Source organism: Falco peregrinus, chromosome 1 (genome assembly GCF_023634155.1).
Source record: "Falco peregrinus isolate bFalPer1 chromosome 1, bFalPer1.pri, whole genome shotgun sequence".
NCBI lineage: Eukaryota > Metazoa > Chordata > Aves > Falconiformes > Falconidae > Falco > Falco peregrinus.
In genome coordinates, this window is record NC_073721.1 from 61,007,110 (window position 1) to 61,078,084 (window position 70,975).

General features: G+C 40.8%; 2 protein-coding genes across 6 annotated transcripts; one reads left to right on the forward strand and one right to left on the reverse strand.

The window, feature by feature from the left end:
- Positions 1–6,868: 6,868 nt before the first annotated feature.
- GPR65 (G protein-coupled receptor 65) lies at positions 6,869–15,651 on the reverse strand. Of its 3 annotated transcripts, XM_055817277.1 has the most exons (3): positions 15,559–15,607; positions 13,413–13,502; positions 6,869–10,517 (listed from the first exon to the last, which is right to left on the reverse strand). In XM_055817277.1, the coding sequence occupies exon 3, from the start codon at positions 10,394–10,396 to the stop codon at positions 9,356–9,358; it is 1,041 nt and encodes a 346-aa protein (XP_055673252.1). In that variant the 5' UTR covers positions 10,397–10,517; positions 13,413–13,502; positions 15,559–15,607; the 3' UTR covers positions 6,869–9,355. The 3 variants fall into 3 exon arrangements, with proteins under 3 accessions (XP_055673252.1, XP_027640934.1, XP_055673260.1); XM_027785133.2 differs by lacking the exon at positions 13,413–13,502 and having other exon boundaries at positions 15,559–15,651; XM_055817285.1 differs by lacking the exon at positions 13,413–13,502 and having other exon boundaries at positions 6,869–10,514; positions 15,553–15,641.
- A 3,547-nt stretch (positions 15,652–19,198) lies between these two features.
- On the forward strand, positions 19,199–56,198 carry GALC (galactosylceramidase). Of its 3 annotated transcripts, none has more exons than XM_027785114.2 (17): positions 19,200–19,427; positions 20,410–20,478; positions 23,044–23,107; positions 24,516–24,629; positions 26,032–26,171; positions 28,419–28,457; positions 32,985–33,112; positions 41,965–42,120; positions 43,905–44,029; positions 45,240–45,367; positions 45,839–45,928; positions 47,201–47,290; positions 47,633–47,777; positions 48,271–48,451; positions 49,857–50,020; positions 51,759–51,835; positions 53,573–56,198. In XM_027785114.2, exons 1-17 carry the CDS (start codon positions 19,260–19,262, stop codon positions 53,714–53,716), a joined length of 2,022 nt encoding a protein of 673 aa, XP_027640915.1. In that variant the 5' UTR covers positions 19,200–19,259; the 3' UTR covers positions 53,717–56,198. The 3 variants fall into 3 exon arrangements, with proteins under 3 accessions (XP_027640917.1, XP_027640915.1, XP_013153764.1); XM_013298310.3 differs by lacking the exon at positions 32,985–33,112 and adding an exon at positions 36,850–36,980; XM_027785116.2 differs by lacking the exons at positions 32,985–33,112; positions 51,759–51,835; positions 53,573–56,198 and adding an exon at positions 36,850–36,980 and having other exon boundaries at positions 19,199–19,427; positions 49,925–50,020.
- The last annotated feature ends 14,777 nt before the right edge of the window (positions 56,199–70,975 follow it).

Here is a 70,975-nt window from a genome sequence, read left to right on the forward strand (position 1 = left end):
AATGGTTTATTGTACTTTGGGGAAGTGATTGCTTGCAAAGAAATCAAAAGGTAAAGCATGATTTATTTACTTATTTATTTGTTGGGGTTTTTTTTTTGGGGGGGGGGCGGACGGACGGACGGCGCGACAGTAATTGAGTTGTATTCTGATGTACTTGGAGGCTGCCCAAAAGCGAGCCGTAGCCTGCGGAACTTGCCGCTATAAATGCTCAAGGAGAGGAGCAGCCCGACTGAAGGATGAGTTGGACCTGCTGGTGAAACGTGTCATACACTTGCTGGTGCCAACGTGCAGCACGGTGTGGTGGCTGTCACCAGGCAGCATCGCGGGTGCTGGTGGTACCCTGCGGTTGGTGCCAGTCCCAGGAACAGAGCCTGGCTAGGGCATGAGGAGGCGGCCAGCAGGATGAGTTTGGGGATGAGGGGCTCATCAGGCTAGGGGCTGGGAGAGCCTGCTTCGTTCAGCATTATAGATGCCTGTGGCTTGTATGTGTATGTATTTATATTGGGAAGAAGATGACACAGTTAAACAAAAAAGTCGTTACAAAGAAAACTTAGCATAAAGCAGCTGTTAATAAATCCAGGGTGGATGAAAGCGCAGTGTTTGACCTTTTGTTTTGAGCTCTGAGTCTGATGATTCCCAGCCCAAGAGCTTGGGCCAGCTGGGAGAGGAGGCTGAGAGGGTTCTGCTGGCTCTGTCCCCAAAGAAAAACGGGATTTTTTTTCTCTTCTATAAAGCCTGGCTAAACAGACCAGAATCGCCACCTAGTGAGGATAATCTCTCAGCTCACTCCTTTCAAACAAGCCTGCTGTAAATACAGTTGGGACAATCACCTCTGCAATATTTTGCTGTGTTTCTTTGAGTGAAAATGCTACATTACACTTTGCAAGAACAAACCAAGTGTTGAAGCAAAACTGAATTTGTTGAGGTGACAGGAAAGTGGGCATTTTCCAGAAAATATGTATCCAGGTGTCGGAATTGCTACCACCTCTCGCTGCAATCATTAAGGTTCTGGCTTTAATGCCTTTGGAGGGTATTTACAGGGGTCTTGAGTGAAGGGTGAGACTAACACCTGCGCTGGGCACCTTATGCCTCCTGCACAGGTAGTGCTTCACGGGGTCTCCGAGTTCTTGGTCCTGGCCTCTCTGAATGAATTGCTAAAAATAAATAGACTGCATAATTGGCTAAAAACCCAAAGAAGCATTCAGATGTGGTTTCACTTGTGATATGTCTGTAATGAATTAAAATGAATGCAAATGAAAGAAAAGAGAATCCTACACGAACCAAGTAAGCCCCCCCTCCCCCCTTTTTTTTTATTTTTTGGCGAAAGCTTCCAGTTAAATCCATTTTGCAGGTTCCTTTGGCTTGACCTGAGTGACTGAACAGGCATTTGTAGTCTGCAAAACTTTTCATAGCTACCAACTTATTCTTGAAGTTTATACCTTTCTATTGTTTCTACCCCGATGCCCTTTGTGGTTTCCTTCCTGTTACAGTAAAGAAATAAACGGAAAGTTAAGCTTTAAAAAAAATGATGCATAGGAAGTCACTGTTAAGATTTTATTAAAAAATAATGACATTTAAAACATACCATATTTTGGATCCTTTTCCCCACCCCTTTTCCTACATTTAGGTATTTAAAATTCACATTGTTGAAACTCTTTGTGCAGTGATAAACATAAAACACAAGAAAAGGTAAAGGAAAATAATAAACAATAACCTCCAGACACAAGAGCTGTGGCTGTCAACTAACCACAGGAAAAAATTCTGAAGAAATCATGAGTAGAACAGTGAGACAGGAAAAAACTTTCTTTGAGAAAAACAGAACTGTTATTTCCCTTTACTTCCTTTGGTAGAGATGGAGTTGTGATGCTTACTGCTGATAAATTTTGCTATATCTTTTTGAAAGTGCGTATGCCAGGCTTATGAAAAGTAAAATGTTGGCTCTACTAGTGATGTAGTAGGGATCAAAAAAACCTTCAGGACTGAATTTTTCCTTTCCAAAAGGAGCTAAATTTAAGCTGGTAAATGCTACTGCCTACATTTATTTCCTGCTTTCCACAAAAATAATCAGCCTCTAAGTGTGAACCCTGAGTGATGAAATGCACTACTCAAAGAGAACATGGGGATATACAACAGCCGCAAATCTCAATGTGAGGCTGAACGTTGAATCATGGCAATGCCTTCAGAATATGTTGTAGTATCTTACTACTTCGGTTATATTATGAGGTCCCATAGTGGCACGTGGAGTGGATTGAGCCACTGCATTGTGCACCATCAGCTGTGCAGCTGGGGCTGGGGGGGGAAGACTTGCACTGATCACATCAAAACAGGTGTCCATGAAGTTACAACCTGTATTTCACCCGCTTCTGGCCCTAGCTCTGTAGCAACTGTCAGTGCAGAATTGTTTCCCTGTACAACATTTCAGTATGAAGCTCTTTCTTGGGTTGGTTACACTGCACAGAACCTGTAGTAGTTTCACAAATGCCGGCTGAGCTGGCAGACAGCCACGTGTGCTCATTCCCTGCATGCCAGGGCAGCAGTCATCTGAAGTTTGACCTTTTCTGGGTTTTTTGGCTGTGCTGCATTCTGAGAAAGTGCAGAATCTGTACTTTACTGAGGATTACTCGTTGTGTTGCGCTCCATGAGGATAAGCAAAGAAAAAGGGTGAAGCCATGTTTATTCCCTCATTCTGAGAATACAATGAATTTCAGGAATTACTTCACAGATCTTTGGCATGGTAAGATTTTCTCTTGCCCTCTAAGAATTAGGGCTTTTCACCTTTCTTCCTATTCAGCAGTCCTTGGATCTCCTAAGGTGAAAAGATACCCCAGTAGGTGAGTTGCCATAAGGCAGCCCGCTTCGTGAGACCCTGGAGATGTCATATGTGAGACCTGGCACCTCAAACTGGGATACTAGTAGGAGCAGCGGGGCATCAAGGGAAGGAGAGGACAACAGTGGGAAGAGCTGTGTCCTGAGCCCACTGGCTGCCCACTCTCATGCTCAGTACCATCCGCAGAGTGCCTGGATGGACTGCAGAAAGCTGAAGTGGAAGGGACCGTAAGAGCTCTGGAGCCAGGAAGGTGACCTAACGTGGGTGCCATACTGCTTTGGCTCTGTTTTCCATCTGTCATCTAGTGGTCCATTCCAGGGAACACGAGGGGAGGACGCATTGTCACTGGAGTTGTCTCTTCCAACCCTACCTTCTTGCTTTGCATCCACTGGAGTGGAGCCACTAATCTCTGCAGCTTCCCCAGAAGACACAATCTCCCTGGTCATGCCGCCTCAGTCTCACCCGTTATTCCTTTTTCCAGAATAAGGAATTCTGCTTAAGCTGTGTTTATGGGATGAACTGCATGGAAGGTCCCTTCCAGCCCAAACCATTCTGTGATTCTACACAGGGTCAGAAAAATAGCCGTTACTTTGCACAGCTGTTGTTAAAAGGGAGGAACAGTTTGAACAGTGAGAAATGACAGGTAAGGTTCAGTTGGGATGAGGTAAAGCCCAAGTCTGGAGATATGAGGACCGGTTCTTGGGAGAAGTTTGTGAAAGTTGTTGTTTATGATAAATGAACTCCAGTATCTCACCTGAAGGGCAACGTGCCCCAGCCAGATCTGAAAAGCCACAGAGAAACTGAAAAAGCACGAGATGCACCCCTGTCTTGTGTACTTTATCTTCAAGTGTAATGAAGTTAAAACTAAACGTGTTGTTTATACATCTATATGTGTATGGATGTATACACATATAGATGGATATGATATGTACAGCATCTGGGTGTCCTTTTACCCTATCTGCCACCCCCTCAATTATTCATCCAGCAACAGATCTTGACTTTACTAAGTAAACAAAACTATGGAAAAGCAAAGAATCTTTTGTTCCTAGTATTGAATCTTTAACCAAGTAGTTGCTATAGCAATAACATTTCTCAAAATACTAAATTTAAAGTAACAGCTCCTGAGAGCTACCTCAGCTCTTGTAAGAACATTTTTTTCTTTCCAATTTCTCCCACAAGCCATTTAAAGAAGCTGGGAGTCTGTATTCCCATCACCAAAATACTCAAAGTTAATTTTAAAAAACAGAGGAAAAAAAAAAGGAATGACTTATTTTCCCACCTTTTTTTTTTCTTTTTTTTTTCCTGGCAGATGTTTCACACCTCCCATTGTTTTAGCATTCCCATTCCACATCAGTGATGTGATTACTATGTATGTGTGTGCTCTGATGCTCAGTGAGATGCTATGGCACACGTGCTCTAGCTGTGCTGTACGCAGGCTGCAGGTGACACGCTCTGCTGCCTGTGCCGCTGGCTTGGCACAGCCGAGGATCCGTCAGGCTTGGGCAGTATCCTTGTCATTCGCCTGGATCAGGCTTTTTACATGTCATTTGACACAACATTTTCTTTACTGGTTTCTGTTTAGTAGTTGTTGTTCTGTTTGGTTGGTTTGTTTTTTTTCCCCAAAGCCGCAATCCAGAATGGATTTTATGCCTTACGCGATTTAGGTGAAATAGTTTTAATTCACAGCTGAGGAGCCAAAATCTCCCCGTGTCAGCTTAGGCTAGCAATTTATTGGTAAGGCAGCTTGTGGTGCAGCAATAGAAGAAAAAGCTACAAAACATGCACAAAGTGTTTTGCTCTCTTGCCCCTTATCAGTGCCAGAGCATCACTTATCAGATGCTGCCTTAGGTCCGCACTGTTGGAGGTGCTGCCGGTGCTGCGGAGCAGGCAGCCTGGGGCAGGGGCAAGCTGCATTTTGCAGGGTGCTGAGCACCGCAAGGAGCTGCCATCTCACACGGGAGGAAAACCTGGGCAATAGATAACACTGATCTGGGGGTGCAGCAGCTGCCCCAGCCCTGGCTGAGCTCAGAGCCACGCTTTGCCTTCCCTCCCCGCAGACTTGCTCCAGGCCAGCAGGTCTCTGCCACTGTGGTCGCGCTGGTCCCAAGCGCCCCGATACTCCCACCTGCGTTACCTTTCTGTTGTGTGGAGGTGGGGAGCACATGAGCAGTTTGCTCCTTTGCCACCTGAGAAAATGGAGAACAAGGCCAATAGTGCTGCTGATAAAATTGGTAAGTAATATGGCAAGTGGCACATGGCTAAGCTACAGCCCAACACCCCCTTCTCTACTGGCATTACGTTCAGCGGGATGCTGCTGAAGACTGTCACTATGCTTATCAGAATTATTTTAGTAGCGTCATTCTCCGTCAATGGAAACAGGAAGTGGAATGTATCAATCTCATTTTTCAAATTCACACTTCACTTTTCTCAGTGGCTCTGATGTTGGCTGTGTTAGAGATTCCCCTCCACCCCCCCCCCAAAAAAAAAAAAAAAGAAAAAAAAAAAAAGAAAAAAAGGTATGCAAGAGTCTCTGTTAGCATGCAACCATGTAAGACGGGACTGACCCTGCTGACATTAACAAAGCAAAACCGTTGTGTAGCTACATCAGAAAAGAATAATGATCTGCATCGTGAATGTGTGATGCAGGTCGTGGCTAAGATTCTAAGAAGAACAGATTAAATGAAGTCTGAAATTTCACCAGCTAGGTCACTGAGGTTCACTGAAAAGTTCCCAACTTAGGAAGCTGGGCTGTATCTTTGCTGGACTTTTGGCAGACGGATTCTGCTTTAAGTGGATTATTGACATATAAATTCACCTCTGCTGTTATTATGCTGACAGCAACATCATTTTGGCACTGACATTTCATACCCTGTGGATATTAACTAAACGACCATCACAGCCCTTTTAATTATCCATATTCTTATTTTATAGATTGGGAAGTGAGATAGAAACTACAGTGACTCACTGAGTCCATACACTAATGATTTTAGGCATTGCCTGTGAGGAAAATGGAATTTGAATGCACCCATTTCTTCTTGCCATTAAACAGAACAGGTTTTACACAATCTAAATGCCTGTAAGGAATGTCCTTGCTTTGGGAAGAGTTCCTGTAAATTTGCACTTGTTTGTTGCCTGCAGAGCCATCGGGAGTTTTAAGTGGAATATTCAGTAACAATAATACAGTGTGTGGATTAGCGTCTGTGTGAAGACATTTACTTTTCACAACACCAGTTTTGTGTAGTGAAACATACCTCTCCTGTAATGCTGCAACTTTATAGAGAACATAGATGTTCACTTTCATATGGTAAATTTGGTCCAGCTGGGACAAACTAATTTGGAAAGACCATGAAAAAACATGTTAGTTTTCAGCTATGTAAGAATAATGAGGTAAATATACAAGTGATCGAAGTACAGGATGTCGTAATCTCTGCATCTGAAAGTTTCGTTGTTTCTCCAGAGGGCTGTGATTTGAACACCCAACCCGAGCACTTCAGAACAACCTAAGGGATTAGGTACCTACATTTTATTATTATAAAGTGATAGGACCCTGAACTTATCTGAGCTTTGTTGTGAAGGCCAGCCTACGGGCCAGCCATCGCCATTGTTTTCCTTTATGTTGCACTGCATCTTCAGCAATGCAGGGAGGTACTATAGGAAGTGATGCTATGAAAAACATACATGCATACCAATGTAAACTGGTCCAAGCTATGACTTTCACAAACGTTGGTGAAATATTAAAAAGTATGAAATCTCAGGGTCAAATTTTGTGGAAGTTAAGCTCTTTGCACGGAGTCAGGGCATGAGGTCAGATCCCAACCTTGCCTTCCTGACTCAGCTTCCCAGCTTGCCCTCAGACCTCCCCTGTCACTACGGATTTGTCTGGTGATCATGGAGCTGTTGGCCAACGCCGGTTAGCATCACAATATGTGTTCTGTGTGCCTTGCTGGTGTGCCACGGGACTGCCTGGCTTCTTGGTGAGGATGCTGCCCAGCCAGCCTGGCTGTCACCCCCAGCTCCTGCCTCCCCATCCCTTGCACAGCACTCGGCTCTCACTACTCCCTAACACACAAGGTAAATTTGACTCAGTTTTGTTGCTTAGTTTTCATTATTCTTTATTTGAAATAAATTAAAAGTCCAAAAGAATTAACTTTCTAACCTTTCTGGCATATGAAAGGTCTAGAAGTGAACCACTGAGTACTTTTTTTCCATGAAGTTACAGTGAAGCTTGGTTCTGCTTTTATTCCAGTGCTGTAGTGAAATTTCACATTCTGTAGCAAAATATATATATTAGCACAGGAAAAAAAATCTGTGGTGAAGTAACCTGCATGCTGCTTGCATATTTTTTCCTTTGTGATATATAAGAAGGTATTACAGAAAAAAACCCTACATCAAACCAAAGTCCAGCAAATGGAAACAAAGAAGGGAAGCGAAGATGCTTTCTTCGGGAGGATGGCAACAGCCAGAATCGTGACATGCACAGTTCATAGGATCACAGGATAATTCTGGTTGGAAAGGAGCTTAGGAAGTCTCTAGTCAACCTTCTGCTCACAGGAAGGTCAGCTATGTGGCCAAACCAGGTTGCTCAGGGTTTTGTTCAGCTGGGTCTTGAAAACCTGTCAGGATAGAGCATGCAGAACATCTTGGTGCAACCTGCTCTGCTGTTTGGCAGTCCTCATGGTTTGGAAGTTTTTCCTTATATCAACTCTGACCCTTCTTGCTTCAAGTCATGCACATGATTTCTTGTCCTGCTGCTACATGCTCTGGCGAGGAGCTTGGCTCCATCTTCTCAATCCCCTTCTTGCAGGTAGCGCAAGGCTGCCCTTAGGTCGCCCAAAGTCTTCTCTTCTCCTGGTTGAACAAGCCCAGCCTCCTCAGCCTCTCAAATTCCCCTCTCAGAATGTGAAATCAAAGTATAAATAGACATAAAGAGGAACTAATGAAAACAACAAAAGTGGCTTTTCGTAACGGAGATGTTCATAATTTACATGCTAAGGGATCTTCTCAGAAGAATTTCCATGTTGCTTGTGACCACTGTATGCTCCCCCTCTAAGTATACTGCCAGACCTAGAAGTAAGTGCTGGTCAAAAATCTTTCCACTACACAGACTTGCTAGAGGGGGATTTTTTTGGTGGTGGTGGTGAAAAAAATAATTTCCTAGGAAACTAGACAACCACCATACCCAAATATTCTTCCTGGCATGACAAAAGGGAAAAGTGGCGAGAGGATTAAAAAAAAAAAAAAAAAAAAAAGACTTTCCGTGGTGTTTGAAGTCTTTTCAGAGTTTGGGTGCCCGCCGCTAGCAGCAAACCACACAGCCATTGCAGGGGCTGCGCAGGAGCTGGTCCCTGAATTAAGAGCTGTGCTTTTGATGCATGCTGTCTTCAACCCTTTCAAAATGTGTGTGCTTTTGTTGCCGTTCTTACCATTTGTTGGTACACACATGTTCTTTGCTTGTTTGTCAGTATTGCTTGCAGGTTCGTTGTTTGATATTTTTAAAACTGGCAGACTCAGAACCCTGGAACCTTCAGCCGAGGTTAAGTAAACGGATATAAACCTTCTTGCTCAATTGACTCTGCAAACGTAAGCACGCTCCAGATTTCAGTCATAATAAGCAAAGTTAAAGGCTGGTCCTTTATGTTGTGGAGCTGTGAAACCTCACCTTTCAATCCTTCTCTTTCCTCCCTGCATCTATCAGGAAAAATTTCATCTGAGTTAAAGCACTGGTGGCTAGATTCCATTCTTTATAGAGTCTTGCAGTAATGAATCTTGCAACTACCTGAAACCCAATATTGATATTGTAACGAAACTGCATGATATGGTTATACATTAGAATGCTATTTTCAATGACAGCAAAAGCTGAAAAGCTTAAGAGCAGGCAAGTACCCGTCCACATGAGGTAAACAGTTTTAAGAAGTGGTTAATTGCCAGGGTATGCAGAAGGAGAACTCGAGTCATTACTGAAAAACAGGAACCATCATAGCAGCATAAATTACACCACAAAATTAGCGAGAAGATTTACCACCCTCCCTCTGCTCCTTTGTCAATCATTTGAATGATCTCTGTGTGTGTGTGTGTTTTATTCATCTCTATCACAGCACTGATTTTTTTTTTTTTTTTTTTTAAAAAAAAAAGCCCTTTTGGGACTCCTTCACAGCTAAGATTTAGGTTTCTACTAAAGCTTGAAAACAAATGACTAGGTTAAGAGGACTCCAGCTGAGCATGCCCAGCACCCAGGCTAGCCAGCAAGCTGTGACAGGGGCAGTGCTGTGGGGGATCCTCAGTCATTTTGTTGTGTGTCACGATCATCTTTGTTGGCTCTGTGTGTGTGTGTTGATGTATGTTTATCTACCACACCTGATTTAAAGATACATGTTGATAGTCCATTGAGTTCATTGATCCTGTGATAAGCTCTCAGTAGCTCCAGCTACTGGTTTCACTTAGATTAGTATCCGTGACTTTTGGGGTATTGTCTAGGTACAGACTGGGGAAGCATTTTTCTTTGTTTCTCCGTTAGGTTATCCGATTTTTCTATGAATGTGCTTGCTCAGTCTCTGTTTCACCTGAAGTTCTGTGGGTGATCAGCACACTGCTCTTTGTAGCAAAACTGCACAGAGCATGGTCTTTTGCTTGGTCTCCCTTCTGCTTTCGTAGGCACAAGCGACACCTGAGCAAATTCAGTATGTCTGTTCGTGCCGTTTCGCTCACGAAGCAGTAAAGAATGGGATCAGCAATGCAATTGAAACTTGTAAAGGCCTGTGTGACTCTGTAAACCTTATACATCAGCTGCAAAAGCTGTGGGTCAGTGCTGTAAGGTTCTTTAATGCTGCGAATAAGCAACATAACGTGATAAGGAGTGAAGCAAACAATGAAAGTAACTGTGATATTCAGAATAAGTTTTCTCACTTTTTTCTTTTCTTCGTCTAGTGTGGCTTGATTACATCTCACTACCTGGTAGATCTTGTGGTAGCAAAACACGATGATTATCAAAGGGACCAGGTACCCTGAACATATCCGGAATAAATTCATCCATGCCTGCCACCATTCTAGGGGGTATTTATCATAGCATAACGTGTGATTAGTGAAATTGCAAGGATCATTGAATACTTCGTTGTTCATCAATATGGCTGAATTCAAGATGCTTTCCAGAAGCCAAACAATTATGCTGACAATCAATGAAAATCTTCTTGTGCGCAAGTGCTGGAGCTTCAAGGGGTGAACTAATGCCAGGTACCTGTCAACAGAGATGCAAGCAAGGAACGCAGTGCTGGTGTAGAAATTCATATACATAAGGAAGGCAGAAATCTGACAAAGCAAGGCAGAGAGCCTCCAGTTATCTCCATTCCAGGCATAATCGATCCATAGGGGCAGAATCAGAGAGTACAAAAGGTCAGCTAGGGACAGGCTGAAGATGTAGACTGCTAACTCATTCTTTTTCCTCACCTGAATGCAAGATGCATACAGGGATATGCAGTTGATGGGAATACTGATCATCATCACAATGCTGTACACACTTGGAAACAAATACTTGTCCAGGGTGTGATCATCATGGCACTTAGCAGTGTTGTTCATCGTTCACCCTGAGTAGTATCTTCCAGCTAATTCCAGCCTGGATGCAGTAAAAAATCCTCTGTACTCTGATGTGTGGTCATCTGTTAGTTCTTCAGGACAGGGTTGGTGAGGTTCCAGCCTTCTGTTACCAAAAAGGAAAAAAGTCAGCTATAACAACATTTTGTTCTTTATTTTTTTTAAATTGTTTTAAAGAACATTTATAAATGTTCTTTAAAGAAGAACATTTTTTATGTTCTTCTTGGTGCATGTCTGGGGTTTTTTTGGGTTTTTGTTTTTTTTTTTTAGAAGAAAGAAACTATGTTTCTCGGAGATCAAAGGTTTTAAACACTCCCAGAGTTAGAAGTGCATAGGAAGAGGAACCCAAATGCCTGAGGAGGTCAAGGTCAGTTAGATGCACAGCAAGAGCAGGATGAATAGTTAAGAGACGTTCATAGGGCTAGGGTCCTGCAATCCCAGTTCTCCCCTGTGGGAGAGCCGAATGAGGTCACAGAGTGCACCACAAATAACAGAAGTGCGCTTTTTATTATTCTGGTGAGCAGAATAGGGTTTTGGCCATATGAATATGGCAGATTTCTTATCCCAAATAACCTCCTCCCCTCTAAGTCAGTGGAGACACAAGGCTAGTAAGACAGTGATTCAGGTACCACTAGATGTTGGGATCTGCTCAGAAGAGGAGAAACGTGGTTGGTAGATCTCCCTGTTGTGAATTACTCTCTTGTTGCATTCTCACACTTCCGTGCTTCCCTTCCGCTTCTTTGTATGCAAGCCCCCAAGAACTTGCCATCAACTGTGCCATTCCAGCAAAGCTTGCTGTATGTCCCAGGCACTCTCATGAGTCAGGCTCGTGTGAGGTGGTGACTCTGGGAGTACAATTTTTCATTTACACTTCTTTCCTCTAAGCATTACAGTTGCTGTGCATGAGTTTATAAAGTCATTAGCAATGAAGCTTATCTTAGGCACTATCAGGGCTGTAGGTGTCAACAGCTTCAACATGAAAATACCAGTAAAATGGCAGCCCTGACTAAAGCAGTGGGACTGGAGGAGTCACATGCATGAGCCTTAGAAGCACTCAGGAGAGCTGACCTTTTAAGCCTGTACAGCCTTAGCTATGAGACAGCTGGTAGTCACTGATTATATCACAGCTCTAACGCTTGGTAATTCACTTCTCCAAAGATCTAATTGTTAACTTCAGGAAATGCGAGAATAGGGAATATTTATTGTCGTCCAGTTCTACTGCCAAATATACTCACTGCTTCAGAGACTGTCTGCGACAACTCATCTGTGGTTTGAGCCCAGACTGCTGAGGAGGTGAAGAGGTTGTAGAACGATAAGTCTGCAAGATAACACCATCTACAACTGTTCCCACATAGGGAACAGCTTAAACTGAAGACAACTTGGGTGCAGGGAATTTCCCTTGTGGTAGGCAAACTCATTCTGCCTTTTAGGGGTTTGATGCATGCATGCGTATAGGTTTGTGGGTTTACCAGAGAAACCCAAGTAAGTTTGTTTCTTTTCCATAAAAAAATGCAACCTTAATGCATATTCAGAAAAAAAAGGAACAATGACAAAAGTAGTCAGAAAGTGCATATTTAATTTTACAAGCCACTGCTTTATTTGAAGTTAGCTAACTTTTCAGTTAGAGCTAAATTCATTCACAGGTTTGAAAGACAAGGAAAATTCTTGAGAAGGACTTGCCAATTTGATCCACTGAGCAGTTTGACTTACATGATGAATAAACAAAAACCTGCAGTGTCTGTATTTAAGAAAAACATAGGATGTCTGCTTTTCAGTGTGGTTTAATAAAACCACACAGTAAATAGGGCATTGTGAGCTTAGCAGTATAGACAGATACCACAAATTAAAAATCTTGCTCTAGAAATTGGACCCAGGGTTTTGCTGACCTACTTCTCACCAAAAGCAAAGCAAACATACGCAGACTGACCAGACAAGGAAAAGATAAAATACCTACCTCTTCCTCTAATGACATTTTAGCAACTTTTTTCCTATGACAGGTCTCTTCATGTCTAACAGGGAAACGTGCCCTTTCAGAAGCATGTGTGTAATGTAGCAAGTGTATGAGGCAATGTTTACTAGTCGCGTGACTGAGAAACTGGAATTCCTTCTTCCTCCCCCACAAACTCTTTTTCCATTGTTATTTGACTTGTATTACAGACTCATCATCCTTATAAGCTCCTGACTTGTCTCCATGTTAGTCACAACAGCTCCTCTCATAGTTACTTTTATCAGATCTTTCACATGTACTCACAGACCAACATGCCAATTTCTTCATACCACCCACCTTTCTTTCTTCAGCTTTCTCTCTTTAGCTGTTTATAAATGTTTTGCTCTGTTGATCTCGCTGATCATAAGGTAAAACACTTGACCTTGTACTGCCCTTGTCTGAATAGACTGCATGTTCTCTGGGGCAAGACCTTGCTTTGTTCTTCTGCCATCTGCCTTAAAGAACTAACACCTTAAGATAAAACTGGGTAATGTCAGGCTGGGACACTGAAGATGGGATTCAAAGATGAGTTGAGACCACACAACATTTGCCACCTCAGCAATTTTTTTCTGTCCTTCATGTTCACGGGTCACCGTACACTGTGGTTTTATTTTTAACCAGTATCATCAATAGCTTCTATGAACAAAGCCCTGGAGGCTGTCTAAAATTCCCCAGGTGATCCACGTCCCAGCTTTGATGGCACAATGATGCTACTTATACAAGGGCATGCTTCCAAAGAGGATAACAACAAGAAGTGTGTCATTCCGGCATGTACTGATGACCTGTCTTGAAGTGTGTCAAAGAGCCAGCAAATGAACTATGCCACAACGTGTGCTGCGGTTCCTCGCACAGAAGCGTAAAAGCAGAAAGCACTGTTTTGGCCCCAATATAACATGCTTCATTACAGTCCCATTCATTACCTGGGGACATATCTCAGGGGAAATGGTCCCTTCCTTGCTTCATTTTTTTTTTTCTGATAATTAGGACTATGGAATGCAAAATGATTTGCCTTACCTGAATGCATGATCTGAAGCATTCCCAGGTTTTCTCTCAGCTACTGAGCGTACTGCTGCTTTTACCCAGGAGGATGGTTTTGGTTTACAGCTAACATAAAAAAGTGTTTCATAAATTTCCCCACTGATTGTTATTTTTTTCTAAAAAAACTCTCGAGGAATTTCTGTTTAACAATATAGTCTATTCACTTGACTTTCATGGTCCAGACCCACTGTGACTAATTTTGTAGACTTGTGACTTATTTTATAGACTTCTTTTGGTATCAGATATATTTCAAATGAAAAAAAAAAAACCAACTCAACAGTAATATTTTCTTTTAGCCACATCATTCAATTATTATCATTGTCCCTGTCTCGTTTCATTTTGCTACAGAAAACCTGCTGTACAAGAACTTTGCAAGAAGTCAGTCAGACATAAAATTTAGAGAAACTGATTAGCAAATGCTACACTTCAAGTCATGTATGCAAACAAGCCTGTAAAGGAACCTTCAAAAGTTTCTGAAGGAAAGTATCCATTAGAAACTGGTTTTGTATTGATGTATTCCTACTGTATCTTTTTCAGATTCAAAACTAGCTTTATGTTGTCTCTCAATTTATGACATTTTTAAAGCAACAAAGTAAGTGTAAAGTCATGCTTTCATAAGCAAAAATACAACATGATATTCCACACTCTTATCCCTAAAAACTATCTAAGGGAAGAACAAGAGTTTTCTATTTTCCATATAAATGAATGCTACTAGAGTTTGGGAAATTAGGAAAACTAAAGAAGACTGTAAGGATTTTGTTATTAACAGAAAAATTTAGTTGCTAATTAAAAAATATATTATTATTACTACTCTTCCATTAGCTAATAAACACTAGTTTAATTCTGGAAACATCTGCAACTGATACGTTTCACCCTTTATTTCAAACTCAAGGTCATAAAAAGGCAAGTTGCTGTAAACAATTTTCATTATAATGTGGTAAGTTTTTACAAATACTTTGCTTTTTAAGTTAAGTTTCAGGGGAAGAAATGTTGTGCGAGCTAGTGCAGTAGCTGCTACACTGGTCCTATTCTGTATCAGCCATAAGATGGAAGGACAGATGGTTTTCTTGGTTTCTTTTCTCTCTCAAGGCAATTTCAACGAAGTAGATTGCTCTGTGTTCTTAAAGTAACTTATAATGCCCGGTTGATTTCCTCAAGCACAAGGACCTTCCATAGCTGGGATCTTTTTTCTGATGAGCAGATCTCAAAACTTAATTCTGAAAAACTTCACAGTTTAGGAGAGTCAAAATATGCCTTTCAGTAACATGGACGTTTTTACCTAAAGAGCATTTTTCCTCATGCAACACTAAATTTCACTCCAATGTCTCTGGAAGACTTTGTACTCGCAACACTAAATTTCACTCCAATGTCTCCGGAAGACTTTGTACTCTCAAACAGGTCAAAAAGACCTCTGTCTTTTTAGCTTTGAGATACACTTTATGGACTGTTTCATACAGCATAAAAATTTTGTTGACATGAGAAAATAGAAAAAAAAAGATGCTATGTTTTTCTGGTTGTAGGCCACGCAAGAAAGTATTATTTTGCTATATCTTTATGTACATCATGTTTTCTCTACGCACACAGAAAGATGCTGTACAAGATATTTTAATGTACATGATACTTTGTATTCTAAAAAGCTACTTTTAGGACAACAATTTTCTGCTGAATTAAGCATTGTGTATAGTCATATAAATAGCGCCGAGTACCTTGTTAGTGCCATAAAATATTAAAGAACAGTAATAGAAGAGCTACTGGAACCCCCTGTGAGGCCTGAGGCATTTTTCTGCAGTGAAGACAGGACAGCTCAGAATCCTGAAAACTCACCCCCAAATCCTGTTCTTCTCCATCCGCCCCCTTTTCCTATGCAAGATGTATTTTGATCATGGCAATTCCATTACAATAAATCAACCCGGCATGTTTTTCCTAATTCAATCTTTCAATGTCATTTGCCCTTTTGCCTCACATTTCACTTGTGCTGGGAGGGAAATATTCCTTCTCCCAAAGCAAGCTTTTCCAGCCCCTTTTATACCCTTTCTTTTTGTTGTATGATGTGAGCATCACATTAAGAGAGAGCCAGGCTGAAATCTGTACCAATCTGACTCCTCGGATTTTGAACGCTTACCTAGGCAGCCATGTGTCCCCACATTGCAGTTTCGCTGTGATGCCATCGGTAATGTAACGCGTGTCTGCTTCTGAGAAGAAAAACTGTTCCATCAGATAAAGCAACAGGAAGCTGCCCTTGATTACACCAATGAGGCAACAGCTCACACTTCTCTCAATTTTTTTTGACCTTTTTTTTTTTTTTTAAATGACTTGTTAATCTAAACTTGCCCATGGGAAAAAAGGCAGTTGTGTAGAAGTACGCACAAAGAATGGTACCAACCTTGGTAAATCTAGGAATCTCTTTCGTAAGTTTATGAACTTTTATTGAAAATATTGCCTAATATGGAGCACATTACAAACCTCTTATCTAGGACACAATGCATTTTGCAGACAAACCACTCCACAGAAGTAAAAGACTATGGAGTGTTTATGTATTTTTTTTTGTGTTTACTTATATATGTTCAAAACATACACTTGTTTTTTTTTTTTTCTGACTGAAGGACTTGTCACTTGCCTTTCCTAACAATCACGTAATCAAGTAAGAATCCACCAAAGAAGAGCCCATAAAAATATATCACAATGACTTTAGGAGTTTGTGCAGAAATAATTCATTATTTTCAGAATCTGTATTACTGTTTTTTCCCATTTGCCTACTGAAGGGAGGAAGTTTGTGAACAGATAACAGAATTTTATGCACTGCAACAAGCTGCAATTGATATATTTTTATATAAACTGAATCTGAGGTTAGATGCAGCTTTCAAAGGGGTGATTCTTTTAACAGATAATTCTCTTCAGTTAGACAGGTGGAAAGTTGTTACAAGAGGATAGTTTCTCTTTTCCCACTGTGATCAGAACAATTTATTATGTGCTCTGATTTTTTTATTAAATTCTGTTTGCAATGATTCAATTCTGCTTCTAAGAAAATGGGTACAATTTCACTTTAAATGTACATCTATTGGGCAACACAAAAACTGGCCTGTTTGCTGTTTCAGAAGCTAAGGAGAAATGAAACAGATGAGCAAATTTAAAAGCTCTGAAATAGGACATACTGACTTCCTTGATAACGACATCAAGCAGCTCTATAAGATTTAACCACTGGATGCAGAGATTTGGTTCCTTCTTTTTTTTCCAGCCAGAGCACGACCTTTTCATCCACAGTTTTACTACTGATGTGGTTGTTATATGAAGCCTAAAATTAACTCTGTACTTAGGGTCATTTTTGAACTGGTGTCATAGCCCTCTCCAGTTTGGTGAAAGGGAGGCTTTCTAACCATTTGGTGAGATTAGTTTCTAAAACGAATTTCAGTCAAACCTTTATTTTCACTGAGGGAAAAGTCATTAAGACCTGTTTTAGCACTTTTCACGTGCTCTTTCTTGGTACCTACTGGTGAGCTGGCTCTGTTCTGTTGAGGGTTCCTATACTTAAAAAGCAGTTCTTACCAGTATTAGAAATAGACAAACATAGTTGATACATTTCTGCAGTCCTTCACGCTAAAAATCGATAGTGGGACTGAAAGATCAAAGGAAGCAAGATGGGGGATGATGCATTCTATACATTCTGGAAGTAAAACTATACACAAAAAGAAAATCTTGACTGTGTCCTTATGGAACAGTTTAATTTCTGATGCAAGCAGCACAGTTTTCCAGGTGGGTTTTTTATTATTATTATTTTGAGATCTGGACATACGTAGTATTTCAAATCAGTCATCTTGGAACAAGAGGTGCTCTTTGGGTTGGCTGGCTGAGATTAAAGTACTATTAAGAGTGGAAAACTATCTTATCTACAAAAGAAGCAATGATTAGGTCCTCAATAATTTTATTGGTTATGTTTAGGGTTACAAAGAGTCCAGATCATACATTCTTGGGTCATGGACATAAGTCCAAAGAAAAAAAAAAAGGCAAATCGCAAGGTTGAGATTCCTAATGCAGAATAAAAGTCCTCAGAACCCCACCAAAATATCCTCTTCTTTCCACCAAAACATTCTAAGAATGTTTTTCTATACCAGCTGAACACAGGAGGCACTCAGCACATCATAGGGTGGAAACAGAGTTTTGAAAGCTGGTACTTTTTGGCTCCTATGAGTAAGAGACTGAATTCCACAGCTGAAGCCTTCTACCTGGAATAAACTAATGCATTAACATAAGAAATTATCAAAATTAACCAATTAATAATACATGAAGGTTTTGCAAACCTTCCAGGTATACAGTCTGCTGGAATGAATCTGAATTAGGACTGTGAGCATAATTCTACCTCTGCCACTGACTCATTGTAGCCTTGAGGAAGTCACTCTGTCCTGCATGTAATAATGACATTGTATAGCTCACTTGGGTGTGAGCAGGTTCATTAGTTAATGCTTGATATTGCTGTAAAGTGCAAAATGTTTTGTGTTTGGTATTGTTATTAAAAAAGACATAAACAGGAAACGTTAGTCAGGTATTGTCATCGCTGAGACATTAGATCCCTCAATGACCTGGGCAAGACAGGCAGTGGCTCGAATAACAGCATTCTTTATGGACAGAAATGCACAAAACCTGGGCTTTTCCACAGCTCTAACACACTGCCTGCATGATGTCCACCACTGCATTTTGAGGTGCCTCGCTCCTCCTTTAAGCACACAGAGCATTGCCTCTGTAGAACACTGAGGTCAGCAGGCAGACAGTTCCCCTTTAAAGATTTTTATAGGGTATCCAATTTGATTCCCAATCTCTTGATTACTTTTGAGCTGAATGCTTTCATGTGCTGGAGTCTGAGGAGCACCTATCCTCACAGAAACCTTTACTGCATGGCCCAGCACCATCTCAGCTGGTCATGTTTTATGCAGCCGCCTGGCAGCGTGCCCCATGAAGGCTGTCAAACAGAAAGGCTCCTTCAGCCCTGCTAGCGTTGCAGGTCAAAATCCACTTTTAGGATCCCTCTCTGGGGTCCTGCTGACGCAGCTGTGGATCTAACTGGAGCCAACCGTGATTCCCAGGGAAGCCTGCGAGGGAGGCTGCTGTCACCCCTCTCCTTGGCAGGGCCTCTCTGGGCCTGGCCCTGTGCTGCAGGGCCACTCCCTGCCTGTTCCTGTACAGGCGATCAAAGGTCTTTCTCACAGCAACGGGCTCGAGTTTTCTCCTCCAAAGTGCCCATTTTTGCCTGTTTTCCAAGTGATTTGGAGACAGCTGGAGAGCGGACCAAAACCAGGGAAATGGCTGGTGGGTGCTGGCAAGGGCCTGGCAGTTACGAGATTCACAGTGAGAGATTCCCTGCGTTCCTCTCCCAGGAAAACTGCTGTGCCTTGCCACAGACCCCGGAAAAAAAGGTTTGTTTGGCGTAGCTCTTACAAGCCGCCCGCTCACGCTGCGCTAACACTTGCCTCGGCGTTCGCAGGAAAACCCTGCCCAGCCGTGACGCCCACACCCCGCCTCCCCTCGCAGCCAGCCACCTTTCCAACACTCAAGATGGCTCCGCAATAGCTTCACTCGCCGTTCAAGTGCCCAATTCCAGCATGGCGGTACGCTTCCCACCAACCGGAACTTGCCTTGCCCTTTCTCAAAATGGCAACCACTAACTTCATCCCGGGCGTGGGTAAGAGCTGCATGGCTTTCCCGTTACCAAAATGGCGGCGAGGGGCGCTCACGCCCCGCCCCTAGGTGGCTACCAGGTGGTGCGGTCACGTGAGGCGCGGCGGCGGGCGGCGGCGCGGTGCAGCAGGGAGGCTGTCGGCGGAGCGGAGCGGGATGGGGAGCGCGGCTTTGCTGTGGGGCTGGCTTCTCCTTGGCTGCAGCTGTGCGCCGGGCCCCCCCGGGATCGATGCTGCTGCGCTCTTGACGGCTACCTACGTGCTGGATGATGCCGGCGGGCTGGGCAGGACGTTTGATGGGATCGGGGCTGTCAGCGGCGGCGGGGTGAGCGGCGCTGGAGGGCGTGGGGGCATGAGCGCCGGAGGGGGGTCTCCGAGGGGAGCCGTGAGGGCTGGGGGGCGTCTCTGAGGGGAGCCGTGAGGGCTGGGAGGTGTGTGTCTCCCAGGGGAGCCCTGAGGGTTGGGGGGGTGTCTCCTAGGGAGGCCTGAGGGCTGGGAGGGGATTTCCGAGGAAAGCTGTGAGGGCTGGGGGGGTCTCTGAGGGGAGCCGTGAGGGGGAAGGCGGGATGTGTGAGTGGGGCCCTGAGGGGGGCTCCTGGGGGCCCCGAGGGGCGCTGTGTGGGCAGTGGTCCCGGCAGCTTCGTGCCTGCCCTGCGGCCACCTGCGCTGTGGCTCCTGCTCATCAGGCTGCTTGGGGTGCTGAGGGTCGGCCAGGGCCTTGGTGCTGTTGGAGGAGAGCCGAGCCAGGGTGGTTTTTTTCAGTAGAGGGTCTTCCTAGCGACTTGTCCCTGTGAGTTTTAAAATGTGAGATGAGCCAACAGCTGGTTGTATGCTTTCCTGGGGTCCAGCCAGCGGAGCCGTGAGATCCTGCAAGTTCTTACCCACTGCAGGACCTGCTGTGCTGCTTGCCTTGCCCTCCTGCCTGTGCACCCCGTGAGCTCCCGTTGCCTTTGGTGTACGGTGAGCCAAAGCAGGGGGGTTCAAGCAGAGTGGGACAAACGGTGCTGGGAGGGAGTTGCATTTTCCTTATTATAAGTCTGTGAGATCTTTTTGTTTCTCTGTTCTTTGGACTCTCTTTCAGTAAATTGCAGGTAACTGGAGTACAAGGCAGATGCAATTTATGAAACCAGGAAGGTACAATTGCAGGGTTAGAAAAGACTTTTTGTAGGGCCTTAGCTGAGATCCTGGTGATATTATTATTTTTGTATGTTTATTAGCTATGTGAAAGTCCTAGATTGACAAACTGGGATGTACTTATATGTTTGAAAGTTAGGTGTTCATATTTTAATATTTTCTTTCCATTTTAGGCCACATCTAGACTCCTGGTGAACTACCAAGAACCTTATCGCTCCCAGATTTTAGATTATCTGTTCAAGGTAAAGTTGGTTTCACTGCTAAAATAATGTCTAATTTCACACAGAATTTCTTGTGTGATCTTGGAACTCCTGTAGTATATTCAGTACTATTTGTAATAAGGCAAAATCCCATCATTTAAAGTGTCAACTTTAATGTTGATTTTTATCAGAACCTTGAAGTATAAGCTGTTGTTTTTGACAGCCTGCATGTTGTTCAGGAGCCTGTTACCCACAGGATGCTTCAGGCTTGGGGCAGAGTGGCTGGAAAGCTGCCCGGTGGGAAAGCACCTGGAGGTGGCTGGCTGACAGCCAGCTGAATATGAGCTGGCAGTGTGCCCGGGTGGCCCAGGAGGCCAGCAGCGCCCTGGCTGGTGTCCCACACGGCGTGGCCAGCGGGGCCGGGGCAGTGCCCGTCCCCCTGCGCTCGGCACGGGTGAGGCCGCCCCTCGAGCCCTGGGCTCAGCTCTGGGCCCCTCACGGCCAGAGGGACACTGAGGGGCTGGAGCGTGTCCAGAGCCGGGCGGGGGCTGGGGGGGCTCAGCCTGGAGAGGAGGGGGCTGGGGGGGCCTGGTCGCTCCCTGCAGCTGCCTGACAGGGGCTGTGGGCAGGGGGGGTCGGTCTCTGCTCCCAGGGAACAAGTGACAGGACCAGAGTAAACAGCCTCCAGCTGCCCCAGGGGAGGTTTAGATCAGATACGAGGAGCAACTCCTTCACAGGAAGGGTGGTCAAGCACTGGAACAGGCTGCCCAGGGAGTTGTTCAAAAAAACTTGTAGCTGGGGTGCTTGGGGACATGGTTTAGGGGTGGGCTTGGCAGTGCTGGGTTAACAGTTGGTCTTGATGATTTTAAAGGTCTTCTCCAACCAAAATGGTTCTATGCTTCCTCAGATTATTATGAAAATCTCTTTTATGTTTTCACAATATGTTTTAAAAAATGTTTTCAACATATTTGACCATCCCTGTGGGCTTAATGAGGATTGAATAATTTTTGTGTCTAAAGTGGGAGGTTTAGTTGTTCATAGTGATTGCAGGAAGTAGGTCTTTGAGACAGTTTTGAATTTTTTGGAATACAGATAGATTCACATAATATGAAAACAGCTGTGCAAACTGCATCATTTCAGCAGCATATCTATTCCAGATTAGTCTACTAGTTCCAAGTGTAAGTGCAGTTACGCTAGAAGGTGTGTGAACATTACTGGTTTGTAAGTGGCTCTAGTTTAGCAAGTGTGACCTGTGGAGTTACCCAACTTAATATATGGTAAGATTATTGTGCTGGACAGTAATAATTTGCTTTGCTTTTAGCACTGTAAATTACTCTGCTGGAAGAGGATGTCATGTCACTTTCAAGCAGTGTAATCCAGATGGCTGGAGGGGAATAGTTTACTATGTAGTTTAAGGAATTGGTTTTAAAGTGTAGAGTAAGGCATATAACGTGTGACTGGGGAATCAAAACCTATGGATTTTGGATACTGAAACTGTGTTTTACAAATGTGAGTTTTCTGAAGGAATCAGTAGGTATGTGGTAAAAGAATCTAGCCAAGAGACTGTGATTTTCAAAGATTTTTTTACATGTTCTTTCACCAAAACTGCTTAAGCTGTCATGAGATGCCTGTGGAGGGGTATACCTTGCCTCACTCTCCTTGTCTTTTAGTGTCAGTCAACTTTCATGATGGAAATGGGAGAGCAAATGTGCTAGAGGTTTAAAATCAGAAATGTCAGGAAGAGAAATGGTGAATTGGGAATACTTGCTTCTTATTTAAAAACAAATAAAACCTGCAAAACTTGTAAGCCAAGCAAACTATTGTCTGTGCAGCATATTTTTTAATCAAACTGCATTCTTACATCTTAGACCTTTTTTTTTTGATACCAAAATTGTACTTAGGTAATTCCACGGAGGGGGCCAGCTCATTAGCGGTTATTAAAATAATGAGTAGTTGTAACTTCTAGCTTGAGTAACTTGTAAGCCACTAATGACTGCAAGAACAAACTAGGAGTAGGATCCACTTGTATGAGCTTGAATTTTATATTCTGCTCCACCAGTCAGATACCAGGGAAAAAGGGTAGTGGACTAGGTGGCCATTTGTTTTCCAGTATGGTAGTTCTTTCTTGCTTTTCCGCCTGTAGTTAGCAGTTTATTAGTTAGCAGACCTGTATGTATGCTCTTTCACATAAGCAGTGTAACCCTTTACACCAAAGAATAAATTATTTATGGAAATAGTAAGTTCAATAATTTGATTTTAAAAGAAAATCCACTTGACTTGTAATAACATTGAAAATACTGTTGTATTGCTCATGTAGCCCATGTTCTAACTAAGAGTGCTTCAGTATTTTCTTGAGCATAACCAATTTGGAATCTGCACAGCTGGGGAGAAATGTGGTTAATGGTGCAAAAGCTGGTGAAACTGACTAAAGATAAGTGTGAGTTATCTCACTCAATTTCCTTTTTGAAGCAGACTTGTACAATTTCTATAATGGGTGTCTAAAAAAAAAAGTATTGAATTTTTAGCATCCTCAAAATTGTACACGTACTGCATTCTTCTTGTTAACAGCAGGATTCTGTTTGTTTTTCTGTCTCTCTTTTTTTCTAGCCAAATTTTGGTGCTTCTTTACATATCCTCAAAGTAGAGATTGGAGGTGATGGACAATCAACAGGTATGGATTTTGTGAGCAGGGTTTAACTACTTGTTGCAGTGATGCCCTGTGTAACATGTCCTACATGTCCTTTAGCTGAGGCTTGGAGATGCATTCTGTAGTTGTCCTGAAGTTGCAGAAAAACATTAACAATGTCTGTTGACTTGTAGAAGAGAAATTTATACTTAATGTTCTCTAGAGACAGTTCTCACTATCATATGGTTAATAGGTTGCATTCTAGAGAAAGTGTTTTCTTCCCCCCCCCCCCCCTCCAGATTAAGACATCTCTAGTAGCTTTCTGAATTGCAGTGCATTTCTCAAACACCGGTTTTGCAAAACTTGTGTAGGACTAGGTGGTTATGTCTTAAAAGCATGAAAATGCCAAAGACAGCAGGTCAGAAGCAATTATGTTCCTTTGGTTTAGTCAACTGCTACATTTGACTGGAGTGGTGGTGTCTGTAGGCACTGTTTTTTCTTGCCTGGCCACAATTGAAAATGTCTTTGTGTAATTTGCCTAGTCAGGTGTTAGTAAGATAAAAAGTTATCAGTCCTATTTTCTGTAATGAAATGTGCTGTTTCAGCAGTCTTCATTTAAAAAAAAAAGTCTCATCAGAAGAGATGTCTGGAACAATTAAGCATATAGTTTAGTGTAAGTAATTGTTGCAGTTGCATGCACAAATTATTAATTGGCTTTTGTGTGTAGTGACTTCCCATGCAACACTGATTCTTTTCCACCTTTCTGGTTTGTTTACCTTTGCCTGAGGGAATTCAGTGCCATAGCCTTCAGTTTCAGAGACGCTTCCTGCAAGTCATGGAACACCATCGAAATTATAAACTAGATCTTTTACTATTAAAAAAAAAAATATATCTTTCCTGTCACTGGAAAACTTCATGGCAGTTCCTTTCTTTTTTCTCCCTGGACTTGCCTTGCACAGAAGAGACAAACTATTACCTTCTTTTGTTTGCTTTTTGGTTTAGATATAACTTGCTTCTACAAGTGTGGTGGTTTTTTTGTTGTTGGTTTTTTTTTTGTTCTTCCCCGCCCCCTCCAGATCTTAATGCTGTAACTTTCCTAGTGGTTTTTGGGACCAAGATAATCATGAATATAGCTTCAGTATTACCATAGCTAGGGATAGAAAATGACCTGTAGCTAATCACATTCTGATGTTAAAAGCAGGCATAGTTCCTTAAAAATAAAAATCACTAAATTAGTGCTAAGTTAATACGCTAAGAACGAAGGGTGGCAAGTCTTGCATGTTCCCTCCTGCTGCTCATTTTGCTTTAAAATACATACGTACCAAAGAACGTGAACCATGTTGGAGGTATGTGCTTGCATACTATGGCAGTGAGCAATACAGAAAACTTTAGAATGTGTAACAGCTTATGACACAGAAGATAATTGTGAGCTATCTGTCTCTTTCCTTCCTAGATGGTACTGAACCCTCCCATATGCACTATGAAAATGACGAGAACTACTTCCGGGGCTATGAATGGTGGCTGATGAAAGAAGCTAAAAAGAGGAACCCCAAAATTAAACTGATTGGTAAATTGCTGCAAGCATTAGGATTTATATGCTTTTCCCCCCCTTAACTAAAGTGCATTTCTTACCCTTAATTAGCATATTATTTTCAATAGGCAAATGTTTTGATGTTGCAGTAGACAAACTAGAATGTCTAATATTTGGTAATGTTGCCTTGATGCTTCACTTAAACTTACTGTGTTTTCCTTTGTTACTTTCTTTTATTGTGCTATAACATAGGATAGGAAATGACTCTAATAATTTGTTTGTATCAAGTAAAATTAATGCTTAAGCTCTATCACAGCAATGAATTTGATTTATCATGAGAGCTGAATTTTTGAACAACAGAATAAAAAAATTGGGGAGATAAAGTGAAATTACAGGAAGTGTAGATCTGTGAACCTTATACATGCTAAATTCAATGATGTGTTCTTACTACAAACCCATCAGCCCTTCCCCACTATGGTGGTTCTTGTCTTCTGATTTGTCTAACGTATGTAGTTGAGTTATAAGAGGACTTTCCTGTCTCCCTGTTTTGATTGTGGGTTGTGTGTGTGTTGTGACAGTACAAATGTGGAAGCCTAAACTTTAACTGAAGCACTTCACAAAATTTATGTCACATGAAACAAGAAATCTATTGATTGAAGTATCTAATCCCATCCTCTTCCTGGGATTAGGCTGGGTGGATTTGCTGGTCAGGTTCTTAGACAGGCACTGTGACAAGGAGTAAGCTTACAATCTATGACTAATTGTGGTTATTAATAAACCTTCCTCTTCCCTCAGATCAAGCTCTCAACAAAGGAAAGAGGGTTTGCCTTTGAATTAGCTCACGGTGTCTTATACAATGCCAGCTGAAAATTTAGCAGAATCTGGTTAGGTTAATTTCTTGTTCTCATTTAAAAGACCCAGTAAACAGCTCAGACGTGGAAATGCTTTCTCATGATCCTAGTCTTTCTTCCTCTATTATGATGAGATCATCACTTCTTCTGAAATTAATATTCAGGAGATTAACAATTTTTGGTGTTCAGTATTGATCCTTTGTCTATAAATCTGTGACTTTTTATCCTAAAATCTTTGAAATTTTAGATTTTTTAGAGCTAATTCCACACAATTGGAAGATTGTACATAGTCAGTTGTATTCTAGTAATGAAGGCTTTCTAGCTTAAAAAAAGGGAAGCTATTAATATATTTGATCACAATTTATATTAGAGCATACTCTCCAGTTTTATTTTCTGTTTCCTAATGAAACAGTTTCAGTTTCATAATGAAAGTTATGTTTCATTGTTTCTCTGGAACAATGTGAATTTGAAGTGCATATGTGCTCCTTCTTTTTATGTAGAACAAATTACAGCTTGCTGTTGAAGCTTGCTGAATAATGTAAACCAACCGCTTACCCAATTCATTTGTTTTTCTTCTCTCTTTCCAGGATTACCTTGGACATTTCCAGCATGGGTGGGGAAGGGTGAAAACTGGCCCTATGACTATCCAGATGTCACTGCTTACTATGTTGTTTCTTGGATATTAGGAGCTAAACAGTATCATGATTTGGATATTGATTATGTTGGGGTCAGTAAAGCAAAACCTCCTGTGTATTTTATTTATAGTCATTCTTAAGATCTTGGTCTTGCCTCTCCTTGTTGATTACTGGAGGAGGGGGATGGGAGGAGAAATTGTTATGTAATTGCAGTTTTGGCTTTTTCTGTTGCAAGGGGAAATGTTAGTTTACAGTCTTTCTGCAATAATGGCCGTTAAAATAGAATCTGTAAAATAGCTAGTGTCCTGCCTTCCCAGTTCTAGAATGAAGTTACCAGAGAAACTGAGAATTCTGGAATCTGTTTGAGTCTTGGGCTTGCGTGTTCTGCTTGGGTTTCAACAGTTACCAGCTAACAAAAAGCATTAGTTAAGACAGAGTGCGTGAAAGTCTGCTAATGTGACTTCTGGGCATGAAGTATGGTCACTGTTTTGTGGAAGGGCAATCCTCTACAAATTCTTCCATTTTTGCCTGTATTATTTATAGTAGTTAAGGTAAAGCTGCATGTGTTACAGTACATTATAACTACTGTATTGTGGTGCAGTGCAATATATGGAAGTAGTGAATGAATGTCTGTGAAAAGTGTCATGATTTGGAGATGAGAGGGAGAAGCAGACAATCTGGAAAAACACGTTTCAAGTTTACTGTTTGACTGAGAATCAACTTTTTATTTTTGTCTTCTGATTAAGAAAATACATGGCAAGGATTCCTCTAAAATCAGTCCTATACTTACTGAAACAGTTACTTTGGACTTGTGTTTTGATATAAGACAGTTGTTTAACTTCAGAAAAGCTGAAAATCACTTCAGCAGTCCAGAGCAAAGCTGCTAAAACTATGGTTCCGATCCTTCAAAGGAAGCCTGACCTTTCTGCTGTAATGTGGGAAGGTAGATCTGATTTTTCTCCCCTCTGGATTGCACCCCCCTTGGTGGGGGTGACTTATTTCAGCTGTGTCTGTCTTGCATTTGTGGCAATGCAGTGATGCTTCAGCACTTTGGTTGTGGGGGACAGGGAGAACAACTGCTGTTAAATATTCTCCTTGTTATGCTGTTATACTAGAAGGCGAGTTCTGCATTTTATGTGTTTGAGCTATGTCTGGCTGCTGTGTTGTTACTTCACGGTGACTGGCCTTCTGAATTCTGTACTTCTAAGAAAAGGCAATTTTCTGCTTTTGCAGGCAATGTGGTGACATAGCATGTTGTCTGATTTCTTTGTGGGTATAATCTGAAATACAGGAAAGGAGTGAGGTCTGTGAAGGCTCAGAAACAGTCAAAACAATTTTAATGCTGTTCTGATTCTACTTTGTTAGCCTTTGCTGCTGTTTTGGTTTGTAACGTGTTATATGTCATTATTTGCTTTATGGTGAAATGAGCCTTTCAGGAAACAGCTTTTTGGTTGGCTCATTTTTGAAGTCACATATGAGCACTTATGGAAAGATCTAGAAATACCGAAATCAAATGGACATATCTCACCTGCAAGAAACTGCTCGTACACAGTTGGCTAATCTACACCTACAGGGATATACTGTGACTTTTACTGGGGGATGTGAGTCACAGTGTTCGTGTTGTGGTTAGAAAGACAGTAAGAAGGTTTCTGACTGTGCATTTCGTTGGCTAGGGTTATTGGTAGAAAGGAAGACCAGCATTCCAGCTTTTGATTTTTGAGCAGTGTTTAGCTTAAATGCTGTTTCTGTAAAAGACGGGACAATCCAGAGCAACAGAAATTAGATGATGTTGTGTCTGATCTGCTGGATCGAGATCTCTTGTGTTGAAGTATGCATATAGCCCTGTGTAAATTAGAAGGAACTGTAACAGAATTCGCTGCTGTTGAATAACCCCCTGCAGCAGTAGGCAGTTGTTTGATACAGAACTTCCTCTAGCTCTTCTGTGTCAGTGCATGGCAACAGGGCCCCTTCATTAGGACCACACCGTGAGGCCACAATGTGTTTCTCAACGATTCCTAATGAACTGTAGGCCCATTAGTAATTATGTCCTGTGTAATACTGCTACCTTTGTAGAGCTCAAGAACTCTAGAGTTCTTTACAGCAAGAAGGCAGTTAGTAGACCTTAGAGACAGATGAACAAACAGGTATTTTGCACCTTCATACAGAATTGTCTCCTGAAGAGCTGATAACAAAACCAGCCAGAGCAATTTCCTCTAGCAAACTGAAACCATGAAGTTAATTAATGAATTGTATAATCTTCCATATACATAAATAAAATCTTTCATTATGCATTGACATATGCTGATTTTTCTAAATGGCTTTTTATTTTTCCTTTATAGATATGGAATGAAAGGGCATTTAGTAGCAAATACATTAAGGTATGTATTTTTTCCTGTTTATCTAAAGTGAAATGTTTGTTACCATATGTAAACAATTAGCTTTTCGGAATCTCCCTAGAAAAGGGACCTTAATCCTGCAGCTACTTCACTTACTGAACTCCATTTCTTGTAGTTGCAGGCATGGAATGCCCACAAGGTCAGATCTCTAGATCTTTTTTTTTTGTGTGTCAGAGACTGTTATTTTGAAGTTTAAGTGTGTCACTGTATGCTAAGCGTTTAGGACCTCTAAATTTTAATGGAAACTCCAGTTGATGCTACTGAAACTGTATAAATTAATCATCTTTATACTGGCTTGGATATAGTTATAAGTCTGAGATCTGTAATTACTTAAAACTCTGTACAGTGTTCCAGTGGATATAATACCCTTAAATTATTGCTATAAAACTAGAGTTTCTGATTTTATGGAAAACATAAGAAAGGCTCTGTGTTTGTAGCAGTGCAACATTTGGTACCTCCTGTTCTAAAAGAGTTGGAGGAATACAGTGTTTCACATAAGCAACCTTGAGATACTTCTAATATCTCACAGCTGCCTGCTCCTGCTGCCTCACGCCCTTTTTTGAAAACCTTTTTTGTTATGTTATGCTGAAGTGGAATCTTAAGTACGAGCTTCTGCTTTGTTAATTTCCTTGTTGCTGCTTTGAGGCTAAGAAGCAATAGCATTGACACTTCTTAAAAGCAAATAAGAGTTAAATTGAGTGCATAGAAAAACTGCTGATTTTTTTGTTCTTTTAGAACTCAGCAGGGATTGGATCCCGTCTGCTTAAAATTAGTCGATTAGTGGCTATTAGAAAAGTTTCAGTTCTTACAGTTTATGTGCATTGGAAGAGGTTAGTCACATCATTTGTCCTTGGTAACTTCTGCAGTTATTTTGTTCAATGGTTACTTTTAGTACAGGGAATGGCATACAACCGTTAAACTTGACGTTGCAGTAAGAGGAAAAAAAAGTAAGTATCTTTCATGAGGCTGGCATATATAAAATTCTTCCTACTCCTGAAAACTGAGAAAGCTCTCCTATAAAGAATTTCTTTTAAAAATTATATTTCCTAGAATATAGAATTAGATGAATACCCTTACAGCTGTTTCCTGTGATTTGTGCACAGCTTTGATTGAGGGAGAGCAGGAAGCACTGGCAGAAAGCTCTGTGCTGGTCATATACCTTGTACAAAGAAAAAAGAATACCCTATATACAGCTTTATGGGTTTTTTTGTTAACAAATATGTTAATCAACCATGTATTTTAAACTTATTTACTGGGTCCCCTGCCACCACAGTAACTTAGTTTCCAAGTCTTATTGCATCTTAGAGCAAATTCTGTTACGTATACTTCACTCCACAGGTAATTTCATTAAAGGTATTTTCTAGAATCTCACTGTTGTAGGCTGCTAAGCCACTAGTTCCTTTTGGACACAAGTTTGGCACTAGAGTTTGAGTGACTTACAAAATCCATTCCAGAGAAAATAAAAATACACTGAAGGGTGAAACAGCAAGATGTCTTTGCATCTGTGTCAGAGTGTCTTATTTCTTTGGGCACGTTAAGTAACAAAACTGGTGGGTGTTTAGATGCTTCAGGTTTTGCTATTGAAGCTACTGAAATCTGTCTAAACTTGTTCAGTGGGTGTGCTTAGTTTCCTCTTAAAATATCCCATCCCAATGTGTGTTCAGCACAAACCATAGCCTAACTTTTTTTAAAGCTAGGAAATGAGTTTATAGGGTACTGTCTTCATTCCAAAAAACACCTCAGGATCTTGAAAATTTCTGTTACATTTGGCCTCAGGCAAAGAGGGTTCCAGATTTTTCTTTTTAAAAACAGAAAAGCATTTTGCTAATTGGGTATAGGCGAATGGAGAAATCATTCTAGTAAGGATACTGGTAGTCTTCCAAAGGATAATCCTAACCATAGGCAAGGTTTGCTGGTAGGGGAGGAGTGAGAAAGGGGTGTGTGTGTGGACTTCCAAGTAGAAATCTCTAGTTGTACAGTGTGTGTCATGAAAGCAAGACCAAACAGAACTGAAGTGCTTGTTTGCAGGCTGGAATAAAACAATGCAAGTGAGATAGAAGATAAATAGTGAGAAATCTTTTTTGGTTTTTTTGAGCTGCAAATTTTATTTTTTCACTGACTAGATGTTATGTTGCTTGGAACATCTGAGACTGAATTGTTTGTAAAAAGAATCATCAGGGAGAGAAGGCAGGTATTACTGTAAATAAAATGCTCATTTTTTTCCCTATATCACTTATTGGCTTTTTTTAAGACTGGTTTTCTGGCTTTCTGTATGTCTTGTAGGAAATAAAAATGTTTTACTTTGCTCAGTCCTATGTCATGTCACAAGGAGGCTTTCTCGGCTGTCTTGGCTTCCTAATGTGGGGAGAATGAATGTGGAGAACGAACTGTTGAGTATGTGGCATTCTGTTTGTGAGGGTTTTAACTGCTGTTGAAGTGAGACTAAGCTTTTGGCTTCTAGAGCTAAATGTTTAGTTTAAAATTTGGTCGTAAATTCACCCAGATATTTGCTGAAAAGTGTCAGCCTTCCCTCCACTGTATGTTAGTTCATATAGGGCTTTTTATTTAATACCTGTTTTACCATTCATTCTCTTACACTTTGCAGTGTCACATTGCATCTATTCTCTACTGGCACGATAGTTCTATTTGCAGTCTGCCTTTCGAAAAAGGTCTCTATGCTGAAGTGTGCTGTTGCACACCAAACATTTTGTGTGATGTCTGACATATAGATGACATAGATTTTAGTCGTGACATAATTTTAGTTACTTCATCCCCAAAGGCACTAGTTATAAGTAGAAAAATGAAAACAGAAATGTTGGCTCTGTTGCTTAGGAATTCTTATTCAAGAAGATCCTGTTCTTCCAATTATATTTTAAAATACTGTCGTCTTAAAGTAACATTAAAATTTAATGAGTATTGGTGTATAAATATGAATGCTGAGTATGGGGGAACCATTCTGCATATGTTACTATGGAGTGCATTTTGAGTCTATTCTGTGTCCTTGGTACTCATCTAACAACATGGAAATTCTGTAACCTTTCTAGTAATTTTGTTCTTCTGAACTGTCTCTATGGTTAAGCTATTTTCCCAAATTATAGATAGCTAGAAAGCTTTAAATTGCAAGGACCTACCTGCAAGTATTTCTACCATCATGAATTTTTCTTCTGGTAAACTTTGTGCTTCAAAGGTTTCAAGTAGCTGAACAGAACTTCATTACTACTTTTCTTCTTAATCTTCCTAATAAGCTTTATGTCCTTTAGGTCTAGGCTTTTGTTATCACCAACATTTGGACTTTACTTTGTATCCTTATTTGACTACACATCAGAAGAGAAATGCTTACTATTCTTCAGTTTGCTGGAGGGCTGTTAGAAGCACTTGTTTAAGGATTCATGCCTACTGGTCTTCAAAGGGTTGGAAAAATCTTTCTCGTGCATGCATACATACAGCACATAGTACATAATTCCTTTATATCCAAGATTGAAAAAAGGATTTTGGACTGTGGACTGATGTCCTTTCTCAGAGCAACTGTATGTGGAAGCTGCTGGAAATGCTTTATTATTTTTTTTATTGTTATTCAGTGTTCAAATAAAACATTCTTGTATAATACCAGCCCTCTATAAACCTGGTTCATTCTTAACTGTTAGAGCTGGCTATATTTTGCCTGGGTAGATGTGAGCGGTTGATCATCTTTGACAGTGAAACAGTAAGGAGAAGCTGGAAAGACAGAATAGGAATTCTTTTCTGAGTTGACTGCCCTCAGTTTTGTTGTAAATATGACAATTCCAGTTTTATGCATTATGTTCCTAAAAATTAGACATATGAGAGCCAAGTAGTGTGTAAAGTTAAATATTAGACACCTACAACATCAAGGATTTTTTTTGTTCTGTAAAACAGCCTGTGAAAAGAATGCAGAGGTGTTCTTTGCCTACAGATGTTTGGCAGGCATTTCTGTTCTTGTGGAGAACTGCATGGTTACAAGGTCTTCTCTATTTTAAAACTTCAGTCCCTGTTTTCTCAATATACTTTTTGAGGGATCAGGTTAACTTTCACCTCTGATCACTTGTGGAGGTATGTCCACTTCCACTTTCCATTCAGTCATCATTTTTAGATCAACTTAGCATGACTGACTATGATAAATCCATTCGTCATATGTAGTGTATTACATGCATGTGCTTGATGGAGTCAGTATGTTGAGAGTGTTTGAGAGGAGTACGCATATGGACATGGGGTGTCAAAAGTAATCCAAATGATGAGAAGCCCATTTTTGTGTAATGGCTATCTGAATGCCATAGATAAACCTTCAGTATTAAAAATACCTATCATTAACTTTGTCTTAGTTGTCATTATGGCTCTTCTTTTGAGAAGTGAGAGCTTCTCTTACCCGTCTTGGTCTGAAGAAAAATGCTTCCAATGATTCCCCCTACAGTTCTGAAATGTTTTCAGTCTTAAAGTTTTCATGTTGCCTAGTTGACGAAAGCTGTACTTTAAGTGATGTTATCTGTTACTAAGGTACTTCGACAATCTTTGGACAGACTGGGTCTAAGGAACATTGGCATCATCGCTGCGGATGGAGATTGGAACGTTTCAAAGGAGATGATAGTTGATCCCTATCTTAATGATGCTGTTGAGGTAGTCGGGTAAGTGTGGGAGAAGGGAGGAGTTTTAAATATTGCTTATTGCTTTATTTCTGTAAGTAAGTCTTCATCTCCATTTTGAGAAGTCTTATGTTCTTATTTCATACTTCCTAGCCATTCCCAGCTCTTTCATCATCATGTACAGTGGTGACTGATCGCTCTTCCCCGTCTTCCTCTCTTCTTTCAGTTCAGTACACGTGTTAGGTAACCTTACTGCTCTTCCATCATTTCTTTCAGGTGTTCAGGAGCTATGTCTTAGGCTTCTTATCTGGGCAGTAGTGAATGATGGGAGACTTCTAGCTAATCTGCATGTGCATCTTCAGTCAGAAAAACCTTAGGACTAAATTCTTTGGTCTGCAGTTAGTTTTAATTTCAGGTGAACTTGAACTTTCACACTGGAACTTATCACCCTGGGACTTTCCATGCTTGCAGCATTCGCTGTTACATGTCCTTTGCCTGAGATTTTTCTGGTCATGTCCTAAAGCTAGGAGTTTGTTTGTTGCTTATGCCTGATAACAGATAGTATTAGAAGAACACACACAGACAGTAAAATAGAAGTAAAGACATGCATCCAAGGTTTGTTTGTAAACTAATGCAATGTGTATCAATTTTAGCAGCTAGGAACGCCCACTGTTCACACTTTTCTTACTACCTTGCTTCTGTCAAGTGGCTTGATACTTACTATGCTGCTCTTGCTTTCTTGTTAGTCTCTGATTTCTCAAAACTATAAATAGGTTTTTAAAACTTAAAGCATGTTCCCACTGGAAATGGCCTATACATGTATAAATTGTTCACTTGTGCTATATTTGTTAACTTTTTTTACCTCTGTTGTTAATGCTACTGTGGTAAGAACATACTTGTAGTCACTAGTGTACCATTTATCCTCATTTATATGTAAGGGGGTGTGGTATGCTCATAATTGTTTGAACTAATGCATGGTCCAAAGGTTATAGCAAGTCAGTTAAGCAGGGATTTTATAAAGAAACTGCTTTCATATGTGGTGAGCTTGTAAACACTGATCGCCTGGAAGTGACTGCCTGAGTAATACCAACTACAATGCCAGCATTGGCTAACTCATTTGGTTTAAAAACTTAGATTAGGCAAGACTTGCACCTCAGCAAGTTATAGTGCATTAAGAAATGTTTTAATTATGATTTCCATGCCAATGGAACTTGCAGAATGAGTGCACTGAGTATGTATGGTTCTTACTTGTTGAAGAGCTTGACAGAATCAAGGTTAGGAGTACCTTTTTTTGTTTATAGCCTTCAGGATCATAAACGTGTTTTCTTTGTTCTTTAAGATGAAAGTTCTTTTTGTCAGAGGTTTTTCCTGAATGTCATACAGATTTTTCCCCAATTTCCCCACTCCTGCTGATCACAAAAAAACCCGAAGAGTTATGAGAATATTTTCTGTTCAGTAGTGTTGTTATCTATCAGAAATTAAGGTTAGTACAAAATGAGAACATCGTGTTTCTCAGCCAATGCTGACTTTAAGGCACCAACTATGAGAGTTCTTGCTGACCTAGAAGAAAGTAATAGCATTTAGGTGTCTGTTCTTCAAATGCTCAGGTTCAGAAAGCTGCTGAAAGTACACTGTATCCATATGTCTCTTAGATAACAGTGTCTAGTTGTTTGCAAAATCTGCTAGACAGATATCTTTTCCTAAACAGTCTTAAATTCTATTCTCAGAAACCCTTTCCTGTACATTATTCTATAATCTTTTTTCAAGTATAACCCTCTCTGTGGCTTTTTCTTAGTTCTTCTATTTTGGAATTGGAACCTGGAATGAAATTTACATTGTTTTATTTGGAAATTATCAAGACAATTGAGGTGATTACTTTGGCATCCAGCCACAAAAAGTAACTGACTTTTCATTGTGTTTCCTTTAATTTTCCTTTCTTTCCTTTCTCACATCAGGTAAATTTTACCTTGATACCATGGCTCCCCATGATGCTTTGTCCCTGCCTAAAATACCGTTTGCAATTTGAAGCATATATAAGGTAGATTTAAGGTTTCTATGTCCGTTTTCTCCCTTGTACTTTTGCTGTCATCTAGCTTGATTGTCTGGCTTGAGACTTGAAAGATAGAGGACTATCTTAACAGGAGGCTGCACAGCCACTTGTTCACTCCCCTCTGTGGGGTGGGAGAGGGAGAGTCAGAAGGGTAAAAGTGAAAAAACTCACAAGTTGAGGTAAAGACAGCTTAACAGGGAAAACAAAAGCTGTGTGTGCAAGCAAAGCAAAATGTGAACTTTCTGAGTACTGGACCTGATACCATCTTACGGGGACATCGCTTGCAGTCTTGCACCCTGCTTGGACTTTTCTGTCCACCTTGGTGGGAGACTTTACTAAAATCAAGATATATCTACTGATTTCACCTTGCCTGCACAAGTAGTCATCTTGCCGTAGAAAGCAGTTGTTTGTCAGGCATGACTGGCCCTTGGTAAATCCATGCTGCCATTCCCAAGCATCCTCCTATCCTTCTTGTGCTTGGAAATGACTGCCAGGAAGAGTTGCTCTGTAACCTCCCTGGGGACTGAGGCTAGATTGTTGGGCCTGTAGTTTCTTAGATCATCATTCTTGAAGACTGTCATTAAAACTGCTTCTCTGTAATCATCAGGAACTTCCCCTAACCGCTAAATGCTTTAGCCTTTGTATGTATGCTAAGTCTGCATATCTATTCTAATGCAAGATGTAACAGGAAAATACAGTGCAGCAGTAATACTAACATAGTGTTCAGACAAATTTCTTAGGACTTGAAGGCAAAAAATTTTCATGTTTCAGGCTACTGTCAAACTGCACATCAGCAAGTTCAGATACTGACCTGTGTGTATGTAAATAAGATATCTTGCAGCACTGTTTCCTGCAGATCGTGTTCCCTGTTAGGGAAGATTATGTATGGTAGAAATAGACAGAATGATTTAAAGATAGTTAGGCACTTGATGTTATCTGAATTTGCAAGTACAGCAAACACTGTTTAGGGCACCTGTGGACTTCAAGAAAATACATCATTAGACTCAGTCTTACGTGACGCTTTAAATTTGTTGCATTGACTTTCAAGGCCTTAAAATGTCCCTAGGGAAAAGTACAGTGGTTGCAATTTTAAAATTTGAAATAAAGTGCAGTTGAATAATAAGGTGTGTATGTGTCTGAGTTTTTTCTTGCTTCTTGTGTTGGCTGTGTTTAGAAAGAGCTGATCTCATTTGTTTTGCTTCACTGTTAAACTGAAATAGTTGATTATCAGAGAGAATAAGGGGAATCAACTCCTTAATTAAATGTTTACTGTACTTTCACAAGGTTTCTAAGTTATACTTCAGTTGTCCTTGCCTTGGATGTGATCCTTGTAGCCGTAACCTTAACACTGTAACATCTAAGTGGCTGATCTGTAAATAGAGTATCTTGCATGAAATGTGATATACTTTGCCTTTATCTGCAGTTTTAAGTAAGAAAATAAGAACCAGACATTTTTAATTTTTCCTTTTGTGATGTATTTTGAGGTTTGGCATGATAGAGGAAGAAGGTGTCCTCTTTTGAAGGCACTTTTGTTCTTCACAACCTATTCTGGTTTTTTTGGTGTAACAGTTGTAAAAACAAGAATTGGAATATGATTTGTTTTTGAAATATGCTCAAATAGTGCTGAAGAAGATGCTGCCTTTCCCAATATAAATTTTAGACAATCTGAAAAACATTTTTTTATTTGTCCCTTCTCTCTCTTCTTTGCTCTTTTTTTTCCCTCCCAAAGCTGTTGAGATACACATTGGATAAGCATGGTCTGCAGCAGGTGAGGATCATAGCCAGCGATAGACTGTGGGAGCCCATTTCCTTTGTCTTGCTGCTTGACTCTGAGCTCCACGGAGTGGTCGATGTGATTGGGTAGGGGGTTCTCTCTGTTTTTCTTTCTTGGTAGTCTGTTCATAGTTTGACTTCATCTTGCTTGTCTATAACACAGCCAAAACTTTACCTCTGTACTCTGACTTGCAATGAAGGGATTGATACTATAATATTTTTTTTTTTACTAACACCATCAAATCACACGGGTGACAACTTGAACCCTTGATAGAATACTCACGATTCAATTATAATGGAGAAGATTCCTGTTGGCTGTGGTTGCACTTTGGGTGGATTGAAGGTTTTTTGGACAACCCTGTTTATTCTGAGGGTTGTTTTGGTTCAGTAGTTGGTATGCAAAAAGTGCTTTACCTTTACAGCTTTGTATACAGCCTTGTATTACTGACTTCTGCTAGTCTCTTACAGAAATGGGTGTGATCCAGTAATGAATTTGGGCTGTGATTCTTTTTTTAGTTAAAATAATGTCTTGATTATTAGTTCCCATTTTGTTTTGATGAGAAGGTTGTGTTTGGAAAGCATGCAGCCAGCTGACTTGTGTTTCTAGTTCTGGGTTTCATCATATGATGCTGATATTTTGCAAAAGCAGTAGTCTAAATTTGGGATTGATTACTGACTTTGCTGAATGGAATTGTGTGTATGTGTAATGTGTAATGACTTGCTCATTACCTTTCTTTTTACAGTAGCTCTAAATTTTAATTATTAGGTTCCATAAACTTGCCTGACCCAATCACGTGCTTCAAATGTGGGTGTTCCTCGCTTCAACTTGAGTCTTGTTCATTCATTTTTATAGATCTGACCCACAGGAGATGTAGAAATGAAAGCTTTCCCTCCACATACGGATAGGCAGTTAGTTCTCCACCCCCCGCCCCCCACCCCCCCCAATCAATTCCTCCTCCTGTTCTGAACAACAAAAAGTATCCTGACAGTTTTTTGCAAGTGGAGCCTTGGATCATGTGTGGATCAACAAGTGAACACAACTGGGAACTCACTGACCAGACACAAATCCACTGTGATTACCATCATCCCAACGCAGGGACCAGGGACTGTGCTTCCTTTCTGTTTTTTGGCAGCTACAAATATGCACCCAGAGTCCTGAAGTTCAGCTGTTTTTACACAATCTCAGTAAGCTGTAGTTGCTTAACTTTTTGCAAGTGTAAGTTTTACGTCCCTAATCTGATTCAATCTTAATAGGGAGATGAAATACTCTCTTGTGTAATGAATAATCAGTTGGCTACTGGACGTTTAGTGGTGCACATCTCATCATGGTATTTTAAAAAAAGAATTGTTGGCTTTCTTTTTTATTTGAAACCATAAAAAGTATTTCAGATAGCCATACTTTTACATAAATGTACATTAAATCAATTTTGGACTTGGTAATGTACTTTTTGATCTGTGACATTTCTCATCAGAGGAGCTAGATGGCAGATTAGTTAAAGCTGCTGCTTTTGTTTTATTTTGCACTATATGCATCCAGGCTTCATCTGAAAGATATTGTAATGGCTAGAAATTAGAGGGAACCCTGAAGATGCACTGTAAAACTATTAATGGAAGTTCACCCGCGTAGGAATGACCCAGGTCACCAAAGCTCTTTCTTTATAATGTGTATTTCCAAACAAACTTTTCAGAGCTATTACTATTGCATCAATTTTAGTAGTGAAATTAAATATGATTAATTATAAACAAGTATTACTCTTACTTTGAACGCATTTAAATTATATTGTAGCTCTTGAAAACAGTGTTTTTCAAGGATGGGCTTGCAAATTCCATGGCCACTCATAGGGATACTTTAGATGTGCTACTTGTTTGTAACACAGTTAAACCAGTTAGATTTTTGCATGCTGTAGGGTTAGAGACCAAGCAATTCTGTGTTGAAAATCCTTATCCTCCGTGCCCCCCCTGCTGTTAATTGAAAGAAAACAGCAAGTCTTTAGAAAGAGTCAGTGGGATTAAGTGTAACAACTTCAATTTTCACCTAATATAAATTTAGTATGCCATTAGGTGGCAGCCCAGTCTTCTTGGTTAGAAGCATCTTAATCAGATCTATTCTAAACGCACATCTGGCTGGCTGAAAGTGTTGCAGAAAACCAAGACTTTTAAAGAATTTTTTTAGACCTAATTATGCCCAAGTTAACAACCTAAGAAAAACAAGATGAAGTTGTGACATTACCACATGATGGAATCGTGATGTGGTGCCTGTACTAGTGGGAATTTAAACTGTCCCAAGTCCCTCTCGGGCCTGTGTGCCAATACAGAATGAGAAGTAGGAAAGACAGGGTTGTTTAGCTGGTGATTTCTGTTTTCTAGAGGTATTTTTGAGAACTATATTTTGAGAGTTTCACAAGTAGTGCTTTCCTGCAAAGCTTCATTGGAGTGATGGTATAGTACAGGATGATCTCTTTTAAAGATTTATTTAGTTGCTGCTGCCTTGTACTGATGCATGAGAGAGAAGTTGTGGAAAACCTTGCTATTTCTATCCTGATTTTCCCCTTCTACCCCTTTGGGCCATTGCTATATGGAAAACAAAAAATAACACAGTTAGTTAACTGACTTGAAGTCACTGTGGGCAACTGTGTGAAACAACATTTGCAATCCATAAGTAGAAAAGCTTTTCTAATTTAATGCCACTTTCTTAACATCTGATTTAGTTCAGTTGCCCTACACAGGCAACTATGAATTTTTTTTCCCCATTGAAGTTATATTGCTTCATCATCTACTGTGTAAAGCACACGTAATCTTGTGATAGTTAATATTGCAAAAATACTTTCTTACCACTCTTAACAGATAGAGGCCCTGATGATGAATCAAGCATCTGCTGGTTCCAGAGAGATTGAAAGGAAGAGGGAACAATGAAAATGCTTTTTCAGTAAATGACAGTGATTTGCAGAATTACTATCACTACAGCAGTGATAGTAAATAGGTGTTGGTAAATTCCCTTGCAGTGATAAGAGGTTTAAACTTCTGTGTCACTTCTATTGTAATTCTGTTCCCACTATTCCTTTCATTACCTTTTTTCCACCAAGATCCATTCCTTTTCCCCCTTTTGCAATATACATCACTTTCCTCTCTCTTTGCAATGGTCTTCTGTTATAGTGTGCCAGTCTCTGCTTTTTGAGCAGAGAATCCAAAATCCCACTGCTTCTGCTGAATTCTCCAAGAATGATGCTGCCTGAAAACTGGAGTAGAGTTTATGCAAGAAGGAAAGGTGTTTAGGAGTCTGTTTTTTCCTGAAATTTTGACCAGGATACTTGAGTCTCTCCAAATGGTAGTGGTCCTTGAGTGGACCAATTACTTCCTGAGGGTAATTGCACTAAGAAAGTAAAGCAGAACCCCTTGGTTAACAGCAATATAAGTGAAAAGCAAAGGCAGTGTAAATTGTGTTCAGTAACAGTAATTGAAATTGCATCGAAGAGCAAAATGATTCATTTCTCAACTGGCAGTGAGACTGCTTTACCTGATTGCTTATTAGTGGGAAAAAATGAGAATTAAGTGTGTGGGCTTTAAGTGGAGCAAAGCTGCTGGTAAAGGTTCTCTTCCTTTAGAACCCGATTGTTCTCCCTGTAACTTTAATCCTGTTTGTCATCCCTATTTTCCAATATAAATTTTTACAATTTATTTCTACAGCTTTAGTGTCTTTGCACTGAATTATTTCTCTTTCCTCTAATGCTGATAAAGGCAGCCCTCTGTCTTGGTGCAGGAAATCAGAGCTCTTTAGATCTTATTACTGTGTAATCTTAACATAAAGCTCTCTATAGCATCTCCCTGCTTCCCTCCTGCCCACCCCCCAACCCCCCTTGTTGTAAAGTGCGGTTTGTATTTGGCAGGAATGTTGACTCCTAATATTTAAGAAAGAGCTCTTCAGGATATGGAGTGTAGAGAGACAAATTATTCCTTCTTTGTAAGCTACATGCTTTATGCTGTTACAAAAACCTCTGCTTGGTATTGGTGTTTCCAAGCCAGAGGGGAAATACACAGTAACCTGTGTGGTAGAGAAGAATGCAGCTAAAATCTCTGCTCTCTGTTACATTATCAGTAGTGAAGCTATCATATGAATGACTACAGCACATGACCCGTTGTCCAGTATGGGGAAAATAATGAGAAAAAAAACCCACCCCAACAGTCAGCCTAGAAAAACGGGTATTTCTTGTATCCTTGTCACAAATGTATCAGCTGGTCAAGTTTCAGGCTGATAGTAAAGGAAATATTGATGTCTTCCTGCCCAGTGCTGACCGTTTCATTTTAGTCTATGTATTTGGTTTGTTCAATGAGTGTGCTAAGTGAGGGGAAAATCATGGCCCTGTTTTCTACTCTTGATTTGAAAAGTTTTGTTTTCAGTTAGACTAATCTGGTACAGTGAATCAGTGTTGCGATTGAGTGTAATCAGTTGTCTTTATTTGGGAGAAAGCATATCATCATATTGAGGAAGATCTTGGAAAGAAAATTAGCTTTCATTGTATGTTTCAACTATTTTCATTTTACACCTCTGTAACTTTTATAGTCCAGCTAGCGTGCCTTTTTGAAATCTGAGTTTATTAAAAAGGTGTGCAGAATTAGCCAGGTTCATGTTTAGGTCCCAAGACAGTCATGCAGTTAAGTTCTTAGAATAATTTCTAGTACTGTATATTACTGTTGATTTTATAATTATTTAAGTTTGTTTTTTTTTAAGATAGTACATTTATTTCGCACATTTATGAAAATCTTTAAGCTCAGTTTCAGGATGAAGTTTTGCTTTAGCAAGCTGCAGAATTCCATGCTGTATTTAAAGCTAGGTTTGCTTATATGCTTGGCATGTAACAGAAGAAATAATCTTCTACTGATGCAAATACAATAAGCTACAGGATTTATAGTGCTCTGTCTTCCCATTTTCTTCTATTCTATTAGTACTATTCAAAAGAAAGCTTGTTTTTCATTTTCAATTTGGGGGAGGTGAATAATTTCTGCTGTATGTACTTTTCAGGCTTTGATTTTTCGTTCTGTGGTAAGTGCTCTTTCTTTTCATAATATTGTGTAGGGCTCACTATCCTGGAACAAAAACAGTGCCAAACGCCATATTAACTAAGAAGAAACTGTGGTCTTCAGAAGATTACAGTACTTTCAATGATGAAGGAGGTGCAGGCTGCTGGGCTCGGATCCTGAACCAAAACTACGTGAATGGAAACATGACCTCGTAAGTGTTGTGTTGCTTGCTTTCACAGCTTCTTTAAAACAGTTCTTACATATGTACTATATGACACATCCATCTGCTATGGTAAGGTAGTAAATAAACTGAAACCACTGTCACTCTGAATTCAAATATAATAGGTTATGAAGTCTATTGTCCTTAGTTTTTTCTGGGGTGGAAGTCCCACAAGTTTTAGTGTATTCTTGAATTACTGTTCCACAGTATCCAGTGGCTTATGCAGCTGAATTCAGATGCCTTTGAGACTCTGATATTTGTTAAAAAGGGCATGTTCTTAAGAAGAACTAACAACATGAAAAACATTGGAGGAAAATAACAATAAAGCTGATTTATCTGTATTTTTCTTAAGGTCTTAATCAGGTGGTTAGTCTTCAGTAGTAGGTATGTATGTAATTATCTAGTTTTTCCATACAACTTCTTTCTCAGAGTGCATTCTAAAACATATTGTGGTCTTTTGATATGTTTACTGTCTATTGTAGATGTTCTTTCCAAACTGAGATCTGGAAGAAAGCTGTTCTATAAATTTTCTGTCTCCATCTCTGCAAGCTGAAATTTTTTGACAGATTAGTATTTCCTACACGGATACTTGGCCATTCTGGTTGCCTCTTGATCCTCATATGCTTTAATATCTTACTTCAGGGTCTTTCTTTTCCCATCATTTTTCTTTTTTACAAGGCCTTTGTAATTATATATGCCCCATTTGTTTAACAACCTGACAGACAGACCTATGTATCATATTTAGAAATTCTTGTCAAATACTTTCAAGTCCATGTATTCAATATTGAAGTTACCTTGGCTTTTATATTGAGAACAGAGTCTTCCTGATGAAAGGCAGGATACCTTTCTGCTAAGCTTGTTTCCTTTGAACGTGAGTTCCCTACATTCCTTTTCTAAGTTTGAACGTCTGCAGAACAATTTTAATGTGAGCAAGCTGAGTTTATAACCCAAGAGCTGTTTATTTTTTTGGGCACCTTTTTTGTAGGATTTCTTTATCTTTTCTGAAATGCATGTATAGTGTGATAGATCTATGGCAATGGCTTTGTAATGAGGCCTTTTTCTCATTTATATGCAATAGCGGAACAGCCTGCCAGCTTTTGCTTTCTACATAACTGCCTTATTAAGCTGTATTTGCATACTTATGGCACACAGGTCTTAAGTTTAAAGTCCTAGTGAAACATTTTCATTGAGGACCAAATCAAAAGTTCTGAAGTAATGAACCTTGTCAGTATCCTGACAACTTCTTGAAATAACAGTAACTCCTGGAGGATGGGTGGTTTTCTGTTCATTATTTACAAGGATAAAGGAAGGATATTTTTTTTTTTAGTGGTGCATAACTGCTTCCCCAAACCCTTTCCCCAAATAAACCTACTGCCCATACCAACCAACCAACCAACCAAACCGCCTCTCAAACAGCATCCCATCAGAAAGCTGTAAATCTTGATAACTTAATTTTTTCCCCTTCAATACAGGGAAAAAACTCCATCAAACGAGGTGATTGCCCTCAGAACACATTTCCTTTCATGTGTGACTTTTTATGGTGATATAGCTGGAGAATGTCTCATCAGTTTCTTAAGAGTTCTCTCAACATTGGAGGTTAATTTGTTTTATTTTCCTCTCCTGTGTTTTTTTTCCTTTAGTGGGGAAGATTTTTTTTTTTCCTTAAACTTCCTTTCATTGTATGCTGAAAGAAAAAAAAGAGGAATAAATTCTTGTACTAAATTAATCTAATCCCACCCATATGAATGGAACAAATAGACCTGTTTTTCTTCCAGAACCATCGCATGGAACTTGGTGGCTAGTTATTATGAAGAGTTGCCCTTTGGTCGATGTGGATTAATGACAGCGCAAGAGCCATGGAGTGGCCACTACAAAGTAGAAGCTCCTATTTGGATTACAGGTAAAAAGTTTGCAGTTAAAAGAAAGTTTGGTGATCAAGCACAGGGCGTAACTGTATTTTGAGTCCTTTATTTAGTGGTTTTATTCAAGTAGATTTGTGGAAAATTTTGTGAATGCTTTAAAGAAAGAGGGGGGAAAATGCTCCTTGTAATAGAAATTGGAAAGATCTAGTAGCAAGCGAAATCTTAATACTTGGTCATTAGATACAGCAGAAATGAATAAGCTACTGTCTTTTATAGTTGTTACTATTAAAATATTTTGACATGCGGTACCCGTGAAGGTTAGTGTGCTTTCCTTGTTCCTTTCCCTCTTCTTTTTTTAAATCCTTAAGTAGACATTTGATGCCTCTCAATTTGAGAAAATGGAACAAAGAACCTCTGTGTTCTTGTCCTGCTTGAGTTGCTTGGCCTATGTAAGTCAGAATTTCTTTGCGCTTGGGGAAAGCGGAGCATGCTCACATAGTGTCTATGGACATGTGGTTTCACTGGCCGCTCTGTAGTCCTTCTGTAATATTTTACTGACTTTGCCACAGTTCAGTAGAGCAGGTAGCATATGCAATGTCATGGAGGAGGAACAAGGCAAATGCCTTCGTTTTTATTCTTCTGCTAGTTAGCTGTACATGTAAAAGCATTAAAAATCCCTGAAGGCCATACTGTCATATGAACCATTCTGAATAACTGAGCAGTTGTTCCTGCTTCCACGTTGCTCAGGGCTTTCATGATCCATTTCTTTTTCTTCTTTCATACTCTCTCATATGCTGAAAACCCTACTTATTTTGTTATTCCTCGTGGAGATACCCATATATACTTACTCTGGCTCAACTGTTTATTTAAGAAAAAAGAAAAAAAAAAAAGGTCTGGGAAAATCTAAACTGTGATGAATGTTCATATTGCATGTAATGATTGACTTATATAGTAGCATAACAGCTTTTTCTTCCTGTCTAAATAATCGTTATAATTTTAACTGTTTTGTCTGCCACAGAGCTGATGTTCTTAATTGTGCCATAGTATAATTCTGTAATCTTTCTTCTTGTATAGGTAGAATTTATTTTGGAAGTTCCATTACTTTGTTCCCAAAATCAAGTTTTTGTTGTGTAAACATGCATGAGAGAGAAATTTAATTCAGACTACAAATGGTGGTATTTTTCATGAGGACAATTATTTTCTTCTGATATTTTTTTTTCCTCTTTTTTTTTTTCTGTTTTGTCTCAGCACACACAACGCAGTTTACTCAGCCAGGCTGGTCATACTTGCAAGTGGATGGGCACTTAGAAGGAGGTGGCAGTTTTGTAGCTTTAACAGATGGCCTAGGAAACCTTACCATCATTGTTGAAACTATGGTATGTGCATCTACATTTCCAGTGAACTAGGAAAGATAAAGGAAATGTTTTGTTATGAAGAACCTGACTTGGTTTATGTAGTTTAACACCTGTGAATATGTTCTGTGATGCTTGTAGATTTGTTAGTGAGACTACTAGAGGTCCTTTTTTCTAGCTAAACTTTAAATAGCTAGTTGAATCTTCCTGGAGACCAACGCATGTGTCATCTTTAGATCACAAATTACCTTGAATTTGTTGACACACTCTTGGAGGAAATTAAATCATATGCTTTATTAAACAGTATTCAAAATAAATTTTTTAAGCTAGTATAATTGCAGTTAGTAGATAGAAGTGAAATAAATAGTTGCAAATTGATCCTATGTTGCTTTTTTATTTTCAGTTTATGCTGTATGTTTTTCATGAACATTGCCATGTGATGCATTCCAGTAACGTATGTATATTCCTTCTGTTACATTTACTTTTTTTCTTCAGACTCATAATCACTCTCAGTGTATCAGGCCTCCGCTGCCTCATTTTGATGTGAAACCTCAGAGAGCAACTTTCTACCTCAAAGGGTCATTTGTAAGTAGATCTTGAATACCTTTGATTATTCTGGTAAAATTAGTTTAATCAAATACCTGCAAAACAACGTCACAAGTTAGGAGGAAACTGGAATTCTTTACCTCCAATACTAGAGGCTGTTATACATCTGGCAGTTTGAAGCATTCTAGTTCTGCTTTTAGCATGAGACGTGATGCCATAACTGAATTTGTAGAATTACTACATCCCAGTCTAATCATCTATACATCAAAGAAGAAATTCCCAAGAACAGAAATGCAGTCGGATTGGATTTTTTTTTTTAGGATTTATTCCAAGGCTGGGTGCTGTGACATGCTGACATAGTCTGAGCAGCCAGCATGGCTGTGACCTTTCTAGTTGGTACCAGCTCCTTGCCAGGGCAGTAACTGCAGTTGATTGTATCCTGTAGGTTATGTTCTTCCATCCTGTGAAGAGATATTCTGAGAATCTCCCAGTTTTGTTTTTTTTTGTAATCTTGCTGAATTGAATTTCCCTCTGAAATGTGAACATTACTTTGACATTGTAAACTGGAGTGAGTCTTTGTTAGTTGATTTGGATGATTGCTTCTCAGAAGCTGAAAGTGTTTACTTATTTGGAATTTGATTTTTGGTAGCATTAATTTAATTTTGGAGGTGGTAGTTTGGACAATACTTTTGACAATATAATGGTTTGCTTTGGAAAAGTAGTTCAGTGTAATACACAGCTACCTTTGAGGAAGTATCAAACTGCTTATCCAAACCAAACTCTAGCTTGCTTTCTTTGTTGTTCATCTGGGTAACTAAAAAAATTATAGGGGTTAGATATGATTAAAATCTGTAACTGATGTAGTTGATATAACATAGTATTGCAGAAGTTTGGAGGTCTGTAAGCAAAGTACTTTGGTCAGGAATGGATATCAAAGAATCAGCAACTAAACTAAAGGTCCCATTAAAGCAAAATTAGCAGGAGGTTATTTCAGCCTTGTTGCTCCTAGGCAGAGAGCTTCTAGTAAAGAGATACTGTGTTAGTAATTGAGAAGCTAAATATTGTATATGTGATTGCAATGCTTTCTGTCTTTATAAGCAACATTACTGCGTGTTAGGACAATGGCTTATTGACATAAAATCTGTAGAAGGATAAGCTGTATGTAACGGCTAGCTGAACAGGGTGGTGGCCTCTAATGTGATAAACAGTCTAAAATAACAAAAATGGACACCCTTAGAGGATTGATATATCTTAAGGTGAATATTCAAGGTGAGGGTTTTTTTTTGTTTTAAATATTGTGTTTCTTTATAGTATATGGTGGAAACCCTTCAGGTGTGGCATTCTAGACTTGGTTTTGAATCTGGAAACACTAGTCTGTTCCAGCAACTCTGTCCTGTAAAGGTAAGTTGATTGATTTTAATTATAGTCTCAGCAATTTCAGGTGTTTCTTCCGCCTTTGCTGGAAATCCTGGACTTTCATGCCTAAACTACATAATTAGGGCATATTTTACTAGCTCCATTTGACTACAATTTTACTAGCTGTATAGAAGCTTACCTGGAGGTAATAAAGAGTTTGGGGGAAAGGGGTTTTCAATGTAGCTCAGAGATACTATATGCTGAGGCAAGATGACAAGATTTTGGCCTTAAATCAGGACTTTAGAGGATCTTCTTTAATTCAGGAAATTGGGTATTTTGTTATTTAGTTGTTTGATTTTTTGCAGCTTGAGCTTTCTTCAATTCCAGGTGTGGAAGGGAAGTTTTTCTTTAGATCTAAATGTGGATGAAGTCTACACTTTAACCACACTCAAGACAGGGCAGAAATGTGGTTGCCCAAAGCCTCCACCACCTCATCCCTTTCCTTCAAATTACAAAGATGATTTCAATATTCGTAAGTCAGAATTCTCTCATCCAAAAACTTAATTCACACACAAATGTAGTCTTAATGTAGGAAGGCAATAACAATTATGTTGAGTCCTTTAATGTAAGTGACATGAAGTAGTCTGAATATGTGTTTTATTTTTATTTATACCTACTTCTCTTGTAACTTACATCTGTATACTTAGTTGCAGTGAGGTATATTTAATTCTATGTTTTAACTGGGCGGTCACTAACAGTCTTAAAATTCTTGATGGAAATGCTGTAGCTCATAATTATAGTGAACTAGCTTTTAGAAGGAAGGTAGAGAAGAAGGTAATTTACTGGGGTCTGCTTAAAAACAAAAGCAAAACTAAAACCTCCTTCCAACTCCCAAAACTTCAGTTTTGGAGACTGTGCTTTGATAGTCAAAATTCTGGAGATTATTTTCAGAGGAAATTTCTGAAAACAAGTACACAGAAGAAAATTAATGTTTTGGTGTTATTTGTATTTTACTTTCTGAACAGGTAATCCACCTTTCAGTGAAGCCCCAAATTTTGCGGATCAGACAGGTGTGTTTGAATACTTCATAAATGCTTCTGACCCAGGAGATCATGTGTTCACACTCCGCCAGGTGGTGGTTCAGCGACCCATCACTTGGGCTTCTGATGCAGACCAGACCATCAGCGTCATAGGAAATTTTCAGTGGTATGTAAATACTATTTTCTAGTGACATGTGGGGAAATGTCCTCCTTACCAGTGTGAATTATAACCAGTTTATCTGTCTCAAGTCTCATTTCTCTTGGACAGAAGGATTTTCCGTTCAGACTCTGTAGAAATTATGACTTAAAGGGGCTTAGAGAAGTCATTGAGCCCTGCTTAGAACTATTGCCAACTCTAGGAGATCACCTTTGTCTTTATCTAAATGAGTTTTAAAAGCATCCAAGGGTGGAGAGTCTGCCACATCTCTTGGTAGCCTGGCCTACTGCTGCATTAGTCTTGGAAATTTCTTTTCCCCTAATGTCCTGCTGGGCATATTTATTCAAGCTGATTTTTCAGAATAATGGATCTGGGTTAGAGTACTGGAAAGACAGAGTCAGAATCCTAATTCCAAGTGTGCACTGAGTTTCATTGTGTTTTTAAATGGGACAAAAAAATTGATTCCGTTTGAATCACTTGGTTTTGAGTTGTCTCGATTGCTAGCAAGTTGATCAGTCTCTTATCAGTGAAATAGTCTGGGAGTTAATGCAGTTACCGCTGTTGCAGACTGCCACCTTCTGAGCAGTTCCTAGAATTGTGTGGATCTGGTTCAACTGCTACTTAAAACAGTTTCATTTCTGGGTAAATGTAACAGATTGGCAGGTTTGATAAGAGTATGGTTAGGACTGAAGATCTTTCTAGGAGATATAATGATGGTAATTTGGAATCAAGCAACATATTTTAGCATAATGTTTATTTAAAACTAAAAAACATTTGGGAGAGAGCATGTTGACTAATTGGTTCAGTACTAGTAAGTAATAATAAACGTTGCTTAATTTTTTTTCTTGTCTTTGGAAGTCTAGCTTAAATCTTTTGATATATTCTTTAAAATGCCTGTTCTATCATTTTTTTTTTCACTTTGATTAGATGATTGATCACCCAAATGCTTTTTCAGAACATGCTTCTAATTTCTGGCTTGGATGAGTGAGTGAATCACTTAGCTCTGAAGGCCGGAATGCCACTTTATGTAACTGGAGGTTGTTCTTCAGTTACCTGATGTTTTCTTCTGTAGCCCTCTGTTAAGCAGTCCTTTGTAGTGTTGTTTTTTGGTTTGGTTTTTTATTATTTTTTAGGAATTGAAAGTTGCTGACCATACATTTCATTTTGTTGTTGGTTTCTGGGAAGAATTGCTCTTCCTAAAAAAAAAACATAAAAAAAAAATATCTATGAACTCACAGGTGGGAAACAACCAGTCTAGACAAATCCTGTGCATCTGGCACCTGTAGGTCACAATTTGGATTGCTAAATCTTTCCTTTAAAAAGTTGCTGTACTACATAGGGAATACTCTTCTACCTACTGCCTCCTCAAAAAAACCAATTCCCTGCTTGTTAAAACGCTGAACTTGCCTTATAGGGTAAACATGACAGTCACTTGTGACATCTACATAGAAAAACAACGTGATGGGGGCGTGTTTATTGCAGGAAGAGTTGACAATGGTGGGATATACGTTCGACGTACCAAAGGAGTTTTCTTCTGGGTTTTTGCAGATGGCACCTACAGAGTCACTGGAGACCTAGGTAAGCAGCTCTGCTACAGTGGATGCTGACATATGGATGTGTCATTTTGATAGTCTTCCAAATATGACTAACATTCAGATTTTGTAATTCACTTCTCATCGCTATGAATTTAATCTATTCTGCTCTAATGGTGGCCACATTTTGTATATGAAGAGAGCATCTGAAGGCTACTGGCTTGTCCACTTCTCAGATTTCTGGATATTTTTTTTTCTGCTGTCAAAACCTATTTTACACTAGCAAATGTAAATTATTTTGCTTTTCATAAATACTCTGATACAATATTAATTACACAAAGGTTTGATCTGTATTCTTATACTACATCTAAAAAGAAAATTCTGTCTGAAATGCAGTGGCTGTCTTGTAGAAAAGTGCAAGTCAATGTACGTACATCTGGCTCAGGTGATGCTGATGAGTGGCCTGCTGTTTCCACAAATTATGCATTGTTAGTGGTCTAGCTCAGTGGAGTGAGAGCAAATTCTGCTTGTGATGCTAACACTCATATGTGTTCATCTATAGAGCACACAAAAGTGTGTTATAATGCTTCAATAGCTAGAAGTTAATTTGCTTTGAAATAGTGGCAGGTTTTGTTGTTTAAATGCATTTTCTCTCACTTCATGAATATAAATTAAAATTTTCAATGGTTTCTGATGAGTCAAGTGCAACTTCTAGATCTACAGTATATCTAACACGAAAACAGCCTATAATGACCCATTTTACTCTACTGGACCTTAAAAATAGTCTCAATTTCTATGTTGTACCTGTAGCTTCTCATTTCTCCTAATTTTTGGGGGTGGGTGTAGAGGCGTTGGTTTTTTGTTTGGTTTTTTTAATTATTATTTTATTTTCCATTTTTACCATGGATGGGTAGCATAAAGTAGGCTTTACATGAGCTTCTCTTAACGTAGTGGTGCTCCCTACAGAAACTTTGCAATGTCTAACTCCATAACAACTTAAGTTGTTTCAGCTGTATGTAAAAACATACTGATGTTCAGAATCAGTTCCAATATTTATTTTTAATAAGACATAACAACACTACCCAATTAGTTTCTCAGGCTGTCAGAAGTAGTTTTTCCTAGATGAAATGAGAGGATTTTGATTAACCACCTCATTATTTCAGACTGAGATACTTGTTACACAGTATGGTAATTTTTTCTGTACAGATATTTTTAGTGGTCTTTATATTTTTCTAGAAGGGAGCCTGAATGTTAAATTAACTTGCAGCTAAAGCTGTCTACTGAATAATTGAAGATTCTACTTGTTGCACTTCATTTTTAAATCTTTTTTCAGGTCTTCCATCCAGGTGTCGGTCACACCCAATTTTTGCTTAGTTTAAGTTTTCACTAGAACAAAGCAACATGATGATGTGGCAGTTGAAACCCTCTGATTTAAAAAATATCCAATACATAAAGAAGCAGATCTATAGAACAAGCAGAGCAATAGCTACTGTCACACTTCATGAACCCATATGTTTATTAGAGAGGAATCCTTATCTCAGGCCAGATACCCAAGAGCATTGGAGATTTCAGTGGAGAAGCAGTCCTGGCAAAACAGGATAATGCACTGATAATGTAGAGACCAGGCTTGTGTGTTAAGGCTTCCATGGTGCAGTTGAAATTGGTAAGATGTCAGTCCTGAATACTTCTGAAAAATAGGTATTATGTTCCTTTGGCTTGGTGTATTTATCAGTCTCAGCAAAGGGGTGAAGTAACACTTTGCTAACTTTAAGTGTGTTTTGCAGCTGGAGAAGAAATATTAATGAAAGGACTTTCTGGTGTCCGGGATAACGTGTGGCACACGCTTACTCTCAACATCCAGGTAAAGACACAAGCAAAAAGCTAGAAAACCAGTTATGAAACTTCCAGTCTTAAGTTGCTTAGACAAAACTGTGCTATAGTATTGACTGTCTACTTGGATTAGTTTGCCCTATCTAAAACATAAATAATATCTATGTTATTTTAAACCAATATTAAAATACCATGCCAAGTTCTGCTGCCTGTATTTTTAAAGACACCTCGAGAAACTGGAGAGGATATAGAAAATAACTGGAAAGATGAGTTGAAAGCTGGAGGGAGGTAAGAGGGCTAGAGAGGCAAATCTTTTGTTTAATCTAATGAAGAGATCATGACCTGACTTCCTGATCTGAAGACTGTCAGTAAACTAATAAATAGCCTGTTTTACAAGTCTGGCTCCCACAGATTCCTTTTGCATGCTAAGGCCTTGTATGGGAGCTAGTTAAGGACTGGGGAACTCAAGATGAGCTGCCACCCCTCTTTCCTATACTGAAAAAGCATGGGCATAGTGCTATAAAAATGGGCCACAGTTAATAAGAAGCCTGTCCACATTCCGCACCAACCCCTCGCTGCTGGCAGTCGTCATTTGGTGAGGAAAGTAGTCCCAAGCTCTACTTTAAATATACCTGTGCACTTAGCTGGGTGTGACATTAGTGCAAGTCACTAAACGGCTTTAAGTTCCTCCGCTGAATGCCTAATCCTTTTGCCTAACATAACCCTTGCAACTGTAATGTGGCCTGAAGTGTGGGGAAGCTGGAATCTTAGCTGGAGAGATCTGTGGAAGCAAACTGTCTTAAAATTATGCACAGAGTCTTTCCCTCATCCTGAAATGTCAGTGAGTATTAGCAGCTGTCATTTGTGCTTTCACGTTGGGAGACAAAGGGACGCTCACACCTGAGGCATTCACTGGAATGGACATAGGTTGCCTTTGGCTTCTCTACACCCATGCTTATGACAGTGATTGCCATCTTTAAAACAGGCCAAGACATTTGCTAACCTGAATGGGGTGCTGAAGATGAACATAAATCATTTAAAACACAAAACGTTGGTGGCGATTTAAAAATGACGCAACAAACTTCCATCTGTGCTGTTAAAGTATTTTGTACCAAATATGCCTGTGATGTCATGAGAAGAATGTGGAGCTCTCTTTAAAGAATTCTTGTGCTGACTCCTTCTTGAAAGGCATTCTTTGCTTTTACCTGTGCCTGTCTTTCAGATTAAGAAATACAAGTAAAAACACTTTTTTTCTAAATTTGTTTAGTGGAACACTGGCAAGATAAATCATAACTTTTCCTGACGCAGTGTTTAATTTTAATGGCTTGAATGATACTTGAAAGTTCTGCTGTCCCTTCTTCCTCTCAGCTTAACGACTAAAATACATCTCTCTCCTTTTGACTTTTGCCTAATTTTGCAGAATCAGTACCAGGTTGGCACTGATAGTTGGCTTGTTTGAGGGAGCCTGACACAAAGAGAAGAGGAAAACCAGTTTACCTTTCAGATTCTACACTGAGTTTGCAAAGCTGTGAGTTAGATGAGCCTTTTATATATTCACTGTAAAGGCATCAGATCTGTTTCACAGGGCTGATAGGCACTGGAGGTTTCTATGCAATATTTAAATGTGCTCCTGCATGGAAAATGCATGAAATGTAGTTGAAAGCTGATTTGACATCTTTCTGCCCTGTCTCTTCTCCCATGTGAATAGGCTCAGTGTCAACACAATCACTGGATTTTACAAAGCTAACTTTCTCCTTTTTTTTGACAGGGCACTTCTGCCTCAGGACTGTTAAATGGTTATCCACTCTGGGAGAATGTCACCGTTTCTGAACCAAGTAATGGCTGGGCTGCTATGGGAACTCGCTCGTTTGAGTTTGCACAGTTTGACAACTTTCACGTTGAAGCTAGCTGAGGTGGCTTTTGTATTTGGAGAGCCCGCTTCTCATATTACTTTGAATAAGAGCCAGTTCAGACTTTGAGGACAACTTAATGCTATGCTGAGATTGATCTGTTGGCAAGGAATCTGAATTCTGTCCTTGTTACTTGTTAAAGGTTTACTTGAATAGGTGTCAACGTGACTGTAACTTTATCCCCTGATTCCTATGGGATTATTGCCCTTTGAGTTTTGGGGGGTAAAATTTAGTTCAAGGTAATGATGAAAACAAAATAATGCATTTAAATCTCTTTTAATAACATCTTAACTTCCCAGCTCACTTTTAAGATAACTTCAGAAGTTAACAGAAAACAGAGCATCTGAAGCTGCATTTTTAAGTTACATGATTGTGTCCATTCCTTTCACTCTGAAAGAAAGAATTAAATGCCATTAAACCCTATGAGCCAGTGGCCCCAGAGTGTTGCAGGTCTGTCATTCTCAAATTTCATTTGAAGTACCAAGTTTTTCTATAGGGATATAAAAAAAATATTTTTTGGTCAGATTTTCTGCTACAGTCTGAGGCTAGACGTTACATTTGATTATTTCTTCCTGATTGCTTCTTCCAGCTTCCATTGCTAGCCCTAAAATAGATCATATCTTCTGTGGAACGGAAATGTGCCTTGTGGCTGGTTAGGCAGTGCAGGTTGTGCCTTACTTCGAAACTACCTCCTCTTTCCGATGAAGGGGTTGAAATGGACGTAGAGATACCGTAAGTTGCTCGTTAATGATAGTTTTGTGGGTTTCTTTGGTGTTACAAAGAATAAAAACTTTGCGTGGTGGATGCTCCAAGTGAGGTCACATGTGGAAAAACTGGCCTTTTTTTCCTAGAAACTTGGGCAAAGACCTCTCGCTTTTGATGGATCTAAAGCTTAGAGCGGAAAATAATGAAAGCATAACAATGTTGTTTAGCCTGTTATTACTGTAGCACAGAGGAGATGTGGATACTGTCACATCCTGTTATAAAAGAAAATAAAAAATAGCCTTTGCCCTTAAGAGCTTGCAGTCTGTTCATGAGGTGAGTGACAGCAGGTGGATGCAGACAGAATTGTTTAGTGTGCCAGGCGGTAGTAAGGACACAATAGCAGCTGTTCTTAAACTTTTCTTAGGTGTTACAGAGTAAAGTTCAGAGGCGATTTCAGATCCTTGGGAAAGGAGGGATTCTGTTTTGCTGTTGCTTCATTATTTTTTTTCCCAAGTGCAACCCCCCAAAAAATAATAATTGAGAATATAATGAGGTACTGAATGGGATTTTCGTCACACACATTCCAAACTCGGTTGGTTTCTGATTTTTTCTTGTTTGCTGTTGGTTGGAATGAAGATGATGTCTGTTAGCGTAATGAAACACTCCCTCTGTGTCCGTCTACTTTTCACATTCACATCCAATTTAATTGACAAGCAAGTAGTCCCACAGACTTGATAAGGCCTCTGTAGCAGGTGATATCTTGAGAAACAGATTTGCAGGGTACTTTGATTTATACAGATTATTACTTTGATCCACTGTATTTTGGAGGCTGTTTCAAGTGTGAACTTCAGTCATTGAAGTTGTCATCTAATACAGAGTTAGAGTAATACGAATCATTATTGGAAAACTTTTATAAAGGTTATCTTCCAAAGTAGCTTTTGGAGAAGAGTTATCAAAATTCCATCTCTAATAAGTAAAGTATTTTTTATCTTTTAGCTATTATACTGATATTGCTATTGACTGGTTAGGAGTCAGTCATACGTGCAAGTTCCATACATGCTAGTAACCTTGAAAAATGGTCCAAACCACTAAACTTTAACACTCCTGTGGAAGGCTTCCAAATATTAAGTAACTATTTACTTAGCTGGGTGAAAAATGAAAGCCATTTTTCCACTGCAGTTTCATTTGATGGTTGAAGCATGGATGCAAATCTGTCATTACTTGCTTGATTTCTGAAGGGATGTCACTGGTAACTCCAGATGTGAAGGAATCTAACTTTAGGTCCTCATATTCAAGTAATATGAGTATAGGAGAAGTATTTCTCAGAATAAGCTTATTTTAGCTGTGATGGATTTTTCCCAGTAGGATACTTCTTGGACTTCCTGGTAGCTTGTGTGGCTGCAAGCAGTGTTTGTGTAAGAGAGAGATCAGCAATGATGCAGTTATTCCAAAGGAGCTGTCCAGGTGTTTTTTACTTTTTAATGCACTAGTGTAATAAACTGCACTGTTTAAACACAATGTACTTTATCACTGGAAGTGTTGATTTTTTTTCCTAATCTTTTAATTTATAATGTTAGAGGATTAAACTGTTATGAACAGTGTGATTTAATGGTGATATAATGTTATTCATCTTTATATGTCTGTAATTCTTCACCCTTCAGCTGGCTGCAATATGTTTGGCAATAACAAGCTGTCAGGTCTTTCACTGAGGGGTGGATTTATGTTGTTGATTATAAATACTAATCATTCCAAATGGACAAATAAAACACTTAAACCCCCTTTATTTGTGCAGAATCCTTCTCTAAATGCGTCTTGGTTTTCTCCAGTAAGAAAGCTGACAGTTTTTCCATTGTGATTCTTGATAAATATGCTTGGCATTAACTTAATTGGCTTGGAAGAGTTTTTCTGACACTGTATAGCCAAACAGTCCTCATTAACAAATATCTCAAAATCCATATGCATTATCACTTGTGCTGTTGATAAAATGAATTTTTTTTTATAGCGCTCAATATATGTTTTGCTGCTTTGTTTGTTTTTTGGTTTTTTTTGTTTGGTTTTTTTGTTTTTTGTTTTTTTGCATTTAGTTAAGGGAATTCAATTGTATTTGAGGGCCAGTCATGCAAAACTGCTGAGTATTAAGGTCTTGTGAGATCTAGCTGAAAGTCTTGTTCCTAGGTATGGAAGCAGACAGTGCTGTACGGGTGTACTTTTTAAGCTCAGATGAGGTTTTATGGAATATACTTTTGAATCTAGCTTCAAATGTGCTCCATCCCTCCACTCCCTCCCCACCCCCAAACTTATGGGTTCACCTTTAAAAGGGGGGCAGAAATTCCATAGAGCTTGTCGTGTTTTCCAGGCCATCACGCCGGTACATACAAATTACCGTGGAAATACTGTCTTCCAGTACCAGGTATGTGTTACCACCTGCACAAACACTGCATCCAGATCAGTTCTGCCCCTTCTCTGCCACCCCACCTTTGAGGTTAGACACAATTAGCGGTTCTTGGGATTTTCAAATTCCTGCAGAACACCAGGACTTCCTAGCTTTAAAATTGCAGGAGACTCTATACCTTTAGGCTACTGATGATGGTTCCTTTGGCAGCCGCCTCCTGGTTTCACTGTATCACAAGTAAATTTCTAGTTCAGAATTTGATTTGGAGTGCTAGTGGTTTTCTCCTTCCTTATTGAATTAGTTTTATTGCACAGTAGCAGCAGGTAGGTTGTTTTCACTTAGTAATTTTTCATCGGTTTACCTGAAATTTCTATTTGCAGTTCATTTTCTGGAGGGGTGCGCATAAAATGTGTGTGGTGAAAATAGCCACCATAATTATTGCTGTCTTTGATTTCAGCAGCATGGGCGAAGAGGGATGGTGCTTGGAGATGTTCGTATCCTCCCTTAGATGTTTTGGGTTTGTTGTGTTCTTGTTTGGTTGGGTTTTTTTAACCCCCTTGTAAGTACTACATTCATACAAATCTAGCGTATGCTGGGAGTGGTGGGCAGAGGCAAGGTTGTGGAAAAAAAAAAAAGAAAAACAAAACCACCAACAAAATCCAGCCAAACCCCTAATCTTAAAAGACTTGCTGGGCTTGTAGGGGAGTCATCAGGTAGCTATTTTAAGGTTTTGACTATACTATGATATTTGACGAGGGGAAATATCATGTGCCAATTAATGTCAGGGCTTGCTGAAACAGAGAGGTAAAATGCAAATGGTTATCCATTTTCTTAACAAAGAGAACTTAGCCAAAGGTTAGATGCTTTTTGTGTGTGGCTGGAGCCTTAGCAGTCATCCTGTCCGTACTGGTAATGCATGAAAAGTTAGCATAAGCAAGTTCCTCTTGCCACTAGATATGTTCCCTCCATTTATGCTCAAGTGCCACTGAAACAATAAAGGTGTTGTTTCTTGAACCTGCATTTTAAAAAAAACCCAAAACACCTACTGGCAATCGAGGAGTGGAAAATGTGTGTTGCAGCAGTGTTGCCAAGCTTTCACAGTGTGCCAAGATACTTCTGTGTGGTTTTCATAGTGGCTAAGACAAACAACCTTGAAATGCTATTTTTTCCCCTCAAGGAATTATGTTTGGCTAAGGTTAGAAACAGATCCAGAACCCAAACATCAATTTTGTCAAGGGGCTCCAAGTAACTTTGCAACTACCACGTGAAACCTGTCCTTTACTTTTGAGCACCCCAGGCTAAACTCAGGCGTATCGCTGGAAAGTGGAGATGAAAGTAACCTAAAAGTATTTGTTAGAGTGCGTGGACTTTTTTTTTTTTTAAATTCTTTTTCTGTTAGTTTCAAGTGTACCTGACTGAGAGTGAAAACTTAGAGCAGGAAAATGGTAATTTTCGTTTTACTGTGCTCACAGATGCATGTCAAAACGTGTAACTGTAGTAGGGGATGGCTCAGGACAGCACTAACTTTTGAGGGTTTGCAGGAGAAAACAGAACCTAGTACGCCAGGCTGGTGTGCAGCTGTGGTCTGGGAGACCTTGGTGGTCCAAGAGAAGATAACACCAAAATGTCTCTTTAAAAAAATAACAACAAACAACCCCCCCAACAAACTGTGTGCATGTGTACCCAAATAATTTGGGGAAAAGGAAAGAACAAGCCAGGTTTAGCCTGACTTTGTTCAGTTCCTGCTGGGAAGTGTCATCTTCCTTGCTGTTCTCCATGAACAATAATTTAATTCGAATGCCCATAGAGAATACAAGACTTCATTGCTGCTAAGAAGCAAATGTTGTTCAGCTAATTAGAGACTGCCGTTCTCCAAGAACGCTAGGATTAGAAAAGGGTAGAAAACATGACAACAGGTTCTGTGGCTGAAAGGCATGCCTGTGATGTGTGAATCAGGCCTGCTCCTGGCTGTGGAAAGTCTCCTTACTAGCATAGCAGCAGAGTTGGAAGAAAGGGGAAAATGTTTCTCTGTTATTGCTACCGTCCTTCCAAGGTTTGAGGAAGCTTTGTGTGACACCGGCCAGTCAGAGGTTGCACGGGAGCAGCTCTGTAGCTCTTAGCTTGATTATACAGTTAACAGAGTCATTTGAAAGGGTACGCAGCAACGAGGAGGAGCAAATCCTGTTAAGGATGTCCGTATTCCCTTCTGATGTGATTGCTCCCGTAGTGGGAGCAGTAAGTGGTAGTGTTCGTTAGCAGGAGGTCAGGCGGCTTTTGTGCAGAGCTGAGGTGCACGCTAATGCCTTGGTGCAGAGGTCTGTAAAGCTGCATTGGGATGCACGATGCATCTGGCATAAGCTCCCCGTTTCCTTTCAGTCTAAGATCGCAGTTTAATGGTTCAACAAGTTTTTTCTCACTGCTCAGCTAATACTTTATAAAAAAAAAAAAAAAGTTTTGCCAGCATTAATGGGGAGTTTGCTCAATGCAGCGGGGCAAGTCTGTACCAGGAGGAGGAGGCTGGGGATACCCTGATGATCACTCAGCCCATCTCCTTGCCAAGCAAGATAATTTTTTTTTTCCTGTTGTACATTTTTGGAGCCTGCCTTAGATGAGTGCTGAGACAGAAGGGTGGGAGAGCTTCCACTTCTCTTTTGCAGGCAGCTATTCTGCTATTGATTTTTAAAACAACATTAAACAACATTACTTTTGCTTATGATCTGTGTAAGGAGTGGAGGGAGATAGTTCAGCTTTTCTTCCCAATTCATGATATAAACGAGGTCGATACTGCATAATGTGTCTAACTTTTATTGAACTCTAGTACTTACTTTTGGGGTGCCTTGGGTCCTTCATGAGATGCCTATGATTCTACCTGGAGAGACAAAATGCTTTGATTAGGTGAATGCTTTCATACAGGTTCATGGGCTATGAATGCCTGCTTCCCAAGCCTGCACGCCCCCCCCGCCCCCGCCAACGACCCCCATGCAGAAAGGGTGCTGGCTCGCTTTTATTACGTTAAAACCTAATTAAAGCAATTCTGTGTTTAGTGACCTCCCCAACGAGCACATAGTGCATCCTCAGATGCCTATGAAGTCTTCTGCTGGGGGGTAACCATTTCAGAAAGCAGTTTCTCTGCAAAACTTGCTAGTTTCCACCAATGTGCTGCTTATAAGTGTGATGATGATGACGTTCTTCCCTGTGAGGCTTTAGCCTTGCATTGTCTAACTGAAATGTCTTTTTCCCCCTGTGCCTTCTTGTTTCAAAAGATTATGGACCACATCCCACTTCTTGAATCCTGCAAGGAGCTCAGTACCATGTAAATATTACCAGTACCCTCTACTGCAGATAAGAGAAGTGTGTGTTGCATGCTGTACATTTCTGATGACCTGGAGATTCTCTATTTTTATCCCTTTTGGGGACAGTGCTCTGAATGCAGAATATAATGAATTTACCTGCTTTTCAAAATGTACTGTTTTGCTTTTAAGTGACTATGGAGCATTGCTTGCAGTCCTGGGTAGTTTTTTTTTTTTTTTTTTTTAATAACACTTAAATTCACTACAGTTACCAGAGCTTTAAGTGAGTGGTGGCTGGAGATTTGGAGTGTATCAGTCAAAGGACAGAAAACTGCAACTGTTGTTCCAATTACCTATGCAACCTAGAATGAATATGAGCAATGTGAAGAGTTAAGTGAGTCTTGGGTGCCACAATATGGTATTTGTTCCTAACGTGGTGTCCTGAGTTTACTCCATGCCTCAGTTTCCTCATTGGAAAACAGGTGCAACACAGGGATGTAGTGGCACTGAGCACTTTGCTTAATGGTTTAAAAACAGAGATGTCGCTTTAACTTCCTTCCTGCAGAGACTAAAAGCACTGATGGAAAGCTCAGTGTCACCTCCTATGGAAAGGGTAAAGTGGGAAACCTGTGCTCGGAAGCCAGCTGCTGCAGATCTGCCTCTGCTTGGCAGCTCTGCATTAGTGATGGGGGAACTGGGAGGGGTGACTTTATTTCCTTTTGAATCCGCTGTCAAACATGCCGCCTTCTTATATTCTTCATGTCACCTACAGTGATGATGCTCTGCCTCTACTGACAGTCATGCTATGGGCGTGTGTCTTTCCACAGGGGTTGCATTCTGTGTACCACCAAGTATGTTGGTGTCCTCTGGTTTCTCTGTCCAGCAGTCCCACAGTAGGGAAAAAACAGGGAAAAGTGGTGGAGTCAAGCAAGCTGAAACACAACTCACCAACAGATGCCACTGCCTGCAAGGAAATCTGAAGGAGGTAAGGCAACGTGCAGTGTGCTTCACAGCTGCCTTTTTAATAGAACCAGTAGAATGGAGTTGGGTAGGAGAGGTTGGAAATGACCTTGTTTGGTATAGAAACACATAAGGGAGTGGTGTAAAGCTCTCCCTGGAGTTGTGTCAGGCCCTGTGTACTTACCATGACTTAACAAGATAGGAGGGGTTGTGTTAACGCCTCTATAAAAAGCCTGAGGCCATAATATGTCCTCAGAAATACTCACCTCCAGGCTCTCTCCCTTCTTTTCATTGAAAAAAATGCTGTAAGTCGTACCTAGAAAAAGAGCAGAATAGTACGAGAGGAAAACAAAGCCAAATCCACTTGTTTTATCTGCAGCCACCTCTTAATTCCTGAAGCTAATGAGCACTGTTCACTTTATTGCTTAACTATAGCTACTGCCTTTTCTCCAGAGACCTCATTCCCTGGGAAAAGTCTCTGGGTCCTAACCAAAACCAGATAAACAGGAATGCTATTCCTGTTCACCGAGTGTGACCGACACGGTATTTGAAAGCCCGGCTCAGCGCAGAGAGGAGGGGTAGCTCATCCGTCAGCCTACACACACACCCCCCCAAACCCCCCACCTCATTACAGCAAGTCTGATCTGTGCTCAGGAAAAATCTATAGCGGTATCACAAGGATTGGATTCCGAATGAAAAATCGGGGTTTGCCAGGAACCTTAGGACCGTTTCTGCAGCTGGCAGAGCCGGAGGCGCGGCGGTGGCACTAGGTGGCGCTGGCAGCTCGGCTAAACCGCTGCCCGCCCGGCTGGGGACAGCCCCCGGCCCCCGGTCCCCGGCCCGGCGGGGCGTGCGGGCAGCTCTGGCCAGGGGAAGGGCAGGCTGAGGCTGTGCCCTGCTGCCGTACAGCGCACCCAAGGCTTCCCTGACAACGGACACTAGTTTGTCTTTTAATACTTTTTGCGTCTGCTTTAAGCAGATGAACCGTTATACAACCCAAACCGCGCTGTAAAGTGTCTGTTACCCACAGTGGTTTGTCCAGACCAAAGCCGTTAAACCAAGAAAAAGCCCCAAATGTCCAACGGCGGCCAGTGACGTAGCTTTCCCCTGAGTCTCTGTAGTCTTTAACTTGTGCGTTCAACAACGAAAGGATCTGCGATGGTTATTGTTAGCGCAGGATGAGTTTGCTCCTCACTGATTGTCGTGCTGCTGCAGCCCGTATCCTCAAAGCCTTTCAGACACCGTGGCCCCACTGGTGGCCAGTGTCCCGCTGGGAGCACGCGTGTGCCACTGCCTGCAGCCATGTGTGCCCTGCTGGGACGGCGCACCGCGGAGCCCTGCGTGTGCATGGATGAAACCCCAGACTATGTCTGACAGGGAATGGGAAAGGTCTGCAGGAGCTTTTTACACCGTACAGCTGCAAGATTGTTATTTCCCATCCCTTGGATGTTTTACTGATGTGTGGGGCTTATATTTGCTCTTTAATTCTAAAATACCGGATTGATAGCAAGGGACTGAGGCACTTTGTGAGAGGGAAGCAGCATGTTGGCACTGGTGATGGGATTGTCACCCAGCTTACCCTTGAACAAGGCAGCTCTTTTGCTTAAAGAGGGCTGGAGACAAGGCAAGGCATCGGCCCTGTAAACGTGTGAAGGGGGGGCGTGAAGAGCACGTCAGGAATTGGAACTGCTGACTTTGGGGTGATTGAGGAACTTATAAAAGCAAAGGGGTCAACAGTGTGAAAGCAGAAAGGGAGGGAGGCTTTGGCCATTAGCAAGTGTCTCAGAACAGCATAATCAGAGATATGGGAGAGGTAAATGAGCAGTGATTACCAGGAAAGCAATTCACTCCCTCGTGCCAGGTTTTCAAAAGCTTTATGTGCCGTAGGTTAATAGCCAGCTATTTGTTTTCGCTCTGGATTAAGCCCCAGACTTCCTGAGGTGATGTCCTTCTCTGTCCCTCGCAGGCCACCAATGTCAGGCAGCTGAACGCTGTCTGCTGCTACAACGCAAGTCTGTCTGCTAACACCTTGCTCAAGGAAATCCTTAGTTACAGGGTCGCAGGGTTGTTTTTTTCTGTGCCCTTTGGGTTGCCCCAGAAAGGGCCTACCCAGATGTGCATAGGGGCTGGGAAGCAAAAGGACTTTGTGGAATTGCAAACAAAGATACAAGATGCTGATGTGATAACACATCGCTCTGCCTTGCCTCCTGGGAAGCAAAGCGAGCAACGATGCTGATCTTGATGGAGGTTACAGCAATACCCAGAGGATGTGTGAAACTGAAGTGGGGACTGTTCCTCTTTAGTCCAGCTTTGACCTAAGGCATCCATAAGGTCTGCATGGCTGAAGGGTGGATGTGTCATTGGTGTGGCGGGGGGAAGGCGCGAGGCAGGGACCTCATGCTTATTTGTCTGAAGTGGCTCTTAGGGCCAGCGTTTTGCAGGAGTTCCTGTGGAGGAGGAAGGTAATGTTTTCTGTGGAAGCGTTGTGTCCCTCTGTCTACTGAGAGGGAATGTCTTCAAAGAACTACATAAATTTTACTTATTGGTTTATAACCTTAGTACTGTCTGTGTATTAATTTTTTTGTCTCCATTTTCTTGATGAAATTCCTCCAAGTGTTGGTTATCTCTGCAGGTCCTTAGGCACGCTCTGGGTCATGGCTTTTTCCCTTGTAGTTTCCTCTGACAGAACGTGATCTTCGGGACCATCCCAGGTTTTCATTTTGCCTTTCCTTGCTCTAACTTTAGCTTCTGGTGCGAAAGTGAGAAAGAAACCTTTCCCTGAGGCGCTAAGGGACCGGAATGTGATTCTTAAGCCTTGATAGGTTTTCCCTGTCACCCACAGTACTTTGGAAGAAAGTTGCTTACCAACAGATGTGCTTGGAGAGGTGAAGGATGTACAGGGAATTGGAAGAGAGATCCTGAGGTACCGTATGGCCTGTAGAGGACAGTGGTTATTTACCAGTCTCTTTGGAGCAGGTGAGTTCTATGGCCCTGCCTTGCTGGCGAGATAACACCAGGACAACCTGCGTGGTGAGCGCAGGCGTGCGGCTTGGCAGCCTGTTTGCAATGCTTGGAGTCGTTTTGAAAAGTTCCTTCTGGATTATTTAGTGAGTGAATTTACTTAAGACAGAGCCTTTAGCTCCTGAGAGAGAAGGAAGAGCCTGGGCGAGCTGCTGTTGTAAATCTGTGCTTGCCAGTTGCTGGCCATAGCTTCTGTTCCTGGTGTCCCCCCCACCTCGCAGTGACAAACCCCCGGTCTGGCTGCAGCGCTGGTGGGTGCGCAGGCTGCTTGGTGCTGTAATGCATAGCGCAGAGCAGTAAAGTTAATAAGAAGGTGCCCTAGTAAGAGAGCTGAGCTATAATCTGGTGCCTGTGGGAGCCATACATAACGCTCGGCAAAGCACAGTCTGCTGAGAGCTGGAAGGTAGAAAATGCCACATCAGGTGGGGGCTCGCGGCAGCCCCTGGCCTGAGGGAGTGAGGCAGGGTACCTGGGAACAGCTAGCTGGGAAGCAGCCCTCTGGGAGCTAGGAGATGTTTGAAGGCAGGGAATGGACCTAATGGCCAGAGGACGTGAAGATGCGGAACTGGGTGACCCCCAGCTGGAGCTGTGGGTGTGTAGCCCTTCTGCAGATCAGGTCCATGAAGGTTTCTGGTTAGGCTTCCCTCCTGCCTCTGTCCTTGCAACTCGGTGAGAAGACGGTGAGGCTACTCAGATGGTTAAGAAGGTAGGATTTCACCTTCAGACCAAGGGGACAGAATGCCACCATCTTAACCTGCCGGTGGCTTTTAGTCCTGCTGGTACTCCTGTAGATAGGGCGACCCCAAAAGTGTCATCAGCCTGTTGGTAGAGTTCTGTCAGAGAGAAGAAACCCTTGTGTACCTGAAATTGGGATGTTTGTGAATTACTGAAGAATGGCCCAGTCTTGCCACCGGTCCTGGATTTTGTGGAGTCTTTTGCCACTGATGTGAGTTTCTTGTATTTGAGATTCCTTGTCTGTCAAATGGTGTGCCAGTGACATGATTCCATTTTTCCAGCCTTGACACCTATTCATAAAAACGCTATCACAAATAAAAAAGTATGATTATAACTCAAACAAAAAACACAAGAATTACAGCTCCTGCCTTTTAAAATTCCTTCCCCTCCCCCCCCCCCGCCCCGGCCCCGAAATAATAGTGTGCATTCTAGGAAGTCAGCATCATATAATGGAATTTACCCTGGAGAACTGGAATGCTAAAACTTGGACTTGTAGTTAGGTAATGGCAACGCAACAACTGAGAAATGAAAGATCAGTTGCTATGTACACAAAAGCAATTTAAGCCAAGCTCTGGACACTGGGACTTGATTCAGGCAGAGAATTGTAGCTAAGACCTAAGAGGCATTCATCTGCTGTGTAAAGTATGCCTAAATATTTAACTTTATTTGGATGAATTCAATGATAAGGCTTCCTTTTCATATTTTTGTAACTGTCATGGAAAAATGGAATTTCCATCCTTTGGCAAAAGATGTTTTTGGTATGGGAAAAAATTAATCTTGGAAAATTCTAGGGAAAAATTCCACTTGGAGAGAGCAATGACACAACATGATTCTGATTTCTTCCTAGCTTCTGTCAGGGTAGCCAGATCTCTGGAAAAAAATGAGGAGGCTGAAGAAATGAGAAACAGCTTCTCACAAATAAATGATGGTTTTTATCGAGTACCTGATGGCATAGCAAAGGGATAGCAATGAGTTCCTTGTGATGTTTTCAAAATTACTTCTGCAAGAGCAGAGAAAGACCCACCAATGGGCAACTTGCAAAGCCATCTCATTGCTGCGGCATCCTCTTAAGCATAATACAGGGCATGTGTGACCTCTGCCTGTGGCTGGAATGGGAGAGGAAAGGGTATCAAGGCAGTGACATTTTTTGTTGTGATTATAAGAAAAAGGAGTTTATAATTTGCAATGAAATTGTAGCTTCGGTCACCTCTTTGTTTGAGCTTCCATTGATTGCATAGAGATCAGGATTCTAAGTCTAGGGGAATTCAGATTGAGAAGCCACACTAGATTCATTATGTTCATGAAAAATGTGTGAAAGTGGGGTAAGAGGTCTACTGACTCCCCTGGATCTGTTGCTTGAGGAGCATAAGAACTTCAAAGGAAGAGTCTTTCAGTACGGTCCTTTCTTGAATCCACTTGAATGTGTCTGGCATGTCTCCTTGTCTTGGATTCAACCAAAAGCTCCAAAACAAGTGACTTCAAGCCAGATTTCAGTGCTTCCTATGTGTATTTCACGGTTTATAGTAGATACAGGCAGCCTTTCATAATGCTGGTTCTGAAAGAATATATTATTTCTGGAGCAGATCAGGATTTTTCAGATAGAACAAAAAGAGTTCACACTTCAGAACAACACACAGCCTGGCAGCCAGGTTGGTGGATCTGGATTTGGAATAAAAATATTCAGACCCTTGCTCTCCCTGATTAAGTCCTGGAAATTAATTTGTTTTTCCCTAACGGTGAGGTGGTTTGCTATTTTGAGGGGGATACATGAGGGTTTGCCCTGGACTCAGACTTATCCTATGGTGGTTTACAATTGCTGTCAGATGAATTATGGCATTTGAGCTGAGCCATTGTAAAAACATATGTATGTTCTTAGCTTGCAACAAATTCTAGTAGTTTAATGATGCTTAAGACAGCTCCAGCACAGAGAAGTCATCCTATTAAAAACAGTAAATCAAGCTTTGCAAACATGATAGCTGAATTGGAGTTTGAGCTATTCCATTGTCTTTACATTCTGCTTCTTCCCCGGTGTGTGCATACACAGACATATAAACTATTTACATTTATAGTTTTGCAATTCAGTGGGTTGCTTACAGCCACAATACATTTTAAGAAAACAGCACCAATTTTGAGATCTTCACAACACTGGACCAGCTATCACCGACAATGTTAGTTTTGCTTTATGAAGTCCTCCTCGGTACATTCCTTCTTGTCCAAACTGAGTATCTTCATAAAGCACATTTGTGAGGTGTCTTGAGAAAGACTAAATACCTGAATAGTGACAAAATCTGTTTCCCATTTCCCACTGTCTGATGGATGCGGAAGGGGGTGTGGGTCAGGGTGTAGAGGGGAAAAGCTGTTTTTCGTGGTTCTGCACTGAATGATTCTAGCAGTATCCTTATCGTAACAAAATGGACATGGGAAAAATCTCAGCAAAGGCACTGTGACGTGAGCAGGCATCTTGAGCTGTGCACAACCATGAGTTCTAGATTATTTTATGGAATACAGATGTCAAACACCAATCCCAGTTCACTCTGACAGATGAGGTTTGACTGATGGGCTCTCTGGATGGGAGGTTGGTACCCGTATTATCTCTGGCTCCAGAACATGCTTTGTAGCTGCTTCCTCTCCTCCTGCCTTCAGCTTCTTGTGTTCTCTTTGCATCTCAGACTACAGGTACGCAAAGTCCTTCCATCTTTTGCCTTTCAACTGGGCAAGGCAACACTGCTTAAAATTCCAGAGGCCTGCCCTTCATATTCCATGAGCCCCTGGGAAGTCAATAAATGTCAAAGAAAAGTTGGATTATTTATTTATTTATTAGGTCTCTGCTACGTTTCTGAGAAGGCCTTTTGGCTTTTGGTCATCACATCCTTAAAAGGCATAACATAGGGTAACAGCACTGTAAATATATCAAAAGAACCCCAGCCATTTCCCACAGTATGATAAATCTGTATCATTCTTGAGATATATTGTGTTGAAAAAGCACTTCCCTCTTCATCATTTCCTTTGTCAAATGACTTGCTCAGTTCTCTATTTTTTTGTGCTTCTTTAAGGATCCGTAATCAACTGTTTAGTGTGAGAAGGAGCCAAGCTGGTCTTGGACTTTGCATATTTCACATAATGTTTCTCTGAATGAGTTCCAGGTTGCGAGTGCTCTCTTGTAACATATGCAAAGAGAAGAATCTTATCAGGATGATGCTTAAGCCCTTCGGTAGGAATCAGGTGAAGATGTATGGCCATTTGTGGTAACATCTTTCTAGCTGCACAGCTTGCAGCCTGTGACGCACTGTGGTCCCTGCTGCCACTGTTTGGCCAGACACACTCTGTCACTCAGCTTCAGCTGGTTACAGGTAGGGTCAGCACCGTCTGCCCCATGGCACTTGAATCAAATGGTGCAGACAGCAACTTTCCCTTAAATCTGGATGTCCCACCCATGGACCTGACAAGCACTCCATTGTCATGCCCTGCTGTGACCTCTCTGGAAGTCGCACAGCTACAACAGCCTTTGAATTGGAAATTATTTGTAGAGACTAGAGAACCCAGCCCTGGTGTCAGGGGGTCCCAGGGGCTCCCCTCTCTCCCTCCTTTCCTTCCCCTCCCCCTTTCCCTGTCTGCCCCTTATTTTGACTGTGGGATAGATTTTAGAGTTCGACGGAATTTGGCTTATAGGTTGTCTTTCAACCCTCATGGGGAAAAACAAAATAACACCTTCTCTATTGGGGGTGTTAGTTAAGGTCTGGTCTGGTAAATGAAATGGAAAGCCAGCACCTGTAGCTTCCGTGGTCTGCACTAAGTTTTCAGATCAGTGTGACAAGGCAAGGGACTGCACAGAAACAGAAATAAACGGTTATGCATAAAATAAAAAGCTGCCGCCCGCAGCTTTGCAGTGGACAGAAATATAGGAGTCATGCCCAGCGTGCTCATGCTGGACTTGAGAAGACTGGCCAAGGACACTGTTGACTAATTCTTTTCCTTTAATGAAAAGCTAATATGTGATTGTTATTATCTTGGCAGGGGAGCCTGATTTCTAAGTCTTATCGGCATTCAGTAAACATCCTGATATGTGGCCTATCATCCGTAAAGGGACAAAAGGTTGTGCTCATGCCTGGATTCAAACCAGCTTTTTGTGGGCATTCAAATGCTTTGAACCCCTTGTGCTTCGACTACTGAGGCAGGTCTTCTGGAATCCAGCGCCTGCCATGGTGTGATAGTTAAAGCTGGTAAACTGGTAATACTCATTTAATGAATTCTAATCACTTCTCTGTAAGACTAATCTTTCAATAGGCTTTGTTTTCTCTATGCATTTGTCCATCGATCGGTTTACGTGAACAGCTTTCACTCTGTTACTTACAAATTATTCTCTGGCTTTGCTGACAGCTGAGTGGACAAGATGCTGGTTTTGATCAGATAATCAATGACCAGATCATTTATGCCTAACAAGAAGTAAATCAAAGGCCTTTCAAAATGGTCCCACGGACATTACTGGCTATTGGCATTTTTGGTAGCATGTTTATTCGCCACAATTGCTCGTGTGCACAAATACATCACTTGTGGCTACTCATTAAAGTAGTAGGAAAAGCTGACATCATGATAGAAGTGAACAAATACCCACACACACAAAAAAATCTATTCTTTTTCTGTATTATCTTTAAGGCTCCTGAACATGTGTTGGCTGCTTTGCAGGCCAGACAGGGATGTGAGCACAGGTTGTCCAGATGATTCTGCAATAAGACATTGTGTAAGTAACGTCTGGAGCAGCGTGGCAGAGAACAGTAAAGGAGGATAAAGGTTACCTCTAAGATATTGGATTCAGGTAGGTCCGCAGCTTGATGGCTTACTCACTTGGATGCAAACATTCATTCACCTAAGTGTGCATAAAGTCTTATTACTTTTTTAATGTGGCAATTTAGGAGTAAGCCCAAGAATTCTAAGGTCAATTATTTGTATTTTTCATTACTGTAGATAATAAATACGATGGCTGCCAATGTCATTGGGGTACCATTTTATTGAGTATCAAGGTGGAGTGCTATAGGATCTGCAAGGGGGTGATAATTTTTGGCAGCACAGGTCTGCAGTCAACTGGGAAAGGAGTTTATTACTGTCAGATTTTTTATTATACTGGCTGTAAGTTTATTAAGCACTATACTGCGTAATTTCTGTCAGCATATTGTATCATTTTCTGAGCCATATAATAATATTGCTTTGAACTTCTACAGTGCCTTCCATTTCTGTAGCTTCCTAAAAAGTTATACCCGTCTTAACTGCCACGGTACCTCAGAGAGGCAAAGAAATATTCTCCTCCTCTTGGGATAATCAGTACTGCTTTTAGCAGTGAAAGTGAAGTGAAATGACAGGCTCAAAATCAAACGGTAAGTTTGTCAGGGCTGGGCTTGCAAAGGGGAGGAGCAGCTTGTGCTTTGGCTGTTAGACTGAAAGGTCTCAAAGCAGCTGGTCTCGGCCACAGGCTGCTTGCATGACAGTTAGGAAATCCCTTTGGCGTCTGTCCTGCCAGGATGTGACTGTATTTGCTGCTCCTGGTCTCTGTCGTGGCTTTTATAGGAACTGGCTCTTCGGGTCAGTGTGCTTTCTGGAGTGTCCTTTACTCAGTGAAGGTGGCTGGGTTCTTTGGACCACTCTATTAATTACCAAAAAAACCCCTCCCAGAATAACAGTATATATTTACAGGAGTGTAATTTCCCCCTAAACAGCGATAGTAAGGCTTTCCCGGTATAGTACAGCACAACCATAGTTCCTGCTGTGATAGCTGGTGGAGTCAGCTGAAGGGTGGAACCAAGTGTCCTTGATTTTCCCAGCATATGCCCCGAGCACCAGGCACCGACATGCAGGGACCCTGAGCCCATCAGTCTTCGTGGCCAGAACTTGGAGAGGAAACCTCTGATGCTCTGGGCTGCTGCACAGGAGGCTTCTCTCACCAGCCCATGCATCAGCCAGAGGCACACAGGGACATTCAGATACACGGTGCCTCCTCTGCAGCAGCTGCCTTTTAGATGTGGTATGAGATAAGGTCTGGTTGGTGTCCTGGCTGGTGTCCCACACGGCGTGGCCAGCGGGGCCGGGGCAGTGCCCGTCCCCCTGCGCTCGGCACGGGTGAGGCCGCCCCTCGAGCCCTGGGCTCAGCTCTGGGCCCCTCACGGCCA

Bases quoted from the DNA above. Each gene is read 5' to 3' on its own strand.
- GPR65 (XM_027785133.2), bottom strand. From the start codon at position 10,396: ATGAACAACACTGCTAAGTGCCATGATGATCACACCCTGGACAAGTAT.
- GALC (XM_013298310.3), top strand. From the start codon at position 19,260: ATGGGGAGCGCGGCTTTGCTGTGGGGCTGGCTTCTCCTTGGCTGCAGC. The intron at 28,458-36,849 runs GTATGTATTTTT...TCCCTCCCAAAG, and splicing joins TTAGTAGCAAATACATTAAG to CTGTTGAGATACACATTGGA. The intron at 45,929-47,200 runs GTAAGTAGATCT...GTTTCTTTATAG, and splicing joins TCTACCTCAAAGGGTCATTT to TATATGGTGGAAACCCTTCA.